The following is a 72,089-nucleotide window of genomic DNA, read 5'->3' on the forward strand; positions in this document are numbered from 1 at the left end:
ACGTACTTCTCCCCCTATGTCCAATGGCTCTTCTTCACTATCTCCACCTTCACCTCCAAAGAAATCTTCTGAACCACCAGTCTCATAATCAACATCACCAGCTATAGAGGGCAAAGTTGTGATGGCATCCTTAGCCCTTAGTATTGACTGTGTGGTGTGCAATAAGTTAAGCATCCTTTCTGCATTGTCATTGCCCTGTTCAGCTAGAAGTTGATATGCTGGAACAGGGTGAGTAAATGTCTCAGCATTAAGGGAGGTGGATTCTATAACAGCTTGAGGTTGCTGAGATAGTCCCTCCCTGTCTGTATCCTGGATATTCATTAACTCACTTATAATAACATCCATCCTTATATCTTCAGTACCTGCTTTTCTCTCATTTTCTCTCTTTTGTTGCATCAAGGTCTCACCTTGGCTCCCCACCCTCACACCCTCACCTTCACCATCTAAGGTGGGACTCCACACACTCTCTTTTGCCAATCCAGAAGAACTGGATTGCATATTTTCACTCTTTTCCTCTCCTTTTTCCTGGGAGCAACCCAGACTCTCACTCAGTTCACTCCCTTCCCTCAATCCTAGGAGTGATTGTACTACCACTAAGTCTTCCGCACTTGAGATAATTGATGAAATTGGAAGTTGTGCAGAGACACTCGACAGATAAGGGATATCCGTCGGGTTAGCAGTTTGACTATCCGACGGATAACTGCTGTTAAACTTATCAGTCGGGATACAATCACTACTCGATGGATGAACAATATCCATCGAGAGAGAAGGAATAAATGAGTTTGGATTGGAAACTATTGTGGACTCTGTGTAGATTGATGAAAATTTAGGCACAGATGTCTCAATAGTTCCTGAAAGAATTGGCAAGTGAGCCAACAAATCATCCAAAAGATGATGCTCACTTGTACTAGATTTTGGCTTCCCCAACAGAGTTAAAGAAGGGGAATCAGGAATTGATGTGTTGATCATATCCACATCCAGAGAGTTTGTGGGAGAATTTGGTGTTTGGGGTGCTTCTATAACTAAAGATTTTGGTTGTGACTCCACATTTATTGGAGCCACATCAAATTAACTTTGAAAAGGTGCAGTGACCGTGTCTTTAGCACCAGTTTGCACAGTGTGTGAACCCTGTGCATCCCCAAGGGTTTTTAGTTTCTTCTTTCTTGTATAGGTTTGGGGTGAGCCTGTGTCCCTTACCCTTTTGGTCTGTGCTCTTGGCTGAGAGCTTTGTTCAATAGTCACATCCTTTTGAGAGGATGCAGCTAGCAATGAGCTAATTTCCTTATTAAGCACTGTAGTCTGTTGGGAAACTGCAGTGTGGCTAGGCTGGGAAACACTCACCTCTCAAATCTTATCCTTAGGATTTCTTTGATGTTCACCCTGTCCCTCACCTACCTTACCCACCTTCACACTCCCCTCTTTAGATTTGGTGGATTTTGCAACTAGCATCTTTTGAGAGATACCAGAGGGGGCTTTCTTTGACTTGGATTTATAAATTTTGGATTTGGTAGCTTGGGTAGGCAACTGTTGGGTCATTGACACAGTTTCCATAGCTACACTAGATAGCAAAGAAATTTGTGAGGTTGGAATAGTAGAGACAGATGAACTTACCTCACTTACTGAGGTGCTTCCATTACAGGAAAATAGAAGAGTGGCACCTCTTTGTGATGGTTTGCCCTATTCAAATATGCAATAATTCTTCTCTCTTGAACCCAACAATCTAGTTTGTTGGTTGGGTTCTCAAGCACAATTCCCTCAGAGAGGTGGTTAGCTAACATCATGAAAAATCTAGCATAGTAAACATTTTTACCCCTCTTATTTAACTCTCCTAACTTAAACCCCAACTCAAACAAAACAAGATCACTAAAGTTAAAGTACTTATCAGTAACTAGCATGTAAAGCATGTTAAGCATAGAGATATTGACAGAATCAAAATTACTGATTTTACTAGAGAATACCTTAGTAACTACATCACATAGATAACTTCATTCTTTCCTAAGACCCAACCTCCTAATTTCACTTAACTTAGAAGTAGAGAGTGCATAGTTCATGGAGTTAAGCATATTAATAATGTCAGTGTCTGTGTGTGGTAAAGTTACAGTATTATCAGGAATTTTGAAACATACTTTAACAACATCACTGTTAATACATAATTCTTTACCTTTAATAGTGAGTGTGATGGTCTTATCAGTTGAGTTGTACATAGCAGTTGACCACATTTCCTCAACAACCTCACAGAAGATGGTGGGTGATTCTAGCATGGCATAGTTGAGTTTGCAGTTCTTCACAAAATCCATCATTTTGTGGTAGTCACCAGACTGTTGAATCCCCTTGTTAACTAGAGCCGTGAAGTTGTTCTTCTCATAGATGAATCCATATTGTGACATGATCTTGACGACTGGTGCCATTGTTAGAGAGTGGAAATTGCAGAGATGGAGATGATAATTGCTTTTAAGAAAGAGAGAATTTAGAGCAGATGATTTGAGAATGATAAAAGAAAAGTAATGGAAATGAATTAAGCTTTTATACTATCTCAAAAATAACTGTCGAAAATAATAAAGTAAAATAAAGTAACCAATAAGAATTGCCCAAAATAGCCGTTTAAAAATAAACTGTAAAAATTCCTTCAATTATCTGTCGTGTTATAGTTATAAACTGTAAGTATACTCGATGGATAAAGTTCAAAGAATTAACGGCTAAGATTTAGACAATTCGACGGATGAGGATAAATCAGTTATCCGTCGAGTCATAAAATATTCCAGAAAAGTAATTGATTTTATTAATAAAACATATACCGACGGATGATCAAACTCGATGGATAATGATCATCCGTCGAGATGTAAATTTTGACTTTTAGCCAAAAATTCATCCAAGACTGAAAAATTAATTAAGTTTCTGGCTGCATTACAACTTGCAAAATATCTGAAAAGATTTAAGAGTAATTTAGCATACCTAACTCACTTACCAACCTTGAAAAGGTGGATTCATCCAGTGATTTGGTAAATATATCTGCAAGCTGCTTTTCACTTGGAACAAAATGTAGTTCCACAGTACCATTCATTACATGTTCACTTATGAAGTGGTACTTGATATCTATGTGCTTTGTCCTTGAATGTTGTACTAGATTTTCAGTGATGGTAATTGCACTTGTGTTATCACATAAAATGGGAATTCTTTCGACTTGCAGACCATAGTCTAGCAATTGGTTTTTCATCCACAAAATATGTGCATAGTAACTGCCAACAGCAATATATTCAGCTTCAGCTGTAGAAGTAGAAACTGAATTTTGCTTTTTACTGAACCAGGACACAAGCTTGTTTCCTAGAAATTGACAGGTTCATGTTGTACTTTTTCTATCAATTCTACAACCTGCATAATCTGCATCTGAATAACCATTTAGATCAAAACCAGAATCTCTAGGGTACCAAATGCCAAGTTTTGGTGTTCTCTTGAGATATCTGAAAATTCTCTTAATAGCTACTAAGTGAGATTCTCTAGGATCAGCCTGAACTCTAGCACACAAACATGTAGCAAACATTATATCTGGCCTACTAGCTGTTAAGTATAGAAGTGAGTCAACCATGCCCCTATAACTTGAAATATCCACAGACTTTTCAGTAGTGTTTAATTCAAGCTTAGTTGCAGTAGCCATGGGAGTTTTTGCAGATGTTCAATCCATTAGATCAAACTTTTTTAAAAGATCATAAATGTATTTAGTTTGACTAATGAATATTCCATCACTAACTTGCTTAACTTGCAAACCAAGAAAGTAAGTTAGTTCTCCCATCATACTCATTTCATACTTACTTTGCATCAATTTGGCAAACTTTTTGCAAAGTTTTTCATCTGTAGAGCCAAAAATAATGTCATCTACATAAATTTGAACAAGTATACTAGAGCCATTAACATTTCTAAAGAAAAAAATTTTGTCTACAGTACCTCTAGTGAAGTGATTCTCTAAAAGAAACTTTGACAAAGTGTCATACCAGGCTCTAGGTGCTTGCTTCAATCCATAAAGTGCTTTCAAAAGATAGTAAACATGTTCTGGAAAATTTGGATCTTCAAAACCAGGAGGCTGACTCACATAGACTTCCTCCTCCAAATCTCCATTCGGAAAGGCACTTTTGACATCCATTTGATAGACTTTAAAATTGGCATGAGCTGCATAGGCTAAGAAGATTCTGATGGCTTCAAGTCTTGCAACAGGAGCAAATGTTTCATCAAAATCGATTCCTTCTTGTTGACAATAGCCCTTAGCAACCAATATAGCTTTGTTCCTGACTACTATGCCATTTTTATCCATCTTGTTTCTGAATACCCATTTGGTGTCAATTGGATTCTTTCCTTTAGGCTTGGGCACCAGCTTCCATACCTTATTCCTCTCAAATTGGTTTAGCTCCTCCTGCATAGCTAAAATCCAATCAGGATCCAACAAAGCTTCTTCTACCTTCTTTGGTTCTTCCTTAGAAAGAAAGTTGTTGTATAGACATTCTTCTTGAGTTGCTCTTCTTGTTTGAACTCTGAAAGATACATCACTAATGATGAGCTCAAAGGGGTGATCCTTTGTCCATTTTCTTTGTTGAGGTAGATTAGCTCTAGATGAAGAGGCCTTATTGTTGTCTTAACGTGTGATTGAGTTTTGATTATTAGAAACTCCCCCTGAGTTAATGGATCTTTAATTTGAGAAAAGGGAGCTTTCTGTAAGTGATCTATTCTGACTCTCAGCTTCTTTTGATGACCCGACGGATGGTAAGTTTTGAGTACCAAAGGATGAGGCTGGTTGTCTCCCGACGGATAAAGCAGATTGTCTCTTGATGGATGAAGTATTATGCAACTCGACAGATGTTGAATTTTGTGCTTCATTGGTAGTAGATTTTTCTGCATTATCCTTTGATACTATTTCTTGATCACTTTCATCATCACTGTCATCACTAACCATCTCCACATTGTCAAATTTGAGGCTCTCATGGTAATCTTCATCTTGCAGTCCTTCAATCTTTTTATCATCAAACACAACATGTATTGATTCCAAAACAATGTTGGTTCTTAGATTGTAGACTTTATACGCTTTACCAATAGCATATCCAACAAAAATTCCTTCATCTGCTTTAGCATTAAACTTCCCATTCTGATCAGTTTGATTTCTCAAGATATAACATTTGCAGCCAAAGACATGAAGAAAATTTAGAGTTGGCTTCTTGTTCTTGAACAATTGATAGGGAGTCATGCATTTTGCTTGATTAATCAAAGAAATATTTTGAGTGTAGCATGCAGTATTTACAGCTTCAGCCCAGAATTATGTTGGTAATTTAGATTCTTCAAGCATTGTCCTTGTAGCTTCAATAAGTGATCTGTTCTTCCTTTCTACTACTCCATTTTTTTGTGGAGTTCTTGTTGCTGAAAACTCATGCAAAATCCCATTTTCTTCACAAAATGCTCTCATGACAGAATTCTTGAACTCAGTTCCATTATCACTCCTGATTCTTCTAAATTTGAAATCAGGATGATTATTGACTTGCCTTATGTGATTGATGATGATTTCACTAGCCTCATCTTTAGACTTTAGGAAATATGTCCAAGAGAACTTTGAAAAATCATCTACAATTATTAGGCAAAATCTTTTCCTTGAGATGGACAACACATTGACTGGTCCAAACAAATCCATGTGTAGCAGTTGCAAAGGTACTTCAATTATTTAATCAAGCTTCTTTCTGAATGATGCTTTAATTTGCTTTCCCTTCTGGCAAGCATCACACAGTCCATCCTTTGAAAACTCCACTTGAGGAATGCCTCTAACCAGTTCTTTCTTTACTAATTCATTCATGGTCTTGAAGTTTAGATGGGATAGCTTCTTGTGCCATAACCAACTTTTATCCTGACTTGCTTTGCTGAGAAGACAAGTAACAGATTCTGCATTTGATGAGTTGAAGTCAGCTAGGTACACATTTCCTTTTCTCACACCAGTGAGAACCACTTTGTTGCTCCTCTTGTTAGTCACAACACAGGCTTCTGAGTTGAAGGTTACTGAGTTGCCTTTATCACAAAGCTGGCTGATACTCAACAAATTGTGCTTGAGACCATCCACTAAGGCAACCTCTTCAATGATGACATTGTCTTTTGAAATCAAGTCATATCTCACAGTATAACTCTTGATGTCATCTCCAAAAGTAATACTTGGGCCAGCTCTCTCCTTGAACTCTGTGAGCGGGGTAGAATCACCAGTCATGTGTCTTGAACAACCACTATCCAAGTACCATATATTCTTTCTATTTCCCTGCACACATCAAAATCAAATCAAGTTGATTTTGGTACCCAAGTTTCCCTGGGTCCTGCCTTGTTAGCCTTCTTTTTCTGTTTCTTAGGTTTGATCTCATTTGACTTGGGGATATCAGATTCATCCTTAGTCATTTGAGTTGGACCTTTGAAACCATTCATTACAGCAGAATTATCATGCATATTTTGATTAACAGGGAATGGCATGCTATTAGTAAACATGTTATTCCAGTGAGGCATGCTAAATGGCATTTGTGGCATACTAAATACAGCATAATAAGGATTAGGTGCAAATGGCATATTAGCAAACTGTGCATTCATATTCTGTGTAGACATAACATTCATAGGCATAAAAGGCATGGCATTCATGTTGGGAAAATGAGGTGGCACAGATATGGAAGTAGGCATGGCAGTTTTGCAATTAACAAATGAATGATTTACACTACCACACTTGACACATATTTTTCTTGGAGCATATTTATCAGGTGTGTAGTTGTTATGCTTGTTAATTCCTACTTTACCATTTCTATTATTTTTCCTTTTAGCCTCTGTTTTAACCTCAATCTTTTCCAGTCTGTCACTCAATTGTTTGACAATCATATGACCAACATTAGCCTTTTTCTCCTTCTTCACTTGACTGGATTCTCCTGGAATAAAATTCCTGGAAACTGATCCATATATCTCATTTAACTTGACAAGTTTGGCTTTACTCACAGGCTTGCTTACAGTCGACGGATGAGGATCTATATCACTCGACGGATAACCCTTTTTGTTATCCGACGGATGGCCCTCATCATCCGTCGAGTCTACATCTGTTAGCAATCCTTCAACCAAATTGGATTCCAGCTTCTCCTTATTCTTTTTCCAGGCTGCATCACAAAAGGACTCAATACCTTGAACTTTGGTGATTTGAGCATGAACATCTCTAGATATTTTCCATGCCTTAATCACCTCATGTTCTCGTTCAAGCTGCTTCTTCAAGATCTCTTCTTTCTTCAAAGACTCAGTTAATTCATCCTTAGCAATTTTATATTCAATCTTCAATTTTTCAAATTCAATGAACTGAGACTCTAGCACATTGTTCCTCTCACTTAAAAACAAATTGTTTTCTTTGATTTTAGTATTTTCCTTAGTAAGAGACTTAAGTGTAACACGCAAATGATATAATTCTGTAGACATGTCATTTATTGCATCATTACACTCAGTTTTAGATAAATGTGCAAGGTTAGTTGTGATTACCTGATTACTTGAAGAACTTGTCTCTATTTCATCAGACTTGGCCATTAGGGCTAGATTGATATAGCGGACATCCTCATCCTCATCCAGACCATCTGCTGCCCAGTTATTTTCTTGTGTAATGAAAGCCCTTTCCTTTTGTTTGAGCAACTCAAAGTATTTCTGTTTATAATCCACAGGCTCAAACTTCTTTTTGCTGGAATCTGACTTTCTACACTCACTGGCAAAGTGCCCTGCTAAGCCACATTTGAAACATTTGAATTTTGATTTATCCACCATGTTTCTACTTGGCTTGGCTGCTCCAAAGTTCTTCTTGAACTTGAGCTTGGAAAATCTTCTGGAAAGAAATGCTAGATTTTCATCAATCTCTTCCATATCATCTTGGCTCAAAGAATCTTCATTTTCTGCTACCAGCCCCTTGCCCTTGTTTTCACAGACCTTTGAAGTTGATTCAATAGCCTCCATCTTCATCTCCTTCTCTTTTCTAACTCAGCAACTAGTGCAATGGATCCTCCTTTCTTCTTTCCTCTCTCCATCCTCTCATCTTGCTCTATTTCAAGCTCATAAGTTTTCAGGATGCCATACAGTCTCTCCAAAGTGAACTCCTTGTAATCTTGAGAGTTTCTCAATGAGACTGTCATAGGTTTCCATTCCTTTGGAAGAGATCTAAGGAACTTAAGATTGGAGTCTTTTGTCTGATAGACCCTTCCATGTAATTTTAGAGCATTTAGTAGATTTTGAAATCTACTAAAAATGTCAGTGAGAGACTCACTATCTTCACTGTGAAAGTGCTCATATTGCTGAATTAGTAGCTGCATCTTATTTTCTCTAACTTGTTCAGTGCCATCACAGATAATCTATATTGTATCCCAAACTTCCTTGGCAGTTTTGCAATTGATGATGTTGTCAAACATGTCACCATCAACTCTATTGAACAGGATATTCATGGCCTTCTTATCTTTCCTGACTTGTTCAATATCAGGATCAGACCATTCATGCCTTGGCTTGGGGACAGATGACTCATTTTTAGTTGCAGCTCTCATTGGTACATGAGGGCCTCTTTCTATGCAATCTACATAGGCCTCATCTTGAGAAAGTAAATGAAGATGCATTTTTACCTTCCAATGATGGTAATTATCTTTGTCAAGAAAAGGAATCTTGACTCCAACATCCTTCTTGTTCATCTTGTTGTTTTGTTGTTATTTTTAAACTCTTTGTTTATCAAGAGCTTGCTCTGATACCAATTATTAGTCCCTAAGAATGCAACAAGAATTACAGAAGGGGGGTTGAATGGGATTCTTGAAAATTTTTCTTGGTTTAAAAGTGTTCTAACTTAAAATATATATTTGTGTTAATTGATTTGCAAAGTGCGAAATAATAATTTTGAATGAATCAAAACACAAGTAATTAAAAAAACAAGTCTCTAAAAACTTTCTGGTGGATTTGAAAGTATCCACCAGAGATATATATTATATCAAGAGAACTCTGTGTCGCAAGATTTACTCACAGCTGCTTACAAATATGAACAACTAAGTTTTCAAAGAAATGCTAAGAATACAGCTTACAAATGTTTCTCTGAGAAATTCTTGCTTAGTGTTCTTGTCGTTCTATTTGCTACTTCTTGGTTTATATATTACCAAGATTACAAAGTAATAAGACAAAATAATAAAAAAAAACCTATCAAGTCTAATACTATGCTGCTTCATTACTCTATTCCAGCATCTTTGAATATCTTCATAATAGCATGGAAATGGCAATGCTTCTTTGTTCTCTAAAACCCAGTTGAATAGGCTTCCATATTCCTTTTGCATACAATCGACGCATGTGACTGTGTTGTCACTGTCAACTGATGTTTGAATTGATTATCTGTCGGGTACATGATCATCCGCCGGGTTGCCTAGTTGATCATCCATCGAGTGGCATTGTTTTTTATCCGTCGGATAGCAATCTGGCACTTGACTTCATTTCATTTATACAGAATTACAACACATCATCTATGTATAATTAATCAACATATTCTGCATATCTAATTAAAGTCAACATGACTTGAGTGCTACTACAGAATCTAAACAAGGTGTATGCAGAAATGTGCTACAGACTCATTATTACATAAGCTACTCACTCGATGGATAATTGATCATCATCCGTCGGGACTATATTGAGTCATCCGTCGGGACTATATTCCTTATCCGTCGAGTGCTACATTTTTCACTAAGTAAAATCTACTAAGGTGTTTGGTTAATGAAATCATCAAGTTCACAACATATCCACAACAATTAGCATTGTGAATCCTAGTTTAAGACTAATCATTTGATCTTATCTTACCTTAAGCATACATAGGGTTGTCTCCATGAATTCAACTCTAGCCGAATAATTTATTCGTTTCTTATATACTTTTCATTCTTCCAGCGAGTAGTTTTAGTTGTATGTAGGTGTTGACCTAAAATAACCTGCAAATATGAATCAGCTGTTAGGGGAAATACATACAAATATAGAAGCAAACAAATAATGCAAAACACACACACACACACACAATATATGACGTGGAAAAACCCACGTCCCAACTTGTATTATTAATTATTAGATATATTTGAGATGTCATGTCTAATGTGTTTCATGTTTAGTTTTCAGATCTTACCAAACAGGAAATATCAGTACTTACTGAAATCAGCACTTACTGGAAGTCAGAACTTAAGGATATCAGTACTTAAATTATCTGGAGATAATTATCAGAAGATGGATATCAGAACTTAAGTGTGGAAGGACAAACAGTTAAGGAAAGGCCGATTGAAAGGAAAGAAGATCAAGACTAAATAAAGAAGAGATATGCATGGAGAAGATTTCTATGGATGATAGAAGACTTGGAAAAGAAGATATCTAATCGATATATTTTAGGATATAGAATCATATTCAATATCAATTAGAGATTATCTTGTAACTGTGTAGTATATAAACACAGACATAGGGTTTACACTATATGTGTTATCATAATCGAAGTTATTATTTATTGTAACCCTAGTAGCTCTCATGATAAGTTGTTCATCACTGAGAGAGGACAGTTCTATATTATAACAGAGTTTATTGTATCCAATAAAATCTGTTTTCTGTTACTTGAGTTCTTATATTCGATTTGATTGTGCTAAACATTGTATTCAACCCCCTTCTATAGTGTGTGTGTGTGTGTGAGACCTAACAAATGGTATCAGAGCAGATCTGTTAACACACAAATAGTTTAAGATCCAAAAACAATCATGTCTGAAGAAGAACAAACACCAACCAAGCCCACCAAAACTGAAGAACCTCCAAAGACTCAAATTCACAGTCGATATGAGACTATTAGAGTTCCCATACTGAAACCATCTGAATATCCCATATGAAAGGTGAGGATGTCTATGTTTCTGGAAGCTACTGATCCAGAATACCTTGACAGAATCAATGAAGGACCACACAAGCCAACCAAACTCTCTGTTGTAGTTGCAGGTGAACCAGCAAAGTCTGTACCAAAGGAGAAGAGTGATTACACTGCTGAAGATATCTCATCAATTGTTAAGGATGCTAAGGTACGACACTTGCTGCATAGTGCCATTGATAATGTAATGTCAAACAGGGTAATTAACTGCAAGACTGTAAAGGAGATATGGGATGCCTTGGAGACAAGGTGCCAGGGAACTAATTCAATTAAGAAAAACAGGAAGACTATACTCACTTAAGAGTATGAACACTTTGACTCAAAGCCCAATGAGCCAGTAACTGGTTTATATGACAGATTTGTCAAACTCTTGAATGATTTGTCACTAGTTGATAAGGAATATGATCTTGAAGATTCAAATTTTAAATTCATGTTAGCTCTTCCTGAATGTTGGGATTTGAAGGCCACCACTATAAGAGACAACTATGCTCTTGAAGAAACAACTCTTGATGAAATTTATGGGATGCTCAAGACTCATGAACTTGAGATGGAACAAAGAAGCAAGAGGAATGGAAGAAAGTCAAGGATAGTTGCTCTTAAGGCTGAGGAGGAATCCCCCAAAGCAGCTGCCTCAAGGAAAGGCAAGGGAAAAGCTCTTATCACAAAGTCTGATACTGAATCATCAAGTTCTGATACTGATGATGACTCAGAAACTGAAAGCTTACCTGAGATAGATCCTGATGAAGAGATGATGAAGCTGTGTGCTCTTATTATGAAAGGAATCACAAGGATTGCATACAGGAAATTCAGAAAGGGAAAGAATTTTTTCAGGAAAGGTGCAAGTTCTGATAAGAAGAGTTTCAGAAAATCTGAAGGAAAAGGAGGAAAGTCTGACAGAGGAGATTACACAAATGTCAAATACTGGTGAGAAAGGCCACATTTCTCCTGATTGCAAGAAAGTGAGGAGTGACAAAGGCAAGGCTCTTGTCACAAAGAAAAAAAGCTGGATAGACACTTCAGATTCTGAAAGTGAGGTGAACTATGCCTTGATGGCAAATGCTGATAGCAGTTCTGATGCTGCTGAGTTAAAGGTACCTCAAACTACTTATGCCTTTCATACTGATGATATTAATGAGTTGAGAAGATATCTTAAAACCATTTTTATTAGCTATAGAGATCAAACTTTAACATGTGAAAGATTAACTTCTAAAAATTTTGCTTATAGAAAGAGGAATGATTATTTAGAAAAAGAGTTAGTCATGTTCCATCAAACTCAGAAAGATAGAGATGATGCCTTTTATGTTAGGGATGAAGTGTTAAAAATGAATGAATCTCTAAAAACTGAGTTAGAAAAGGAAAGAGAGATTATCAGGACTTGGACTAACTCTGGTAAAGCAACTCAGGATATTCTTAGTAGTGGAAACTGGAAAGAGGGCTTAGGTTATGGAGATGATAAGAATGATAAAGGAACTGTAGAGATTGAGCCTATAGTTGTTAAACAAAAGCCAAAGGTAAATCCTGTTAAGTTTGTAGCTGTAAAGTCTGATATTGATAAATCAGAAGTTAAAGAGAAATTAACTTCTAACAAATCAAAACAGGGTAAGCCAACTGAAGTAAACATAGGCTTAATAACAAAGAAGCAGCTTAAGCATAAGCTGAAAGATGTTAAGAATGTAAACAAGGTAAAGCCACCTAGGAAAAATAGGAATGGAAAGGAAGGTGTGAATTAAAGTAACAATTGTAAGCCTGTTCCTAATGCTCCTAGAAAAACATGTCATAACTGTGGAAATTATAACCATCTGGCTTCTTTTTGCATGAAGAATAAGAACATAAACTCCTTACCTTCAAAGTCAGGAGTTAAGAGTCAGTCTGTTAGATATAGGCCACAAAATCCTTGTTTTCATTGTGGTAGTTTATGGCATTCCATTTATACTTGTAAGGAATATCATAGTTTGTACTATGATTATTATCAAATAAAACCTTCTTTAAAGAAAGTTAGTATTATTCCTTCTAGTGTAAGTTCTGATGCAAAGTCTGATACTGTAAATGCTGATAAAAAAACTGTTAACATAAATTCTGATGCAAAATCCGCTGCAAATGTTAACAAACTTAATAAGGCCAAAGGATCCAAGCAAGTCTGGGTCCTTAAAACTAATCATTAGTGGTCTTTGTGATTGCAGGGCAATAGGAAAAACATCCTAGTTTTGAACAGTGGATGTTCAGGATATATGACTGGAAATAAAGCCCTGCTATCAGACTTTATGGAGAAAGTTGGCCCAAGTGTTTCTTATGGAGATGGCAACATGGGAAAAACTTTGGGATATGGCAATATCAATCTGGGGAATGTCATCATTGAAAAATTAGCTATGGTCTCAGGACTTAAACACAATCTGCTCAGTGTTAGTCAAATTTGTGACAGAGGTTATCATGTGGATTTCTTTGAAGAACACTGTAAAGTTGTAAGCAAATCTACAGACAAAGTTGTTCTGAAAGGATACAGGCATGGTAACATTTATGAAGCCAAGCTTTCAACAAGTACTGATGGTTCTGCAATCTGTCTGTTAAGTAGAGCATCAATTGAAGAAAGCTGGAATTGGCACAAGAAACTCTCTCATTTAAATTTCAACAATATAAATGAACTAGTCAAGAAAGATCTTGTGAGAGGTATGCCAAAATCAGTATTTGCTCCTGATGGCCTTTGTGATTCCTGTCAAAAGGCAAAACAAAGTAAATCTTCATTCAAGAGCAAGACTGAATCTTCAATTCTTGAGCCTTATCACCTACTACATGTTGATCTATTTGGTCCAATGAATGTCATGTCTAGTGCAAAGAAGAAATATGCTATGGTCATAGTGAATGAGTTCACCAGATACACATGGGTGTATTTCTTGCACACAAAAAGTGAAACTGCATCTATTTTGATTGATCATGTCAAGCAACTGGATAAATTGGTCAAAGATTCTGTGAAGATCATAAGAAGTGATAATGGCACTGAGTTCAAGAATTTGATCATGAAAGAGTTCTGCAAAGACCATGGAATAAAGCAGGAATTTTCTGCTCCTGGAACTCCACAACAAAATGGAGTTGTTGAAAGAAAGAATAGAACTCTTATTGAAGCTGCACGAACTATGCTTGATGAAGCAAAGTTACCAACCTATTTTGGGTTGAAGCTGTGCAGACTGCTTATCTTACTCAGAATGCAACACTCATTAACAAGCATGGAAAAACACCATATGAGATGGTGAAGAAAAAGAAGCCAAATCTGAAGTATTTTCATGTATTTGGATGCAAGTGTTTTGTTCTTAAGACTTATCCTGAACAGCTATCCAAATTTGATCTAAAAGCTGATGAAGGAATTTTTGTTGGATATCCACTTTCCACAAAAGCCTTCAGAGTCTACAATTTAAGAACAAGGATTGTCATGGAATCTATCAATGTCTCTTTTGATGATAAGAAGATTACAGGACTTGAAGATTTCAATGATCATGATCAGCTGAGATTTGAGAATGAAGTTTTAAATTCTGATACTGTAAATTCTGACAGTCTAAATTATGACATTCTAAATCCTGACAGTCTAAACCCTGATACTGCAAACTCTGATGGATTAAACTCTGATGTTATTGAAATTGTGGTGACTACGCCAAAGGAAGATGCACCTGTGCAGGGGGAACATACTGAAGATACAACCACATCTCAAGAAGCATCAGAACCTACAACAGGCTCTTCAAGTTCTGATTCATCAAGTTCTGATGGGCCAAGTTCTGATAATTCTAGAAACTCAAGTGCTGATAATTCTGGAAACCTAAATTCTGAAGGATCCAATTCAGAGAGCATAATTTCAGGGGGAGCATCAGAAAATGTTGATGAAGACAGCATGGATCATGGGGGAGCATCCAGTTCTAGAGAAAATCTTCCATCTGCAAGGAAGTGGACTAAAGCACATACACCTGACTTAATTATTGGAAATCCTGATGCAGGTGTCAGAACTAGAACAACTACATCAAATGAATGTCTTTATCACTCTTTTCTCTCTCAGACTGAACCAAAAAAAGTGGAAGAAGCTCTTCAAGATGCTTATTGGGTGCAAGCAATGCAGGAAGAGTTAAATGAATTTGAAAGAAATAAAGTCTGGTACCTAGTACCAAGACCAAAGAATAGATATGTTATTGGTACAAAGTGGGTGTTCAGAAACAAAACTGATAGTGATGGCATAATTACAAGGAATAAAGCAAGGCTGGTTACAAAAGGATATTCTCAACATGAGGGAATTGATAATGATGAAACATTTGCACCAGTTGCTAGATTGGAAGCCATAAGGATATTTTTGGCTTATGTTGCTCACAAAAAGTTTACAGTCTTTCAAATGGATGTGAAAAGTGATTTTCTCAATGGAGAATTGGAAGAGGAAGTATATGTTGAACAACCTCCAGGTTTTGTAGATTTAAAATTTCCTAATCATGTCTAAAGACTTGACAAAGCACTTTATGGCCTTAAGCAAGCTCCAAGAGCATGCTATGAGACACTAGCTCAGTTTTTTCTAGAAAGTGGATTTAACAGAGGAACTATTGACAAAACATTATTTTATCTCAACCATGGAAAGGACTTACTTTTGGTACAGATATATGTTGATGATATCATTTTTGGTTCTACAAATGACAGACTTTGTAAAAAGTTTGCCAAGCTGATGCAGTCAAGATATCAAATGAGTATGATGGGAGAACTCAGCTATTTTCTGGGCATTTAAGTCAAGAAGAATGAAGAAGGAACTTTTATTTGTCAATCTAAGTACACCAGAAATTTGTTGAAGAAATTTGGAATGCAAGATTGTTCAAGTGCATCCACTCATATGGCCACTGCAACAAAATTGGATAAGGATACTGGTACATCAGTAGATATTACTGATTACAGGGGTATGATTGGCTCATTACTCTATCTAACTGCAAGTAGACCTGATATCATGTATGCTACATGTCTTTGTGTAAGATTTCAAGCAGATCCAAGAGAACCTCACTTAACAGCTGTGAAAAGAATTTTCAAGTACCTTAAGGGTACAGCTAACCTGGGATTGTGGTATCCTAGAGAATCAGACTTTAAGCTAATAGGTTACTCAGATGCAGATTTTGCAGGATGCAAAATTGACAGGAAAAGCACAAGTGGAAGCTGCCAATTTCTTGGAGGCAGATTGGTTTCTTGGTTTTGCAAGAAACAAAAGTCAATTTCCACATCAACTGCAGAAGTAGAATATATTGCTGCAGGAAGCTGTTGTGCACAGATTCTTTGGATGAAGAATCAGTTACTGGATTATAGGCTAGAATTTTCTAAAATTCCTATTTACTGTGATAATCAAAGTGTTATTGCTATGACAGGTAATCTAGTTCAACACTCAATGACAAAGCACATCAGTATTAGGTACCACTTCATAAGGGAACATGTGGATGAAGGTATAATGGAATTGCATTTTGTTCCAACAGATCAACAACTAGCAGATATCTTCACAAAACCACTGTGTGAAGCTACTTCTACAAGATTGGTTAATGAACTTGGAATGGTTTCAGGTTCTTTCTCTAAATCTGCTTAGTTTATGTTCTGATACATTAGACTTTATGATCAGTATTTACAGATATTACTATCTTTGTGTATTATGTGCTTAATTAGAAATTCTCTAAGTGTTGATTGTTGTCTGATGTGAATTTCTAAACTCTGACAGTGATATGAATGTTTCCGTGACTATTCAATCCAATGAGGATAATTATGCTAGATGTTGACCTAGTAGTCTTTAATATACTAAAGATCCCATGTATGAAGTAATTGTTTATGTGGAAATCTTTTAACACATGCAAATTCTGATATTGAGCTTAGTTAAAGTTTACTTTGTGTATCTTGTTACTAAGTCAAAACCTAGAATAGTGCTACTTATCTGTTAAGTTCTGATGTTGATAAATCTGATAGATGTACTAAGTGCTGATAAGCCTCACTTATCAAAAGGAAAAAAAGAAAATAAAAAATCAGGTACTCCTTTGAGATCTAGAGTAAAAATGTGGAAGGGAAGACCCAAGTGCATTGCTGGTATTAAGTTATATGCATTAGAAAAGCAAAATGAAATTTTCTTGGTGACTTTTCATATTCTCTGATTACTGGAGAAATACTCTGATAATAGCATAAATTCTGATAAGCAGTCGTGACTCACTTACAATGAGAAGCCACTGTAAAATGGAATTTCAAAAGATGCATAAAATGAGCACAAAATAGTTGAGGTGGACTCATGCATGAACTCATTATATAGTAGACTTCAGAATAATGACAGATTTTGAGCAAAGTTCTTAGTTATGCCTTATTTCTAAGATATACTGAAGTGAATCAAACTTTAATCTTTATATGATATTTAGCTTACTACACACACATACACTCCATATGAATGATGACAATTACTGTGGTGATAAATGTTATTTTAGATGAACAGTTTAAGTGTCAGTTGCATAAATTCTGAGGACAAGTTCTGATGATTAAGTTATGATGAAACCATATCAGTACTTGTGTGAAGAATTACAGGAATAAAACATTCACTTTTCGAGTTAAGGATCCATGTTCTGATGACTGTTAAGTTCTGATATAAGTCTAAGTTCTGATATTAAATCCTGATTCTTTACTTGACTTATTTGTGGTTAAATCTGAAATAGCCATATTTAAAATCAGAATATGTTTGGGTGAGATATACACATACAAAATAATTTGGGTTAGTGGTACTCGTATATGCACAGTAATTTTTACTTATTTCGTGTGCTCATTAACTCCTGTTTTTAAGCTTCTCATACAGTCATTTTATCAGAAGATGATGATAGTGAACATTCTGTCACTTCTGTTGCACTGCCTGCTGCAAACTCTGATGAAGCTGATGTTAATGTAGATGCTAATGCAGCTGGTCCTTCTGGACATGCTCCTCTACCACCAGCTTCTAAGGTTGCTTTTATCGAGAAGTTTGTAGAAAGGACTCCTCCAGTTCCTTGGAGTGAGACTCAAAGAGGGCAAGAGTGGGTCAAAGACTGGAATAATGTTGAATTTGTCCCTAATGCAGCTGTTCTTTCTGAACATCTGACAAAGGCTAGTGAGATGTTTGCCAATGATGATTTCAAGTCACATCTTAGAGCTACAACACTGAGTACAAGGCACCTTCAAGGTCAACACTCAGCAACTCACGACCAGCTGGACAAAATTCGAAATAAATTGCAAGAGGAAGCGGAGAAGATCAAAGTAGAGAAGCAGAAGTTTTTCAAGCCTAACTTTGATCATTTAGCAAATATTGAAAAGTCTCAAGACAAGCAGCAAGCTCAAATTTCTGAACTTTTACAAAATCAAGATGCTCAACAAGTTCAGCTTAATGAACTTCAAAATTCTGTGGAATTGCTTGTCTCCCTGCTTCTTTCTGATGATGCCAAAAAAGGGGAGAAAGTAATTAAGTCCAAATGCAAGTCTACTAAATCACAGAAAGAAAAAGATGATGAAAATGAAGATAAGGGAAACTCTGAAAAGGGTGGAGGTCAAAGAAAAAGCAAAGGCTCTTCATTATAGAAATACAGAACTACAAGTCAAAGGCTATGTTCTGATGCTGGCAAGAAATCAAGCTCAGGTAAACAAGTTTTAGTCAATCCTGAAGATCTTGATGAAGAGATCTTAAAGAAAATCCAGGGATGGATCTTGAAATGCTGGAAGAAGAAGAAGCTAGACTGAAAGCTGCAATTGATAAGTCACAATCTAAGTCTAAAGCTTCTGCAACAGCAAAGAAACCTCCACGGGCTAAAGGCATTGTGATTAAAGAAAGAACAAGTGCTGAGGCATCTAAAGCCAAATCACAAGTGGAGTATGATCCAAAGTTTAAGGGCAAAGGTAAAGTTGATGAACCTGTAAGGGTTTACATGCCAACTATGGATGAACAAATAGATGTTGATGAAGATACTGATTTGATTTTGAAGAACAAGAAAGATTCTCAAACAACCTCTGACAGAGCTCAAGTTGTTCAAAGTCAGGAGTTAGTAAATTCAGATGCTACAAGGAAGCAAGCAACCTCTGACACAACTCAAGTTAGCTTGACATCAGGAGATAAGGGAATAAACTCTGACATAGCTCATGTTAAACCTTCAACTACTCTACCAGGATTCACCCAAGCTAAACAATCTGCTCAAACTCTGAAGAGTACATCAAGAGGTTTTCAGAGTAGATTGCTTCTAGGAAAGGAGGCAAGAGATAAAACTGGTTTGGGAAATGTTGATGAAAGAAGAGTAAGCAACACAACTCTAGATCCTACATCTCTGTCTGAACCAGGAATAGGCACAACTCCTGAAAGATTGGATCAATTGGAGTCTGTACAGATGGTTTACCACTCTGCACTGAAAGAATAGGTTATATTATATTTCATGACAGATGGGAGGGTATTCCAGATTAGGCAGGATGCTGTTAACTTGAAGTACTATGAAGAATTGGAACATGTGCTATATTTGCTTCAAGTAAAGAACAAGTCTACAGATGATGCTTCCAAATTCTTAAGGTTTAATATTAAGAGACAGAAGAAACTTTACAGGATAAAGTTTGACAGCTCATACTATCCTAAGTACAGATCTCATGATGGAAAAATTGTTGAAATGAAGCCTAACACTGCAAAGATTGTTTTTACCTTTCTGGGTTATAGGGTTGTTGAATTCAACATAGAATCAGACAAAGCCAATTATATCAGACTTAATGAGGATATAAGAAAGGCAAAGATCAATGATCTCAGAGCTGCTATCTTTCAGATAAGTGAAGATACAGCTAAGCTAAAAGAAGCCAAAAGGAGGATGTTGAATGAACTTGCATATGCTGAGAGATGTCTTTTGAAGAATTATCTCAGGACAACTCCTGATATTAAAGAGATCACATGATGAAACCAAGTCAGGGACTGCAATTGCTAAATTCTGAAGAACATACAGGCTAAAGCTGATATCAGACTTTAAGGATGGTAAAAGCTACAAGTACTGTAAGTTGTAGTTTCTTAGTCAAATTCTCATGTGCATTTATACTTAATGTTTTTGACATCATCAAATATATATTGAACTTGTATATTATGCTAATTTACAAGTTGGGGGAGATTGTTAGATATATTTGAGATGTCATGTCTAATGTGTTTCATGTTTAGTTTTCAGATCTTAACAAACAGGAAATATCAGTACTTACTGAAATCAGCACTTACTGGAAGTCAGAACTTAAGGATATCAGTACTTAAATTATCAGGAGATGATTATCAGAAGATGGATATCAGAACTTAAGTGCGGAAGGACGAACAGTTAAGGAAAGGCTGATTGAAAGGAAAGAAGATCAAGACTAAATAAAGAAGAGATATGCATGGAGAAGATTTCTATGGAAGATAGAAGACTTGGAAAAGAAGATATCTAATCGATATATTTTAGGATACAGAATCATATTCAATATCAATTAGAGATTATCTTGTAACTGTGTAGTATATAAACACAAACATGGGGTTTACACTATATGTGTTATCATAATCGAAGTTATTATTTATTGTAACCCTAGCAGCTCTCGTGATAAGTTGTTCATCACTGAGAGAGGAAGGTTCTATATTGTAACAGAGTTTATTGTATTGAATAAAATCTGTTTTCTGTTACTTGAGTTCTTATATTCGATTTGATTGTGCTAACCACTGTATTCAACCCCCTTCTACAGTGTGTGTGACCTAACATTAATCTAAACAATCATCAATAATTAAATCAATCTCAATAAAGGCATTCACTCAAGCGATACTGAAGTCAAACAATACTCAAGCATACATCAAAATAATAACATGACTATGTATATAGCCATAAAAAACTTGACCACCAAGACTAATAACCTAATCTCATTATAATAATAATTGTCTAACTATACAATTATTACCCAACCCAATTATGATAATAATTGTCTACACATACAATTATTATCCAATCCAATTATGTTTTCTATCACCAAGCCCATATTATCTATTGGGTTTAACCCCAACAATCCTCCCCTTAACCCAATATGATTTCATGCACAACCAAATTAACGGTCACCATCAAGCCATCGACACCGATCCACCAATACCTCCCCTCGAACAATAACCCATCCATCTAGCACAAAAAGATTTCTCTTATCTTTTCGACCTTTGAGTATCTCTAAATCCCCTTTAGTGACTTCCAACATATTGTTCTTCATCATAACAATATATCCCAAATCAACTAATTTACCCAATAAAATTAGATTTCGATTTAACTCTGGTATGTATCTAACTTGAGTTAACTTCTGAATACGACCATTGTGACGTTTCGTTATTACCTCACCAATGCCAGCAACCTTACCCTTTTACCATTCAGTAAAGTTACCATCTTTCCCTCACACTTTTTGTAGGACGAGAACCACTCCCTCCTAGCACATATGTGATGAGAACATCCCGAGTCAAGCACCCATTCTTCTTTAAATCCCTTCTCTTCTTGAACCAAAAGAACATCTTCATCAGCTTCTACAAGCAAAACACTACCCCCTCCTCGATTTTTCTTCAACTCTCTCATGTCTTCTCTTGCCTTTGGACACATAAATTGTATATAACCCAATTTCTCATAATAAAAACACCTGATAATAGGGTTATGTTTCATAACATACTTCTTTTTCGTATCACGCGCACGTAGCACGAATGCACTTCCATCAGATGTGTCACTCGATTTTTGTTTCACCAATCTTTCGGCATCTAGAAGAACAACAATAGTTTCATCCAAATCTAACTTCGTTTTCCCAACCAATAAAGAAGTCATCACAGTATTATACTTCTTTGGTAGAGACACTAGTAGCTGAACAACTTTGTCCTCATCCTTCAATTTTTCATCCAAATTATCCAGCTGGTTGATTAAGCCATTAAAATGATTCAGATGATCTCTTAAATTTTCGGTGCAAGGGCCCCGGATCGTCGATGTTGCACGTAACTTCATGTCTCCCCACTTTGTATCATCAACTTCAGTAGGCTTCTTCCCTCCGAGAGTCGCATATATCCCTCGTTGAATTAACAGATCTTTAACCGTGCTTTGCCACAAGGTAAAATTGTTTCTTCCATTAAATAATTCAATCTCAAATCCCCCAACCTTTTACATCATTAACCTTGGCTCTTGATACCACTTGTTAGGGGGAATACACACAAATATAGAATCAAACAAATAATACAAAATACACACACACACAATATATGACGCGGAAAAACCCACGTCCCAACTTGTATTATTAATCTAAATAATTATCAATAATACAATCAATCTCACCAAACGGTATTCACTCAAATGATACTTAAGTCAAGCAATACTCAATTATACATCAAAATAATAACATGACTATGTATATATAGCCATCAAAAACTTGACCACCAAGACTAATAACCTAATCCCATTATAATAATAATTGTCTATCCATACAATTACTACCCAACCCAATTATGATAATAACTGTCTACCCATATAATTATTACCCAATCCAATTATATTTTCTATCACCAGCCCATACTACCTATTGGGTTTAACCCCAATATCAGCCTAAGCAACTTGCCATATCAGGTGCCTCTTTTGTATAAAAGAAGAGGAGAAACATGTATTTCAATTTACTTCTCATTTTTCAACTTCTCTCTAGTTTTAGTTTCTTTAAGTTTCTCATGTTTACCTTGACTCTTTTCGTCATGTAAGTAAACTTAAGAAAAGTGGGTTGAGGCAGATCAAGCAACTTTACAATGTCCCTTGAGGGGTTGATGTTCTTCTAGCTCGTGATAACGACCGAACTTATAATTGGGATTCAAAAAGGTTGTGCGTCTTCAAGAGGCCATCAATGCAGGATTGATATTTTCCGTTCATCCCTTCATTATGAGATAACTTACGGAGATGGGAGCTCATCCTTGCCTGCTTTACCCGAATGTTTAGGAAATCATCATAGTTTACATAGTAAGGTATCATCAGTTGGGCATTCCATTGAGCACAACCATTTTCAGGAGCATTTTTATGCTAAAAAACTCCCCTTTGCTGAGAGCAGGCTGGGTTCAAATTAATCATATATTTGGGGTTGATAGCATTGTTAATTCTCTTTCACTTTCTGACTCCTACCATGGATGGAATTATAAGAAGTTCTTTTTTCCTGAGTTGGAAGATGGCGATTAGGTCGATCTCTTCAAGACTAGCTCCAGCAATATCGTGGATCACCCTGACCATATTCTTAAACTTGACATCACCGAGTGTTATGCTCGTGATGCTCTTATTCGCGATAAAGTTCATACTCACTTTCGGCATGTTGTAACTGAGCGATAGCTCGTTGAAACCGATCTTATCGGTCTTTCGCTTGAGGGTATTTTACCTATTCATTATTCAACTTTGGATAAGTTTGTTCTTATTTCAATATTTTTCTTGTTTTGTATCAGGTGCTGATATTTTGGACGAGGAGGCTACCAAGAAGGGAATCAAGCCTACGAGAAGGATGATCAACCAAGCGCCAAAAAAATCAAGTTGTCTTCCTCCCAAGATCATTGCCTTCTTGGGGGAGTCTTCTTCTGGGAAGAAGAGGATTAAAGGCTCTGATGAAAGCTCTAAGACTCCTTTCGAGCCATCGTGGGGAATACGCAGTCAAGACTTTGTCATCGGGAGCCTGAAACTTGCTTAAGACCTTCAAGACGTTCAAGACCTACGCTCTAAGCTCACTTTAATCCTTTATCTCTTCAGGACCTTACTTGACGGGGAAAAACATAATCTTAGAGAAAGCAATGATTAGGTTTGACTAGGACCCAAATAGTGTGAATCAAGGGTTTTTGTAGCTGAGAACAATAGTGTAGCACTTCAGAAGTAATATAATAGTCTTGCGAAAAAGCAGCTAGAGTGAGTGAAGATGGTTAGTCTTTACCAACAAATAGAGGAGTTCTTCCAGTTAGTAGATTCTTATGATGATAAGATGCGACCAGTTAACATGTCTATTATGTGGAACAAAGGTGTCGACGCTGTTTATGACATGTATCCGGATGTGGTTGATCCACAACTCTATCGTAGCCCTTGGGTCGTTCCTTGAACTAGAAAAATAAATAACCATTACAAGCAAATAAATTTAAATATACGTGCACATATAAATTATAACTTCCAACTTTCGACAAAAAATTAAAAATAAATTATAACTTCCAACTGATAATAACGATAACTAGTAAATAAATTCATGTATGCGAGTAAATTTCAATTTATATCAAGTTTTTTACGAGGTTTTGTCACTACGGTCTCAATCTATAGTGTGTAACAATTTACACTTTAAACATTAAGTATTTGTTTAATTTACACATTGTTTATCATTTTTCATCCAAAATCGCGGATAATTACTAATGGTTATTAATGATAGGGTTTAAATGAGAATTTTAAATTACAACCGCTCTAAAACGGTGCCTAGTTTTTTTTACATAAATTCAAAATCGCGCGCTATAATATTTCAATAGATTCATTCATGCCCTTAACTCCGACAACGCGCAAATACATTCTCGTTCTGAGTTTTTAGTTTCATTTATTATAAGTTTTAGTGATGATTTTCTATTTAGGATATCATTATAACTCTAATTTCATACATTAATTTTCCTTCCTATAAATGAACAAAAAAAGGAAAAATAAATAAAATGGGAAAAAGGAAAAATAAATAAAATGGGAAAACCATTTTCCTTCCTATAACTTGCCATTTTCACTTTATTTTCTTTACCTAATTAAAAATGGCAAGTTCAAATTTTCTTTCATTCCAAATTAAAGGCAAGTCCGTCCAGCGCCAGCCCATTATTTAAAACCCCGGCCTATTTAGTATTTACTCACTCTCTAACAAAAAAAATAATCTATAAAAAAACAAATATAATTAACACACAGGTTAATTTGTGCAAGTCTCTTTGTTTCTCTCTAATAAACTATTTGTTTGTTACTATTACATTTTTAGTTGCGGCGGAGCAAGAGAGCCCGGCGGCGCCAAAACCACGGAGGAGATAACACATGGGTGCGCTTGCTCCGGTGGATTCTTGGTCTTCTGAAGATGACCATTTGCTCAAGAATGCTATTGAGGTTTCTTCATTACTCCTTTCTTTCTTTTTAGAGTTCTTTTTATTTATTTATTCATGTTCTTGATTTTATTAATTGTGTTATGATTTTTGGTTTGTTGTGAAGTGAACTGTGTTGGTATGATGATGATTGAATTGAGTTGATCATGTTGGTTATTTTTGTGTTTAGAAATTGCTTTGCTGTTTGATGGCATTGTTGATTGTGTTGTTTTATTAGTTTGTTTAGTTTTCTTGGTTTTGTGTTGATGTTGGATAATGCAAGTGCAAGTGTATGTTTGATAAATTGACTGTATCTATTGCTATATTCTGGGACCAATGGTTTCGGGGAGAAGAATTCGAATAAATTGACATTTGCTGTTGGAATAAAATTTGAGTTATAATGTTAATGCTATAATGACTATGGTTATTGTTGTAATTAATTCGAAGCTTATTTAGAAGATATTTCCCTCTTAATTTATTAGAAAATGATGCGGCAAGAAATGAATATAGCTATCTTTGGTTCTATATATTAAGGCGGTTATATCTTTATGCAATTTTGAATTTTCTATTAAAATATAGCAATGCATTGGATCGATGATTTTGTTAATCTAATTCTATGTTTTAGTCTAGACATAGACCTAAGTATAGCTATGCATAGGACTTGCTTTAACGTATATTCTGAATTTCTGATTATTATTTTTTATTTGATAAAAATAGCAGTTTAGGATAATGGCTTTAATAATGTATGTAAAGTTTTTCTAATCACAATTATAATGACCTACTTTGGGATGGTGGGTAGGAAATCTGAATAAAATTTGTTTCTTTTGCATATGATATCGTATATTTTGAGTCATTTTGGCATATTGTCTGGGGATGTAAAGCTGATTGGTCAAATTAAATATCTAGAGTTAGTTAATATACAGTTATACTGTAAGTGATTATGCTTTGAACGTCGAAATGGGTGTCTCTGTAAGTATATAATTGATGCATGGAAGGGAACGTTGGCATGTACTATTGCAAAAGTTTAATGTTCTGTGTAAACACTTTTTTTATTTTGAATTGTTTGAATGCTGTATCCTTTTTAATGGAAGTCTATTGTATGATCTGAGTTTTGGGTTTGAACACCGGCAAGGTTGCATGAAAGTTAATGAGAGTTTTCTGAATAGCTGCAAAAGCATTGCACTTGTTTCCAAAATTTATTGATTAGGCAGCCAGGTGGCAACTATTCTGAACCTTGTCTGCAATTTTATATTGGGTATAGTCTTATTAATTGCAACGTATCTATAATTTACGATACATACTGACCAAATTGAAAAATAAAGTTTTTTAGCAGTCTTATGTAATTCATTTCGCTTTCAAAACACTAAATCAAATCTACATGTTGTGACTACTTAGAGGAAGATAACACGTTATCTGATTCCCTGTTTGCAATACTTTAACTAAAGAGACTATATTCAATAACTGACATTTTAAAACTCCTATATGATTTAGTAGCATGGGGTTCAGTAATATTTATCATATCATTGTGAAAACATATTCATGTCTTACCGCGTCTTAATGATGAATTAGAAATTAGTGAGCAAGTTACAAAGATGATGAATTTTTATTAATATTTAATTGTTTATCTAATCGAGGAACTGGATCAACCGTTATAAGAGTGACAACCAAATTTCTACTGCCTACTATAATCCTTTCAGTTCTAAACTACTGTAGCAAAGTTGACTAATTTCTTATAAGCATTTACCTTTGTCCACTTTTATTACTGGTGAATGATTTATCCCTGATGCTATATATGTTACACGAGAGAATTTACCTATAGTATTATTTTGGTAATCTATTTAGTATCTATGTTACTCATATACGCTGAAACTTTTGAATATGTATACGTATTAAGTGCAACTTGGCAGTAACTTAAAATTATGCATGTTTTTTGCTCAATTTGAAATGTCTGGGACTTTATAAAAGTGTCCTAGAGGTGAACAAAGATTTGGGGTAACATAGGTTAGTTGGTATGTCGTATATTCCATGTATGCGAACTGTACTTAAATGACACATTAACTAAAAACCTCAGTGCTTGTTGACATACCAGTTAATAGAGTCTTGACTTTGCACACAAACTTCTATTAAGTTGCAGGGCCTTACCTCGAACTTCTTTGCAAACCCCATGAAGGTTGTTGCACTCCTTGCACTGCCTTGGTTTATCACAAAAGTCTCCTTTTTCTCCCACTTTATCGGCCACTCATGCAACATAAACACGAAAAGAATGTTACATTTACTTGAAAGCAAACAAATATAAGTAAAAGTTGTTTATTTTTCAGTTGTACAAGACATATACTCCGGTTTCAGTCATTTTAAATGATTTACCTAAAGGTTGATGCATGACAAAATTGTAGAAGCAAAGATTTATGAAGCAAAAACGAAGATTTATCGATAAGCAATGAATTGTATGTATCCCAAGATTAATTAATCAATATTGTTCTCAAAAAAGTGTAAAATCAAAGCTAAGTAGTATGTGGGGGATTACAATCCTTATATAGGGAATAAAAATCCTAATAAAATAAACTAATCGACTAAGGCCCATAGATAATTGGGCTTTATTATAAATAAACTGCGTATTTGATAAACTCCTACCCACACATATAAAACATATAGATAAATGCATTATTTTCTTTAGACTAAATAAATATAGACTAATTAAGAACATATACATTAATTCCTTATTCTTGACCCTCATCAAAGGTTGCCCATTATATGATTAATGCGTGTCTGTAGCAAATTTTGGCACCACATCCTACTGTTTTTGCAAATCTTAATGACCTTGCAATTGTTTCACACGATTTCGTATCCTTTCAGCCTAATCCTTTTTCTAATCCCTTTATATAATTTTTTCAACCCTTTTTCTAGCCCCTTTATCCAATTTTTTTAATCCTTTTTCTAGTCCCATCATCCATATCTTTTCTTTTTCCAGGTTTTGTGTATTTTAAACTTTTAACAAGTTACAAGAACAAAAAACAATAATACATTATTAGACTGGGTTCGCTGTAATGGAAGCATCATAAAGTCAACAATATGGAAACTTATATGATTACCTTAAATTTATTATTTCATTAGTAGGGTTGCAGGTTCTTATACTGTTCAGTCTCGTTTTCTAGTGAATAATGTTATGTACAGAACAATGTTCGTATACATAATTGCAGTGTGCATGTCCCTCATGTTATATACAGAACGATGTACATATACATAATTGCAGTTTGCATGTCCCTCAACCCGCTCTCTCTGTTATGTTGTTTCTTTCTGTATGGACTATGTAATGCGTTTTGGATAGCACTGATACAGTGAAGTGAGAATTTTGAAATATCATTAATGTTGAAGTACCATAGAAAATTATATATCTAACCTTTTCCAAACAGATATAACAGTTGTGAATTAGGTACTGAAATATTCTGACAATTTACTTTTTGGTGCAAAAATGGAGAAGCTTTTAGTTGTAATAGTCTTGCATGGTGGATATATATCACAAACTAGCAATTATATTGTGGTCTGCATTGCTAATGTTATCTAATTCTTTTAAATGACATGTACAGACTGGATTGTCCTTAGAATCACTTGGTAAAGATGAAGTTCAGTTTTCACAGAAATTCACTTTTCAAGAGCTGAAAGACCGATGGCATTCTCTAGCTTCTCATGTAAGTGTTTCTGTGGAGGCATCTCCTCACATTGTGGAGTCTGTGGACTCTTCTTCAACTCTGTCACCGGAAACACATATCTTGGAATATAAACTGCAAAAATCTGTACAACGGAAGAGGATGAATGAGGGCATGCAAGATTGTTACAATCCTATGGTTAAAAGAGTTAAAAGTATTGTTATTGAAAGTGGAAGCCCTCTTTCTACAGACCATGGAGAAGCAACTCAAAATCATTTAGAATGTTTGGTATCTAATTGTGAATATGTTCACCAACACATGCCAAATCTTGAGACAGTTAGTGCCTCTGCTGCAACTGCCATTAATGTTACTGAATCCTGCAATTCCATTGCGGCAAGTTTGGATTGTGATCTACAGAAGTTTGAAGGGGATGGTCACTCTGTGGCCAAGGAAGCGATGCAACCATGTGGCATGTCGATATTAAAGCTAAATGATGCTTGCTGTTGTGAGGCAGAAATCCCAGTTAAATCAGAGCAGATGGGTACAACTTCTGCTGAAAGTGACCTTGGTTCATCTATGGTTCCCCGGAGTCCGACATGGAATACTTCCCAGAGCATTCCTGAGGCAACTTTGCCTGAAGTATTTCAAGTCGAAGTGAAAGAGAGAAATGCAGTGAACTCTGCTGATTTCTCTAACAATTGCAATGCCAATAATTCTGAGTTCTTGAGTTATGATGTCCACTCAGATCCCATAGATCCTAGTCCATGTCATAACTTGGAGAATTCGGCTCCAAACACAGATGGGAATTTTGCAAGATCATCTGCTTCTTGTCTGGACTTGAAAGAGTTAGAAGAATTTCTTTTCACGGATAATGACGGAGAGGACATAGATAATATTCCTGACCTGGACTCATTCTTGTCGGATTTTACTTGGGGCGAAAACATTGCGGACGTTAAAGATTCCAGTCTTCTTGGAGGCGGTGCCTGTCCTGGGGATTTAGTCAAGGAAGGGCAACATTTGATCTGCTATTCAGAGGCCGCATTGTCACCATTTATTCCATCTGCACATCCCGAGTTACCTACATGTGTTACAGATGCTCCAGTTATACCTGATGAAGATAATCCTGAACTACGCATATCTTGTGCTCCCGAAGCCCAGTCATCACCAACTGCACTGGCTGCAAATCCTCAACTACCAATGTCCAGCGTCCCAAATACACAGATTTTGCCATCTATACCAAATGCAGATCCTGATCTTCCTGGACTATGCAATGGGATCATTTGCTGTGTACTAAACACCGAGGATACCGAAATTCCTTGCAACGATGATGTTCTCATCAAACTATCCTCGCAGCCCCTCTCTAGTTCAAGAAAAAATGGCAGAAGTCCGCAGACAATGAATACAGCTGAAAAAGAGGAAAAACCACGTCCACCTGAGTCGATACAATCACAAATATTATCAGACTTGGGGATAAACCTTCCATTCATTACTCGCGGCAACTAAAATGTGTAGCAATTTTGATTAGATTTTCAACAAAGGTTTCGAGCAGTTAGAGCCTGGTTAGACTTTTTAGCTTTACAGCGATACGTCAGTCGTCACTCACGGTTATACATTGAATCTTTTAGTAGATGGATACTTCTATAGATCATTTTACAGTACTGTTTTGAGATTTTAGGTTTTGATATCTTTTGAAAATTTGAAAAAAATTGTCAAGCATCAAGAGAAGGAAAAAAACATTGTTCATTTAGAGTCCATACCAGCACAAAACCTGGCTATGAGCATTGAGCAGCCATACCTATAATTATTCATCATATTATTACTAAATTATTAATAATGAATGAATTATGGGACTTCCTGGCTCTGCATAGCTCTGCTCTTGAGTCTTGACACTTACGAATGCATGTGTTTCTATATTAGATCTTGGAATTAAATATTCTTCGCTTTTATATTCAACTTATTTTTACTAATTAATTATATACACACATATAAGGAGTTGGACTACTCTTGCAACCACTGCACCAGCTTTTGTTTGGCCGCTTTTACTTTAAACTTAAAATCTTTATAATATATGAAGCCATTATTATAAGATTTGAAGTTTTATACCGATATATATATATAGGGTCCCTATTCACAACCGTAGTTGGATAGGGACCACTTACAACCAACAAATCAGGACCGTTGAAGCAAAAAACGGATGGCTGGGATCCGCTATGTTTCATTGCGCCGCAATAAAACATTGTGGAAGCGGCCCACACACTCCATTCCCCTTTTTACCCTTTTTCTATGTTAATTCATTTATCAATGCTTTTTTAACTACATAAATATTAATTTAATAAGATATTATTCTTAATATTTCTGATTAAAAATTGTATATTTAAAAAATATTATAAAATATTTTTATAATAATATTAAATATTATATTTAATATTTAATATTCAATATTTTAAAAGTATTGAAACATTAAAATGAAATTAATATATTTAAATATTTAATAATATTTGAACATTGCGGAAGTGACCCGCACACTCCATTCCCCTTTTTACCCTTTTTCTATGTTAATTCATTTATCAATGTTTTTTTAACTACATAAATATTAATTTAATAAGATATTATTCTTAATATTTCTGATTAAAAATTGTATATTTAAAAAATATTATAAAATATTTTTATAACAATATTAAATATTATATTTAATATTTAATATTCAATATTTTAAAAGTATTGAAACATTAAAATGAAATTAATATATTTAAATATTTAATAATATATATTAAAATAATAAAGGAAAATATTTTGATATTTAATTATTCAATATTTTTAATAATAAATTAAAATATTTGAATATTTGAAAATATTAATAATATTAAATATTAATTCGAATTTTAAATGAACATGAACCTACTACCGCAATGATTCATTGCCCGACCGCAATGAATCATTGCGGTAGTTGTCTTTTCAACACAGACACACGCGGAAACTGCCATTATACCCGCCCCAACCCAGAAACAAACACAAAACACAGGCGATCAAAAGCGATTTCAGCGAAATCAAACAGCTCCTGATATCTTCCTTAATCAAGCAGTTTTGTTCTCTCTCTCGCTCATACATTCTTGAGGTGATTATCTTCCCATTATTATCTTCCCGATCCCCTCGCAATATTTCGAATTATGGTCTTAAAGTTTATTTGTTGGAAATATGTTTGATTATTGCTAATTCTGATGTGATTAGGTGTAATTTTCCGAAATTGTTTTGCTGTTGGCATGTGCTTAGGTGTAATTTTCCGATATATGTTTGTTTTTAATTGTTAGGGTGTAATTCACAACTGAATTAGCAATAGTTACCTTATCGTCGTGTTTCTTTTTCTTCGACTTTTCCGCCTTCGCTTTGGCTTCGTTTTCTTTTTTTCTCTTGCGCTCAAGCGCCATTTGAATACGGCGGAGAGCTATTGCCATGTCTTCTTCTCCTTCGGGCCCGTTGTAAGCCACACCATCGATAATTATCTTATTATTGTCAAAATCATAGTAGAAAACCATTTTTCGGAAAATAGAGAAGATAATGTTGAAGAGAAAATGTAGAATGAAAATAGAGAAGATAATGTTGAAAGAAAATGAGATGAGGCAGGACTATTTATAGGTGAAAATCTGAATTTTAAAATTCACAAAATTAAATTTAGCACAGAAAAAATTTTGCTGAAGCTAATTCATTTGACTGTTGAAATTGCCGCAATGTTTCATTGCGGGGTGTCCTAACACCGCAATGTTTCATTGCGGGGTGTCTTAACACTGCAATGTTTCATTGCGGTGTGTCGGTTAAGCTTCTGCACTGTTTACCAATCAATTCTTATTAATATTGGCACATAAAATAAGTTTTGCACAAAAAATAAGTTTGACTGTTGATAAAATTTTAAAACTAAAATAACTCAATTCACTAAAAAGTATAAAATTAATAATATTATTTTATAAACTAAAATAATTCATAGAATAATTTAAAGAAAAATTACAGAAAAAATAAAATTGATAAATTTATTATTAAAATTGATAATATTTTAAAATATTATTTCTACTTATATTTAATGTTAACATATTTTAAAAAATTAATTAATGTTGAATATTAATATTATTTTTATACTTATATAAATAAGTTAAATATTAGAATAAGCTAAAAGAGCATTATAAACTAAAGAGAGGGGCAGTTGGGACATTAAAAACTGTGGGTCTGTCCAACATTGAAACATTGCGTAGTGCGCAATGTTCCCTGTGCATGGCGACAAGCCGTAATGATTCATTGCGGAAGTCAAGACCCGCATTGAAACATTGCTTTCTCCCGCAATGTTTCATTGCTGTGGGTTGGTTGTCTGTCCTCCACAACCCACGTTGGCTCCTGATTAATTCCCATATATATATATATATATGAAGCCATTATTATAAGATTTGAAGTTTTATACTGATATATATATGAGAATACTAGGTCTGAGGTTGTCCTCGGGCAAATTAATTGAGTTTATGATATTTTACGATGTAATATTTTAAGGGCAATTTTGTAAATATAAACATGACCCTCCTATATTTATAAAAATACATCTATACTACACTTGTTTTTTTTTAACCTCAGGCATGTCTCATGAGGTCCTCACGCCAGGTCATCAATCCTATATATATATGAGAAAATTATAGGATATACGTTATTAACATTTACTTTTACCATTCTTATGTCTATTTAGAATTTGTGTAGTTCAGTGAAGCCTTGTGATTGCTTAATATTCAAGAACAAGCAAAGAAAATTAAATAAAAGAAGAAAAAGAATAATTGCATAAGAAAAGCTATCTTTACATCTCAATCAATCAAGAATAGTATGGCTTTTTGATGAGATAATATAACTTATGTTCCTCTCCTGCTGCTACTTGGTAGTATTGCACATCAATAATGCGAGTTGAAATGAATTGAACTTGAAGCTCAAATATTCTTTGCTTATCCTATTCACATTTCCGATGTCGACAATATCTAGATAATGCCATCTTATCTCATGTTTATTCTTAACAAAGATTTATTATTATTTTTTCAAATCCGAATTACACTCTACATATCCTAACTTTTATCTTACCGATCAAAATCACTAAAAGAAATTGAGCCAATTGATTTGAAGACATAGTAATTCATTGTACACATGTTTAATTTAGATTTGTAGGGCTTACAAATTAGTATCGAATTCTGATAAAAAAATTAATTACTTGCATCATGAGATTCAATGCCTTGTAAAAAATCAATCTACTTTGCGATTAAGCCGACAAATTATCTAATTTAGTAAACGATACAGATCTTGAGAGATCTTGGGGGTAAATGAGAATCAAATATATGATCTGAAACGGCATGGAATAAAGTTTTAAGAATTAAGTTAAGTCGGATATTTTTACGATTAAAATTCACAAAATTAGATAAGATGAGAAAGAGATGCATTTGAAATCAATCAACATGCAACATCATTATCAAACGCGTATAACCCTAAAAAGTGCAAATTGTCGTCTTGTTTAGTTCATCTCTTACAATTTGCTTGAAACTAGTGCATACAATTAGTTGACCTAATTTTTCGGTAACATGGTCTATCAATTAGATTATGAGATCAAACAAGACACATGCCCATAGTTAATTATCTCGAAAATGCCCTATTCAATACACATTCTTTTTAACCCCGAAATGAGAAAGAATATTTACAATTTCATAATAACCTACCGACAAGGATAACTTATTTCCCCACTTTTGTATTCCACTTTATAAACAAAATAGTTGTGGCTTTGGTGCAAGATGACAAGAATTGTGGCATTTTTATTATTAAAGTTCCATTCATTGGAAGCCTCAAGCTGGGTTCCCTTTTTTGGTATAAAAAGATATTTTGCAGAAAATGGAGATATTTTGGTGTGTGCATGTATAGTTGTATATGTGCTGGGTGAGCAAGTATTAAAACTAATATTCAATTCCAATATTTCCAATATTAGTCGATTTTGCTCTACCTCTTACATATTCCTGTGCGTGTATAATTAATTAGTAAAATAAAATTAGAAAATATTAAATTATTAAAATTTAAAAGTAAAAATAATTGTAATATTATTTATAATAATGGATACTAGGCAAACGTTTAATATAAATCACTTAAATTTTATATTTTTTTATACCATAATTTTTTATTTATAATATTGCATAATATTATGTTATAATATAAAATATTATATTATAATATAAAATATAATATATCTCAGTATATAGAACATGATGATACACGTGATCTAAAATTTAAAATTTTCGTGACCCCCTAGAATACAATTCATGGATACCATTGTTATTGTAACACATTTCATCGTGTAAATGACCCAAAGGGTAATATCTAAGGGACCATCAAGGGGACCACAGGCAAGTCAAAAATGGAGTGCATTGGATGTGGAAGTTGAACAACTAATAGTCCTCGTATTCCAGAACAAGGCTGTCATATTTTAGTTTATTTTCGAATCTATACATATCTCCTTGCTATACTATACAGTCTATACTAGAAAGCACTAAAATATTCCAAAGAAATTATTATCTTATGTAACAGATTACCTACTAACTCGATCTATAATTTCCAATCACCTCCACTATCATATTTGATTACACTCCAAGGTGGCGTTTGGATCAAGGAAGGAAATGAGATTCAGAAATGAAAATGAGGGATATAAAATGGCGTTTAATGAGAATGGGAATAAATGATATTTGAATAAAGAGGCGATTTAACAATATAATGAAATTGAGTTCTCATTCCCATTTATCAAATTGCCAATCTAAACGTTATAATATAAAATTGAAATTCTAATTTCTATTAACCGGACTCATTAACCACAACCAAACACATCTCGACGAGGTAACCTAACTTGTCACATGGCCCTTGAGTGAATAGTAGAAGCTAGTGGCAGAAGATAATATATCTACAAAAAACCTGTTCTTGCAGCTTGACTTTGGCACCAATTAATACTGTAAATACGGTTGTCTGGTACATTCTCAAATCAAGAAGAATACACATGTTTTTGGTTTCCATATAGTCTCAGGTGAGAACTATGGGTGAGAACTATGGGGAAGTTTGGTCGAGAGTTAATCAACTAATCGAAACTTTAGACCTAGGAAAAATAGTATTTGGTTTAGCAATATTAGCAATTTAATCGTACGAAATATAAATTACATTCCTTCTTGGTGGGTAATATTTTTTGAGATTTCATTCTCATATCCTATGTTATTATTCTCGATCCTCATTTTCATCATGAATTCAAACGCTTAAATGCATAAACATCATGTAACAAGCACAATAAGGTCTAATGAAACATCAACGATACAGGCACATGCATGCCATAGATGTAGATGTACTGAGGACAGTGAATGAACAAAAGCAAATTACACTTCATAACTGTTATTTATGTCTCGTTGAGCTCTGAAAGTGAGAGCACAAAATTTGGTGTTTATAATATATGATGAGTATATGATGAGGACATAGAAAGAGTGGCTTAAATACACTGTACACTGGGGACTATACATCAATTCAACAGTAAATACTTTGTGCCTTTGACAACTGGACCGTACCCGATATACAGTACTCACATTTTCTTCTTTAAGCGTAATCAAAGACACTTCTTCTCACCTATGTTTGGGGGATTAAACCCTCAACATCTTGTAAAGATACAACACTCAGAGTTCTCGACCTTTTGTAAACGAGCTATAGCGAATACCGATATCAGATTGTTCACCAAACTACAATAATAGGGGACTAGACGTGCACGATAATGTAGAAACTAATCAATTCGAGAAGAGAATTCGAGCAGGAGAGTAATTTAAGTTGTGCATCATTACACAAGTTAAATGAAGAGAGGAGGAGAAAAATGGGTATATTCCTAAGGCAAAGCATATGATATTCTAGGTGTAAAAAATGGGCCGAGGACACGGAAGAAACAGAGTGTCATGTCTCACTCACCCAGTCTGGACAAGGTCCCATAACTTACATGCAGCAGCACAATTGTCATTACATTCACCTGGACACTTTTCCTACTAACTGTTTTTACAGTTTTCACTGTCTATTCATATCATAAATCTACAAGGACCCCATTTCTCTACTCATTATCCCAACTTTCAACTCCCCCCCTTCCCAATCTTTATCTCTTTCAATCAGCAGACTGTACTTACTCTATTTTTGTTCTGCCTCTGTTTGATCTTTTATTCCACAACCAAATGAAGATCCAGTGCGACGTCTGTAATAAAGACGAAGCAGCCGTTTTCTGCCCAGCCGACGAGGCTGCCCTATGTGATGCCTGCGACCACCGTGTCCATCACGCCAACAAACTTGCTGGAAAACACCAGCGTTTCTCGCTTCTTCAACCTTCTTCTAAACAGATCCCCATCTGTGACATTTGTCAGGTACAAATATACATATGCACATGACTGCACATATAACAAATTATTTATCAAGGACTGTTTTCTCAATCATATATATTAATTACCTAACAAAATCACTGTTTGTGTGTGCAGGAGAAGAGGGCCTTCTTGTTTTGTCAACAGGATAGAGCAATACTATGCAACGATTGTGATATTTCGATTCACAAAGCTAATGAGTATACTAAGAATCATAACAGATTCCTACTTACCGGAGTCAAGCTTTCTGCAACATCTGACATTTATTCATCACCATCTCCCCCGGTCACTAACAACGGTGATATTGTTCCTAGTTTTAACAAGTCCAACAACTCAATCACCAAATCTCATCCTATCACCTCTCCGGTGACTGATTCAAAAGCTAGCAAGATTGCTAATCCTCAATTGATCATGAATGGAGATTGTAATGGACCCACAAGTAGCATATCAGAGTACTTGGAGATGTTGCCGGGTTGGCATGTTGAAGACATTCTAGATTCTTCTTCAGCACTTCATGGCTGTTCTAAGGTTTGAGCTACCTTATCTTTTTATTTAATTTCAATTTTTAGTCGCCATAAGATACGATCATGTCTTGTCCGTGATTAAAATCTTATTTTGATTATGTTGATTGGTTTCAGACTGGTACGAATGATTTGCTGCCCTTCTGGGATGATGACGTAGATAGAAATTTAAGGTATTTCTCCTCCGAAAATACAGGGATTTGGGTCCCTCAAGCTCCAGCTCCACTGCACCAATCCCATGTCGACCCTTCTTCAAACATGAACTTTGGTGGTCAGATCTGTTTTAAGGACCCGAAGGAAGCTACTACAAACATCAGATATAGCAAAAGATGGATAGATGATGGGGGCTTCACTGTACCTCAGATCAGTCCATCTATCTCGTCCAAGAGATCAAGAACTTTATGGTAGTAGGGAAGTCATACCTATATTTAAGATTTCTGGCTGTGCTCTAGCTTAAATTTTCTTGTTTCCTCTCGATTTTGTTTAGTTTATAGAATATATTTAAAGTACTCGGTATGTGTGATGGTTCAGATGAAATATAAGCTCTCACTAGTTTATTTGTCCGGTTCCATGGGTTTATCTTTTGTACATATCCTTTTTTCGCACAACCCCGTGAAATGGGAGGACATGTCAATCCAAATTGGCTCTAGTACAAATAGCGGAAAAGTTGATATAAGTGACAGATGTGGGAAAGAATGATCCCTTTTAGTATTTTCCTTTGAAGTCAGAAGACACTAAACACGGATGTCTTCTAAGGATTTTAACAGTACACCGGGGAAGAAGATAAGGGTCAGATTAGTAAAAAAAGGACATGTTGGAATGGGTCATCTTTAGTTAAATTCATTAAATTGGCTTCAGAGGGGAGTTTTCTTTTAATTATTATGGTGATCTAAATCTGGTAAAGATTGTATATGATTCTAGTATTCTCTTCTAAACAACACTTTTTGACTTCGTCCTTTAACTAGGGTCAAAATATAAGTTGTTCCTGATTGACTTTAAAGTTCTTGTTTTCTTACAAGGGAACTTGAAAGAAGTTTAAATTTGAAAACAAAATTACCAAATCTAATTACTCACGATAATAAAATCAATGATAGCAATATCAATTAGCAATTGAAGATGAAAAGTGTCGGTGTAACCGTGTTCTAGATTATATCTAAAATGACCCTTGGAACATGGCAAGAATTGGACCCCTAGTTCATTTACCTATGAAGAATTACAGAAAATTCAGCAACCTGCTTCTTCTCTGATGACGAGAGAAACTAGGTCCTAATTATGAAGAAAAAGTCACAATCTGAGTGATAATCCTTGCATAAACTCAGGTTAATGACTCTTTCACGTGACTTGTGACCATAGTTGTCGCTATCTCCAACTAAAAAAAATGTAGGATTAAAGAGGTTCGAGAATGGAGTTTACTCCAACACACAAAATTTACTATTAACTTACTCGCTAGACGTATACCAAAGGGGCACAATGACAGAATTCCTTTAACAAATGTTGGGGACTGAGCAAGTTACTGCATCTTAGCTGAATATTTGAATATTAATTGGACCAATGAGTCAAAAAGTTAAAGTTTAAAAATGAATTTGGATCTTGTGTTTAGCAAGTGCTTAAAATTGTTAACCCAGATAGTAGTTTAAAATTACTATGATCTAAATGGAGCTTAACAAGCTTGAGGTTGAATTAGCACTTAAACTTGGGGGTCATAAGTTAGTAATATCCAATGAAGTGTTATGATGTGTAAATTCCGAAGTAAACTGAGCACCTACACTTGCTTTGCAATTATTCACATGTACAACTAATTGAAATATCACGATTGTGCACCATAGGAGAATGTTACAACAACATTCACAAAAAAGATAGCAAAATAGGAATAGAATTGAAAATCCAGGTTCCTCGTAATCTACACTCAGACCCTCGCTCTGAACTAGCACTCTGCATCCTAACATCAAGCATAAACAACCATATGGATGTGCAGGAAATGCATGCAACATAGTAACAGTGACTAGCCATGCCTACAATTTGTTTCACAGGTTTTTAATCAACATCAAACTTGAACTTTTGATGGCACACGGGTTTTTAAGTTTAGCCAATATGTCAAGTCGTCAACTATTGAATGGTAAGAAAAAAATGTACACTGTATACGACTACCAGGCATAAACTAGTGACAACTTTGAGCACTGCACAGTAGAACAGCAAGACCGTTTTTCAGAATCCAATACAGACTGAGAGCTAAAACTACTGCAGATAAAAAACTATCAGCTACCTCGAATAAAACATACCCATTACTAGAGTTAAAACACCACAGCAACCTTGCTAGCAAGAACTTGCTCACGTCTCTCTATACAACTAAACGGGAACCACCCTGCTTTTCCCTGGCATTCACCTTCAGCCCAACCATTGTTTGACACCTGACAACACAAAGAAATCAATCAATCTTGTACTGTATACTTATAAAACGACTAAATTAGAGCAGGTGAAGCAAAATAGCATATAAACTATAAAGTATACTGATGTATGTTCTATATAAGCAATTTTTTTAAGGTTTCATAAGGTTGCATTATACTACAGAATATAAAATCTCACATCACTTGAGTCATACAAGGAAAAAATTGATAATCACAGTAATGCATGTGCCATAATAACAAAATACCCTTTCCTACTAGGGTTCAGATACAGACACAAAACAGATTTGGAAAACATAAAACTAAAACGATATTGTTTCGGCTAATAAAAAGCACCTTATAATGATCAAGCAGTATTTACTCCTTAGAAATAAGAATTAGAAGTCAAGAGAAGAAAATGCCAGAAAGAAGAATTCAGAGCAATAACTATGACATGACCACAATGAGGTAAATCAAGGCAGGTATAAAAAAAAACCTTTCGAACAACTACATAGTCTCCATATGACAAGGTCAATTCTACATCAGACTCAGCCCGATATGGATGAATGACCTGCATCAAGATGATAAAAACAGATACTTGAGCTAAATAGGCAGAGAAGTTATAAAAAAGTAACTGCTCAAAATTTTTAAAAAAACTAAAATAAAATAACACTTACCTCTCCAAAGAAGTATTCCATGCTATCTGCTGACGGAGGATCTGTTTGATGAGAAAACACAGCACTTAGTCCATCATAAGATGGAGAAGGTCTAGAGTTAGCTGCTGCACGACGATTATCATCGACTCTTTTACGTTCGGATAAGATCTATTAATAAGCAAATAGTGTCAATCCCACTGTATACAGTTTCTAAAAAATTGTTGACATGGTATACTCCATATACTTTAAACTAGGTGGTGCTAATATTTAATTATAAGCCTCGCTTGAGAAGCTTTTAATCGGTTTGACATATTTCTTTCAGAATCTCTTTTCTAGGTCAATCAACGAAGAATTTGCAATGCTAGGAGAATGGAAATGCTAATACTTAATAATGTTCTATTTTCATGCTAAATCCATGCTTAATAATGTTAGTCCTTGGATTCCATACCTCAATCTCTAGCTGGTCAAGTATACTTGAAACTTTTTTATGATAACTGCGCTCTGCCTCAACCTTCATGCAAAACAAAATGTTGAATGTCTCCTAAATCAATCTCGAAGATAAAAGTGTTGGGGTGAAAAGATCTTTAAGTCACAGAAAAGATAAAGCAGAAGGAACTACCATAGTTATTATTCTCTGGAGTGTTAACTTCTGTTGTTGACATTCCACATCAGACATTGCCGCAGCCGCATCTTTACCCAATATAACCATATTTGATTTTAACTCTTGCAGCTTTGCTTCAGCAGCTTCTAACTTAAGTGCACTTTCAGGATTGCCATCTGATTCCCTTGATTTTGCATGGCGTCTGGATACTTCAATTGCCTGATCAGATTATGTGGAATGCACATAGAAGCTTGTAAAATAGTGAAATGTGGAGAAGAACTTCAAGATAATGTACTTGTGAAAATGATAAGAAACAATGTTAAAAACACACTGACAAATCCATTGCAGTGGGAAAACAAGCATCGTACCTGAGCTTCAGTTTCCTGTCTCAACTTATCATATCTTTGAGCAAGATGCCGAGCATTCTCCAAAGGAGCTCCTGTCACCATAGCTCTTAACGGCTCCGCGACCTATGGATAAAGAGATAAATAATAACACAAGATACACAAATTTCTTTACTGATTGCACAACAAAAAACCATAAAAGTAGTATGTCCAACTCGAACAGTGTCAGCGTAAATACATACACGTGTGTGTGTGTGTGTTTGTGATGAAAGCAAGCAGACCTGTGTACCAAGAACTTTCAGTAATTCTGCACGTTCTTTTTCTATTTGGCCACGAGCTTTGCTATAATTCAATGCAGCTCTGGATAATGTACAGCTGCTGGTACATGTATTTTCAGCACCGTATTTCCTGCTGCTTTCTGTCAACTTGTTATCTGTATAAAAATTGCCATCCTATAAACAAAAAAAATGTAGAATGCAAAAGAAACTGATGAAAAACAAAGTACCTATTTCCAGTTGCTTAGATCCTGTAACAATATAACCTTCCACACCTCGAATGATGTCTCTTTGCAAATGCTGATAATAAGGAATTAAGGAATGCGCAACTCAATATAATGAACAGCATTAACAGGAGACATGCAAATAAACAAGAGAAAATTGGGAGACCTTTCCCGCACGGGTAGATATGTACAGCTTTTCAAGCTTTTGATGTTGTTGTAATTCTACTTCACTGGGTACAATACTATCGGAATCTCCCATTCCAGAAGCGAACTGCTTAAGAACAGCCTGACATAGTGATAATACTAGGAATTAGTACTAGACTACTAGTCCTATGTGTCAGCAATCAATTATTTTATATGTGCACATTTTGTGATACTCTCATTGCCATTCCCCTGTAATTTCTCAGCTTATATATTCAAGCATGCTGAGAAGTCGTGTATTGTATTACTAAAAGCTGATTTGTGCTTAGGACTAGCATAATTCCAAGAGCAATTAAAAAGTATATACACTGTCTGTTGCGCATGAAAAAACTGGTTTTTGTACATACTCCAATACCCGAAATCTTTTAGTCACTAATGACATCACATCACAATGTATCATATCAAGATAAACTGTGTCGATATTACAACTATCTGAGAGTGGACTCCCTCTGTTTATACTAGAAATGCCAAATGAGGATGACATTGTCAAAAATACATCTGCTTTAAAGTTGCATTCTGAAGCATTTTTCAAATACCAGAGTTCGGTTTCTTCCTACGAATTAGCGAGTCGGGCTGCCCTTCTTCCGCTCCCCGCTTTGTTGTTCAGTGGGAACAAGTAAAGCCCCTCAAAAGAGAGCGGTGATCAGCAAGCAGCTTCTTGTAGTCTTAGCCTATCTTACTAATGACAGAGAAAGGGGTTCCTAAAAAGTTTCTAGGGCATGGGATTGTCGAAAAACAACAATGAGGTAATCTGCGTCTTGAATATAAATATGAAAACATTAACCAATTGGGTTATGATTACAAAACTTGCAAGTATTTAAAATAGATATAGAATAAAAATTACTTAAACCCTAGACAACCTATCAATGGCAATGAGAGATACTGTAATGGCATAATGCACACATACTTAAGTTTATAAAGATGCAGAACCAGTTAACTAAAATAAAATTAAAAGATGAAGAAGCTTGAATTAAAAAAAATAGAAAGAAATGTAATAAAATGTAAAAGCCTTTGATAGCTTAAAAAGGGCAAGAGGAGAGGGAGGACCTGTTGTTGCTTAGCAACTTGCTCACGGAGCTTAGAGGCTTGCTTTCTTATTGCTTCCATCCTCTCTCTCTCTCTCTCTCGAGCGGAGGCCGATGGCGGTGGGGTTTTTCTTTCAAATCACTCCCCGCTTTTTGAATTTTTTTAAATAATTTATATAAATTATTTGTTGAAAAAAGCATTTTTTTTATAAAAGCAAAATTTTAATAATATTGATAAAATCTTGAATATCAAATACTACTCCCCTTGTTACATTGTATATAGTTTTTTTGAATATTCGACACACGTTTTTAAGGTGAATAGAAAACACATTTTCATAATTCAATTTTAAATTTTTTTTTTTTGTATATTAAACTCTAAATATCAAAATTTTATTTAAAAGAAAAAATAAATTCAAATAATTTATGCAAATATGTTATAAAGCCCCAATATATATTTCCTAGGGCATACTGCTAGATGTATTAAATTGTTACCAAAATATGTCATGTTGATGCCTTAATAATTTAAAATAATTTTATTAATAAAATTTATATGAATCAAGAGTTCCACTATTATTGTATGGTAAGCAATATAAGCATTACACGTAACATTTAAGATTCATTTTCGATGTCAATTTGATATATTTAGCATTTTCAATTAATAATACTATTATGGGTATTTATAGTTAGGGATAACAAAAAAATCAGAAAAATTTGATATTGGTCTGAATTATATATAATCATACCCGGAATAAAAAGGATATTGAAAAGATAAATAGATATTTTAGTTTACTTTTAAAATATAAAAAATATGTTAAAAAGATAAATATAAATTATGTTTAAATAAAAAAAATATAATGAGTAATTTGTGAGCTAAATTTGAAATGTGTAAAATACTAGTACTAGTATAGTAATAAAAGTCGCGAGTTGAATTTCTGTGCATATTACATTCAAGCTAATATTGAATTGCATTTGACCCGTGAGGCTTTGCATTTACCACGTACAGGGATCTTAATAATAATTTACGTTTACTACACTGAGCAAATTTTTAATGTATTTAGTAGCATCATCCTAAAACTTTTGACAGTTTTACTGTTTTCTCCAAAACTTTTATTTTTAACAGTTTTGATAAAGAATATGTAAACACTGTATTCTACAAATTATCTATTTAACCGATTAATACTCTACAAGGTATCCGATTGATTTGATTTTTAAAATCCGATTAATCTTTATAACTTTTCATTTATCGAAATATATATATAATAATTTATTATAATTAAAATACTATATTCATTTAAATCTGAATAATTGCATATTTTTTGATTTAATAAATAAATATCTTATAATAAATAAATAATATAATCATTATAATATATTAAATAATATATTGTGCAATACATGCATGTACAATAACATAACTAAATCATATTGACAGCCCTAAGATTAAGTTGTTTGATAATCAATTTTGTATTTTGTATTGTATTTCTTGAGTCTGTAAAATGGTTAGAAGATCAGACTTGAGGATTTTTCTGTGAACAGATTCAATCTAAGGAATAAACTCTGGAAGAATATCAAGGCATGATCATGCTTCGGAGAAAAGTGTAGAAGCTTAAAATTGAATAAAGCTGTTTTATGAAAAATATTCCAAGTCAAGATATCGACAAGTCACCGATCAAGTTATATCGAGAAGTCAATCGAGAAGTTCAGAATGACTTATCGAGAAGTCCAAAATGACTTATAGAGAAGTCTCAGAGATATCGACAAGTCAAATGAAGATGTAGGGAACTTGAGATATCGATAAGTAGAGAACTGGAGATATCGACAAGTAGAGAACTGGAGATATCGACAAGTCATTTCTGTATATAGAAAATTTAGAGATATCGACAATTCAAATGAAGATGTGAAGAATTGAAGATATCGACAAGTCAATCTCTCATACAGAGATCTCAGAGATATCGATAAGTCAAAATATGTATATAGAGATATCAGAGATATCGACAAATCATTTCTACATGTAGAGATCTCAAACATATCGACAAGTCATTTCGCATGTAAGGATCTAGAGACCTTGACAAGTCAAGTATTCTATAGAGAACTCAGAGATCTCGATAAGTCATTATACTTATCGGGATGTCACTTCTCTATAGAACAAACTGGAGATCTCGACATACTTCTCAAGTATAAAATGCAGGCAAGTTCAAGATTCAAGATTATCAGTCAACAAACGATTTATTCACTAGATTGAAAAGTCTACAAAGTAGCTGGAAGAATACAAGATCAAGGGCCAAGATTAACTGGACAAAGGGTGGTCACAGACATGCAAGATTCTGCACAGATTTGCTAAGCTAGAAATTGAAATAGAAAAAGATTGCTTTAGAAAATTGTTTAGTACATTTTAATGCATGTCTTGTAAACCCGTGATGCTACTTTTTAAAGCATGCATGGGTCCTTAGTTCACAAGTAACAAAACAACTTTAAATTTTCTTGTATTCTCTCAAGATAGAAACCGAATTCTTATTTTCTTAAGAACACAGAATTTGTAGAAAGAAAAAATTAATTAATACAAATTAAGTGAGTTTTGAAAATATTGTGCTTGTTGATTATTTCTGTAAACACAATATCTCTACAATATCTTAACTGTTTTGTTCACCTATAATCCAAACAAGTTTAAAAACACTAAAAATCCAAGAAACACATCCCCCCCCCTCTGTGTTGCATTCAATATCTAACATAATATTTTAAAATTAAAATACTTTCGATTTTTATTTCGGTTAATTCTAAATCGGCAGCTCAACCGATTAGGTCTAATTCTCGATTTTTACAATACTGATTTAAGCTCGTTTTCATTTTTAAAATTTTTGATTACATCATTTTTTAATCATGAAGTTATTTGAAATTTATTTCAAGATTTCCTTTTTATATTTTATGCGCTTAAAATAATATTTCAGGAGGATTATAACATGATATCTAGAGAAACATAACTTATATCTAATATAACTAAATTTCGAAATTGTTGGGTTTAAACCCAATATGTGGTATGAGGTTGGTGATACAAGGCATAACTGGATTGGGTAATAATTATATATGTTGACAATTATTATCATAATGGGACTGGGTAATAATTGTATGGGTATACAATTACTATTATAATCAGATTATGTATGTCTTGTTGGCTAAGTTTGTGATGACTATATATACATAGTCGTGTTATTATTTTGATGTATGCTTAAGAGATGTAGTCTTCTTAGGTATCGTGCGGGAAATGCTTGAGCATTGGTTGACTCAAGTATCAATTTGGGACACCGTTGATGTGTTATGTATTGATGTATTATTCATAATTGTTTTAATTAATAATACAAGTTCGGCGTGGGTTTTCCGCGTGATATATGTTATGTGTGTCCTCCGTATTGGTATAATTGAATCTCGAATATGTGTGTGTGTTTCCTCCTAACAAGTGGTATCAGAGCTCGGTTGAAGGTTCGTGGTGAATTGTGTTGGAGGAAAGGTCGAGTTTCAATTGATATGATGGAGTATGATGATGGATTTAATTGCAGGAGGAAGAGACAAAGTTACGTGCAATTTGACGGTTGACTTGCACCGTGGATCAATTCGTTCGAACTCGAGGTGGAAAATGGACGGGATCATTACAATAGTTTCAATGGTTTGATAATTGATCAACCAGGTGAGGATTTTGGTTGATGCACATAATTTTGTGGATGGATATGTTATTATGATGAAGAACGATAGTTTGGAGGTATTGGAGATTATTATACTGGTTTTAATGATTCTCAAAGGTTGGAAGAATGATATGAAGGAATTCTTGTTTGAGGAGAAGCATTGACGAACGAGCGTTGATGTTTTGTTGATTACCATTTAACCTGATCTGGAGTATTTGGTTGAAGGGGATGCTTGTTGGGTTTAAACCCAATATGTGTATGGGGTTGGTGATACAAGACATAATTGGTGTAACACCCCCAGATCCGGGGTCGGGGATCCGGGTTGTCACGGTCTTTCTTTCCACAATATCACTTCACTTAATTAATAATAAATAACCTCATGCTGTGACCCCACCCTAACACACACCACAACCCGTTATAGTCTCAGAGATGAAATTGAAATAAGTACAAGTCTTTGAATCCACAATTTAAAAGTTATTATAACCCAAAATGATTACTTGATAAATTTACAGTTAATTGCCATTATCTGCCACAAGTTATAATTATACATAATTGATTCTCAAAAGTAGATGGTCTGATCTACAATAGATCTACCTCTGCAGCTATAGCAGCTACAACATCAACGGGAAGACGCGGGACGCTTCCCACGCGCTTGCGCTGGGTCTGCTGGAGTCTGGCCATCTTTCCTAACTGTTGTTGTGTGATGAAGAAATAAAGCAAGGGTGAGCAGCAAGCCCACCAAAATAATATGTATAATGATTTACAATATATGAGCCTACTCATAATACTCATGAAAGTCTTGGTCAAAAGAAATGAACCAAGTTTGATATCTTAATGCGATGAAGTCGCAAAATATTCAGTATATATACATATATACTTTTCAAAATATTGGAAGTCCTCTTCCATGCATAATATACACAAAGTCCCAGTGTATAACTGTATAAAAAATATCGTTGCAAGGTGATCTCATATATCTAACCTTGTCTCAACGTTTTTTTCTGAAAATCTTTGTCATTCATAAGACAATTATTAATTAGATATAAGTTTAAAAGATGAGGTTACCAAATACCCCAATATACTTATATCTTTCCCAATACTACTTGAACTACCACCGTTCAAGTTATAATCAGTTTAAAAAGTTCATCACATAGATGAGACTACAAGACAAGATTTGAATAGATTCAATCTTTGAAATATTATTGAATGAAAAAGTTATGAGATACTTTATTTAGTTCCGATATATATATATCCACATATATATATCTCTAAAACATTTCCTGGAACCTATGTTATGTAAAGTATGAACAGAGTTGCAATATCCAATGAATTTGGAAGGAAAAGAAAACCTTTGGCATAAACCAGATATCTTGCTGATCAGGCAAAGATACCCATAAGTAACCTTTTCTACTAGTAGATGGACGAATTCCCCACTGGTCATCAGCCTGGACGCATTAGGACCTATGCTGGACTGCCACTCAGCCACTTATGCATTTGATGGACTCACACTGAGCCACTTACACTATCATGGACGCGCACTGAGCCCATGTTGCTTATGCCGACTCAATAGATGGACTTACTTCCCGAACGTTGGGTAAGTAATCAATTCATTTACCAAAACTGCAACCTTGTTGCGAATATAAAATACACCACAGAGCCGGATTCCCCAGTTTTGAACGAGTATTTAAATCCCCTTTAAAGGAAGATCTTAAATATAAAAATGAGTTTTGCGATCCGCTCTAACTTTTAAAAATCATTTTGAAGACTCGAAAACACTTTAAAGAGTGTTTGGAGTAAAGCTGATTTAATGAAGTAAATCAGTCCCCAGAATATTTAGAAAATGACTGAATATTATTATTTAAATAATATTCCCATAAAGAATAATCTTTTATAAAAATAATTGAAGTAGAAGTTTTAAAACTTATACTTGAAACGAGTATTAAATAATCAAAGATATACTTATATGAAAGTATTATCTTTATTTGAATAATCGAAAATAAGTTTGATTATTGACACCTTATTCTTTAATAAAATAAAGAATATATTTCAGCAAATAATCGGAGTCATAGATCCTCAAATGAATATTCAAATAATATTCATTAAATAATATAAACTGAGTCATAAGCCTTCGAATGAATATTCAAATAATATTCAATAAATAATATAAAAGAGTCATAAGCCCTCGAATGAATATTCAAATAATATTCAGATAAATAAATAAAAGGAGTCATACGCCTTCGAATAATATTCAAAATAATATTCATTAATAAAGTAAAAGGAGTCATAAGTCCTCGAATGAATATTCAAAATAATATTCAATAATAAAATAAAGTTAAAGTTATCGAATAAACCTTATTCGATTAATAGTTTTAAAAACTATATCCATATATATATATAAATAAATATATATATATATAATATACTCGGGAACATCGACTCCCGGTTTAGAAATATGTTCACCTTTTATCCCCTATACTAAGGGTATACGCAACTACTTGCTTATTTCTAGCATAGGTATTATGCAACTATAAGCATTGAAATCAACAGATAGATAACCAGATTACGAAACAGACATGCATATATACCATATTAGCATGCTCCAATATATCGCAAAATTTGCTAATAACAATCATGCAATATCACAAGATAATGCATATACATATATTTACATCACAGCAACAGTATAACGGGTAGAAAGCTTGCCTGAGCGACTGGGGGTTACGAATGGCTCGGGACGAGTCTGGTAACCTATAAACAACAAGTAAGTTGGAATTAAACCAAAATCACTTGTAAATCTATACTTTAACTAACTTAGACTCTAACGCTTGTTTTGCGCTCACTGATTTGCTTAAGTCGCTCGGGTACCCTCGGCTCCACCATTTTTAATAATTTAACCTTTACGAGTTTTAAAGCGATTCCTTCGCGAGTGTCTTACCAACTGCCTAACACACTTACCATAAATGTTTCATACATTAATTAACCCTTTTTGGTCTTTAACCTACATTTCAAAGTAAGGCGAGGGAAAAAGTTTCGTTCGCGAAACGCCGTTACTTGAAACGGTCGTTTCTCCTAAACCGTGCATCGGAATCGAACGAACTACATATCAAAACGAAGCTCGTAACATGAGCTATCTAAACATGGCAGTGGTCATAATCTAGCAGGGGGTCCTCGGGTCCTAATGTTATGCACAAAACAGTCTAAAGAAAATCGGACGTTACGACGGCTATGTTTACGCGATTACCAATATTTATACCACTCCAATTCTTTACCAATTCACTACAAACCACCCAACCATCATCAATACCTCAAACACAACTTATATCAAGGCAAAGTCAGTCCATAATCTCAAGGTTTTCCAACTTATTCAACCACAAACATGATCTACTAACCATAACTTAAGATTCATTAACCATTAACCAAGATTCATATCCAAAATCACCACAAATCCAACCAAACTATCTAACATACATGGATCTTGCTATACATACATGGATATTTCTATATATACATTAATCCATCCATGAACTCATCAAAACTCAAAGTTCAAACTATAAGTTAAAGGTGAAAGTTGTTTATACCTCCTTGAAGCTTCCTAACACAACCCAAGAGCTTTGAATGCCTAAAAGAACCTTGATCCTTGCTTGTATAACCTTAATCTTTCATAAAAATTCAAGAAAACTAAAGTTATTTCTTGAAGGTTACTATTCACCATCTTCTTCCTTGATTTATTGGAAGAGATTGTGAAGGAATTAGGAGCTTAAACTTATAGCATAACCATATCTATGTACAAGGAAGCTTAGCTAATTACCTTGTGATTTAACAATGCTTGGAACTTGATTTTTGAAATTCTTGCCCTTGAAAAAGATGAAAAGCCGAGAGCAAGATGATGAGAATGAAATGATTTTGTGTTTTTTGATTTGTTTGGCTTAGCTTGGTTGTTTTTTGTTTTGTTTTTGGTTAATTACCTTAATAACCTTATATTTGTGTGGTTATAAACCAACCACACCTCCTCCTTCCCTATGTCATGCTTACATCACATTGCTATGTCATCCTCCCTTCCTTGTCCTCTTCTCATTGGTTGGGTGACATCACTTCCTCTAATCCCTTTGCTTAACTTCCTAATTGTTTGCCTAATGACCGCTGATCTGTTATACGGTTCGCTTAACTTTCGTTTTCATTTATCGTTTGAGGGATCATACCCGGGATCTTATTACTTAGGTTCCCTTAACCTTTCTCAATATATTATATTCCTTTTATGATCCTCTCCTATAATCCTTTAATTTAAATCCTTTTTATCCTGTTACCTTATACTCAATTCTCTCCGTATCTAGTGGATTTCCGGGAAAAATCAAAGTGTTCGGATTTGGATTCTGACGATCTTTACATACACTTATATCCCATATAAAGTACTAATAAAATCTCAGAATATCCATATCAGAACCCCTACATAGTGTGGCATGAAAAGTTTTCTCATTCAGCAAAAACACTATTCATAAGGGTTTCAAAAATTTTCCAAAAATTGGGGTTATTACAGTCTCCCCTCCTTAAAAGGATTCCGTCCCGGAATCAGATAGAAATGAATAGGGATACTTTCTTAGTATTGCACTTTCTAACTCTCAAGTCAATTTTCCCACATTGTGGTTCTACCATCAAACTCTGACTAGTTTGATAACCCTTCTCCTAAGCACTTGTCCCTTTTCGATCTATAACCCTTTCTGGTTGCTCCATATAGGTTACGTCGGGTTGCATATCTATGCGCTCATATGCCTCTATTTATCTGGCATCTGAATTACACTTCCTTAACATTGATACATGAAACACGTTACAACCTGCTACATGTTCGGGGTTAGGGCTAGCTCATATGCTAACTTCCCAAACGTCTTAATATATCCAAGGGTCCAACAAATTGTAGACTTAGCTTTCCTTTCTTTCCGAACCTCATCAATCCTTTTTCAAGGGTTTCCAAGGGGATACCTATAACATTACTAGGCCCCCTATTTCATACTCTTTATCCTTTCGTGTCAAATCAACATACTTATCACGTCCATCTTGGGCTACTACCAGCCGTCCTCTGATTAGATCTATCATATCCTTGGTCCTTTGGACTACTGCGGGTCCGAGCATCTTACGCTCTACAACTTCATCCTAACATAAGGGAGATCGACATTATCTTCCCTCAAGAATCTCATAAGGCGTCATCTCGATAATGACATATGATCTATTGTCGTAAGATAACTCAATCCGAATTAAGTGATCATTCCAAATTCTTTCAAGTCTATTACACAGACTCTCATCATAGCTTCCAATCATTAGAGCTCTTGCTTCTCAATACCCATTCTTTTCCAGTTCGTAATCGCTACTACCTTCTGTTCCTAATATTATACGGGTTATACTTTTGCTCGCTAGCGTTCTATAACCTTTTAATAACCACGTCAACCTTAGTATCACGAATGTGTTCCCATTCCGCATACTACCACCACTTTATTACTCCTTTTTCAGTTGCTTGTATTTTCCAAAATTTGATTAATCATATAGAAGTAAAGGAATTTGTTGAGAGATCACTATGATCATGAACACTTGTTATATCGCATAGTTAGTACAGAAGGTGGCCAGCCTTTAGTACTTGACAAGCAATTAAACAATAGCTGGTATCCTACTCGGCTTCTATCACACAGATAGATAGTCATTCGGCAATACCTCCCCTTCTGGAAGGGTTGTTCTTCTCAGCTTACATGAAATGAAAAGAAGAGAAAAGAACGAATTGAAGAGAATTGTATATTCATAAAAAAAATTTATTGCCATAAAATATCTGGCTTGGAATCTACCTCTGAACTATAGAGGTTTGTCATAGAAGAACAAAACATATATGTATTTATATCAACATTAAGTATTATAGCATCGCATTTCACGTGCCTAAATATTTTCGCCATTCCGTCCATCATTCTATGGACCCATGCTCTTCCTCGAGCTTATACACAATCACATTTGAAACTCCCTCGATATCGAAAATCAAATCTGGGATCTCATTCCAGACATCACCGTTACTAAAATTCTATGCTTGCACTGCAACCTTCCTCGTATAATAATACGACTCTCTATTGATAAGGAAGAATAATAATTCACTAGGTAGATACTCTACTTAATTAGTCTATCAACGATAACTTATACACTACCACGACCCGATTAGTGGTACTCAATCTCAACACCCATTCCAATACAACTCTCATGGTTGTAATCAGCTCACTACTCGCAGAATCATTGCTGCCTTACTATGGTCCACCACTGACCTACTGTCGTCATTCACTTTTCCATAAAATCTTAATATCTAACCATACGGAGTCCATACATGTCGTATCAAATCATTCTAAGGAGGTAACATAATCACCATTCCTGATTCATGAAGAACACTCCTGATCCTGACATACATACATGACATGAAGCAGATAAAATTGCAGAAGAGTTTCAATCAAAGCAACGATAGCAGGTTAATACCATTCTAAATCATATGCCTTAAATAGAAGACTTACTCAAAGGTTCATCTAGTCCTTTTTGAAACATGGTCCTGGCTTATCTCAAGATAGGACCTTCTAAGATAGATAGCCCGTTCATGGCGATTACACAAATTAAACCTTTACCAACTACTATTACGGTTGGATATTGCACAGTCATCAGAAGGAATGTCAATCTTCCAAACCATAATTTAACTTTCACATTTTTAACCATCATCACTGTATTCTTTTGGCACACGCGCCTATAATTATCCTCTTACCTTTAAAGTGTCGGCCACCTCTTTGGCCTTTCCTGATAGTAAAATTTCCTTACAGTCAATGTCATTTTAACCACCTCCAAATAAATTTTCTACCTTATTTCTGATCACTGCTTGAGTGAAAATGCTTTCCTTAAAATCTGATGAGTAAAAAAAAAATCACCATTTTTCCATAAGTTATTGCCTCAGTCTTTAGAGGTTAATCACTGTCGCGACTGACTCTCGATCGTACTTAGAACATCTTCTATCTTAAGTCCTAATTGCCCTGAACAATTTCGACCATTACTGGTTCGATCCATACCTTCTCGTGGTTTAACACGTGCCTCACTTGGCATCAATATAATTACGTCATATTTCCTTTATCAACATTTTTATTCTTGAGAATTTCGAATATTACCTTTTTCCTTATAAAACCTCTAAGGTTATCCTTCAATCGTTCCTCCTGTATTCCCTATATACAGTGCATATCAAAATACCATTTACTAATACTAGAACCATTGTCTATTTACTTCTGAAAAATTTCTCCACTGATCCTTAAAGGTTATTATTACCTTAATCCTTTCCAATTCATACTGTCAAAACTCATACTATCCCTATTAAGGGTGAAATGCCAACCTTTATGCATTCCCCTGGGATTCATTTTCAGTTACCGATGTTTTTAATCCTTAATTCCACCTTTAGAAAAAGTACATGCATCCTTCCATGGATAAATTAAGTCATATATCCCTGATAGATTATCATATTCATCATTCGCACCTCGATAGTCTATACCTAACTTCATAATAGCATCCTTATTCAAATTGAGGTCAATCCATATGGCCTCTAAAAGATAACAATGGTCATCCGCTTTTCTTTCCTGATTTGGTAATGATAACATGGATGTTCTGGAAGATATTGGTCATGTTCAACGTGAACTTCTTCTTAATAATTCCTTATTTACTTTTGTTGTTTATCTCAACAGTCACCTCAATGTTGGGATATCTTTCATACCTGGCGTCTCCCTTTCTGGGTATCATGCCACCGGTCTTACACTTCCCATTCTTGAAGGTCACTTCCTTCATCCAATTTTCTTAATTTCTTACTTTCTTGTCTCCTCAGTCTATCCGCGTCTCATTATTTATCCTTCGAATTACCTCAAGGTTTCCTCGAATCCTCCCAACTTAAAGGGGGTACAATATATGTATCTCTTATGCCTTCAACCATCAATTTTAACTCATGGTGAATCACCCTCATCCTGACAAATGCATACTTTTCTATTTCTATTACTACGAGTCTTTAGGGTTTCCTTATACCCAACTCCCTTATTATACCTCAAACTCTATTGCCGTTATATTCCTTTCCACTTCAATTTCTTTTTATTTTCCTTTCTCTTATCATTATTTCATGAACCAACACAACATAAGCATTGATTTCAAACATCCCGTCATTCTGGATTCGTGTCCTCAGAACGAATCTTGATAACTTTTACAACTTAGATTCATAATTTATCATACTCGTATGCCTTTGTTCTGGCTCTAAAGCTTTTACACTATCTCCTTATCTTTGGGAATTACTTTCCCAAAAACAATTGACTGAACTTAAATCAGTTTATTATAATCTCTTGCTCCGTGCCTTCCTTGGCCTTTTACCGGCGGGTGGTCTCTCTCTTAGGAGGGTAAGTGATAAAAATAGTATTTTATGATTCGTCAATCATTTAGAATCTCAAATGATTCCTATATTTCCTTTAGCCAGGCTCTTGCCTCGACTGGGTCAGCTTGTTCCTTGGAACTCTGAGAGCTTAGCGATTTAAAGGTCCTGAAATAATTTCTCACCGCAGTGTCTCCTCAGGGTGGTGGTTGGGGATAATAGTCTAAGTTCTTTTTAGACAGGTCCATGAATTGCCGTATAGGAGTACCGTCTCGGGTCTCCTTTCCTTACTCGACTTTCTGTTTCCTTAGTATGAAATGTTTCAACCTTCTCCCATAATCGGGGTTATCTTATACATTAAAAACCTTGTTTTCCACTCTATTATGTTATGGGTTATTTCTTTCTTGATGGCAACCTCCCTGACTATCACATTCAGGGTTTGCCCTAAATCTTATTCCTCAAACTATGGCTCTCATCTAAGTTCTCATCCTTAAGCTCTTGAACTTTTGGAACCCAATTTCTGTAGGAACACCTCACTATCCCCTTATCATCTTTCTCGGTGTGGATCTCTTCTCTAGTCATTGACTCTCTGCCTTCATTCATCACTTTTCTGGCACAATATGTTCTTTTCCAAAAATTCGGTCTGTATTACAATCTCAAACAGCTTTTCGGTACCGGCTCCGGTTACCTTCACTTCTATTTCCATTTTCTCAAAATCTCTTATAAACTATCCCAAAGACATTATCATCTTGGGTCTCTCCTTTTTACTAAGGGCATCAGCCACCACATTGGCTTTCCCCGAATGATAAAGAATCTCTCAATCATAATTCTTGATTAGCTCTAACCGCCTCCTCTAGCGTATGTTGAGCTCTTTCTACGTAAAAATGTACTAGAGCTCCTATGGTTTGTGTAAATCTTGCACTTCTCTCCATACAAGTAGTGCCTCCAATCTTTAGGGAAAAACTATTGCCACGAGCCCAAGCTCATGGGTGGGGATATCGAATTTTATATTCCCTTAATTGTCTTGACGCGTACGCGATTACCTTGCTGTGCTGTATAAGCACGCACCCTAAGCCCTTGTGCGAAGCGTCACTACACTTCACAAAATCTCCTTTTCCATCCGGCAATGCCAGCATAAGGGCCATCACCAACCTCTGCTTCAGTTCTTGAAAGCTGTTCTCGCATTTCTCTGTCCATTCGAACTTCTCAGTCTTACGAGTAAGCCGCGTTAAAGGGGCTACTATCTTTACAACTTGAACGAACCTCCGGTAGTGACCGGTCAATCCTACCTCTGGTAGTCGACCAAACCATGGTCATCAATTCATCAGTGGTCCTTTATCCAATCCTGTCAGGATTCTCCATGGGATCCTCCTCAACAACTATCCCTTCTAGGACAACATCCTCAACCGCTAAATCCTCAATATCAACATCATCCGGTCCTGCATTAGGACACTCTATCGGATCCACAATCCGATCTCCAATTAGTAATAAAATATCATCGGGATGTTGCTCCTCAACCTCAGGGTTCGGAGTCCCGCTACCATATACGATAACGAACTACGCTCCTATCACGATATTTATAAGGGTTCCCATAAGGGTTTTAACTGTCAGTACTACGTTAGGTAGCCCGACTATGAACTTGGAAAGAGTTCTTATTATCTTAGTGAACTTATTATCTTAACGTCCCATCATCTCTGAGGTTTATAACGCTTAGCTCTGATACCATTTCTGTAACACCCCCAGATCCGGGGTCGGGGATCCGGGTTGTCACGGTCTTTCTTTCCACAATATCACTTCACTTAATTAATAATAAATAACCTCATGCTGTGACCCCACCCTAACACACACCACAACCCGTTATAGTCTCAGAGATGAAATTGAAATAAGTACAAGTCTTTGAATCCACAATTTAAAAGTTATTACAACCCAAAATGATTACTTGATAAATTTACAGTTAATTGCCATTATCTGCCACAAGTTATAATTATACATAATTGATTCTCAAAAGTAGATGGTCTGATCTACAATAGATCTACCTCTGCAGCTATAGCAGCTACAACATCAACGGGAAGACGCGGGACGCTTCCCACGCGCTTGCGCTGGGTCTGCTGGAGTCTGGCCATCTTTCCTAACTGTTGTTGTGTGATGAAGAAATAAAGCAAGGGTGAGCAGCAAGCCCACCAAAATAATATGTATAATGATTTACAATATATGAGCCTACTCATAATACTCATGAAAGTCTTGGTCAAAAGAAATGAACCAAGTTTGATATCTTAATGCGATGAAGTCGCAAAATATTCAGTATATATACATATATACTTTTCAAAATATTGGAAGTCCTCTTCCATGCATAATATACACAAAGTCCCAGTGTATAACTGTATAAAAAATATCGTTGCAAGGTGATCTCATATATCTAACTTTGTCTCAACGTTTTTTTCTGAAAATCTTTGTCATTCATAAGACAATTATTAATTAGATATAAGTTTAAAAGATGAGGTTACCAAATACCCCAATATACTTATATCTTTCCCAATACTACTTGAACTACCACCGTTCAAGTTATAATCAGTTTCAAAAGTTCATCACATAGATGAGACTACAAGACAAGATTTGAATAGATTCAATCTTTGAAATATTATTGAATGAAAAAGTTATGAGATACTTTATTTAGTTCCGATATATATATATATCCACATATATATATCTCTAAAACATTTCCTGGAACCTCTGTTATGTAAAGTATGAACAGAGTTGCAATATCCAATGAATTTGGAAGGAAAAGAAAACCTTTGGCATAAACCATATATCTTGCTGATCAGGCAAAGATACCCATAAGTAACCTTTTCTACTAGTAGATGGACGAATTCCCCACTGGTCATCACCCTGGCCGTATTAGGACCTATGCTGGACTGCCACTCAGCCACTTATGCATTTGATGGACTCCCACTGAGCCACTTACACTATCATGGACGCCCACTGAGCCCATGTTGCTTATGCCGACTCAATAGATGGACTTACTTCCCGAATGTTGGGTAAGTAATCAATTCATTTACCAAAACTGCAACCTTGTTGCGAATATAAAATACACCACAGAGCCGGATTCCCCAGGTTTTGAACGAGTATTTAAATCCCCTTTAAAGGAAGATCTTAAATATAAAAATGAGTTTTGGGATCCGCTCTAACTTTTAAAAATCATTTTGAAGACTCGAAAACACTTTAAAGAGTGTTTGAAGTAAAGCTGATTTAATGAAGTAAATCAGTCCCCAGAATATTTAGAAAATGACTGAATATTATTATTTAAATAATATTCCCATAAAGAATAATCTTTTATAAAAATAATTGAAGTAGAATTTTTAAAACTTATACTTGAAACGAGTATTGAATAACCAAAGATATACTTATATGAAAGTATTATCTTTATTTGAATAATCGAAAATAAGTTTGATTATTGACACCTTATTCTTTAATAAAATAAAGAATATATTTCAGCAAATAATTGGAGTCATAGATCCTCAAATGAATATTCAAATAATATTCATTAAATAATATAAACTGAGTCATAAGCCTTCGAATGAATATTCAAATAATATTCAATAAATAATATAAAAGAGTCATAAGCCCTCGAATGAATATTCAAATAATATTCAGATAAATAAATAAAAGGAGTCATACGCCTTCGAATAATATTCAAAATAATATTCATTAATAAAGTAAAAGGAGTCATAAGTCCTCGAATTAATATTCAAAATAATATTCAATAATAAAATAAAGTTAAAGTTATCGAATAAACCTTATTCGATTAATTGTTTTAAAAACTATATCCATATATATATATATATATATATAAATAAATATATATATATATAATATACTCGGGAACATCGACTCCCGGTTTAGAAATATGTTCACCTTTTATCCCCTATACTAAGGGTATACGCAACTACTTGCTTATTTCTAGCATAGGTATTATGCAACTATAAGCATTGAAATCAACAGATAGATAACCAGATTACGAAACAGACATGCATATATACCATATTAGCATGCTTCAATATATCGCAAAATTTGCTAATAACAATCATGCAATATCACAAGATAATGCATATACATATATTTACATCACAGCAACAGTATAACGGGTAGAAAACTTGCCTGAGCGACTGGGGGTTACGAATGGCTCGGGACGAGTCTGGTAACCTATAAACAACAAGTAAGTTGGAATTAAACCAAAATCACTTGTAAATCTATACTTTAACTAACTTAGACTCTAACGCTTGTTTTGCGCTCACTGATTTGCTTAAGTCGCTCGGGTACCCTCGGCTCCACCATTTTTAATAATTTAACCTTTACGAGTTTTAAAGCGATTCCTTCGCGAGTGTCTTACCAACTGCCTAACACACTTACCATAAATGTTTCATACATTAATTAACCCTTTTTGGTCTTTAACCTACATTTCAAAGTAAGGCGAGGGAAAAAGTTTCGTTCGCGAAACGCCGTTACTTGAAACGGTCGTTTCTCCTAAACCGTGCATCGGAATCGAACGAACTACATATCAAAACGAAGCTCGTAACATGAGCTATCTAAACATGGCAGTGGTCATAATCTAGCAGGGGGTCCTCGGGTCCTAATGTTATGCACAAAACAGTCTAAAGAAAATCGGACGTTACGACGGCTATGTTTACGCGATTACCAATATTTATACCACTCCAATTCTTTACCAATTCACTACAAACCACCCAACCATCATCAATACCTCAAACACAACTTATATCAAGGCAAAGTCAGTCCATAATCTCAAGGTTTTCCAACTTATTCAACCACAAACATGATCTACTAACCATAACTTAAGATTCATTAACCATTAACCAAGATTCATATCCAAAATCACCACAAATCCAACCAAACTATCTAACATACATGGATCTTGCTATACATACATGGATATTTCTATATATACATTAATCCATCCATGAACTCATCAAAACTCAAAGTTCAAACTATAAGTTAAAGGTGAAAGTTGTTTATACCTCCTTGAAGCTTCCTAACACAACCCAAGAGCTTTGAATGCCTAAAAGAACCTTGATCCTTGCTTGTATAACCTTAATCTTTCATAAAAATTAAAGAAAACTAAAGTTATTTCTTGAAGGTTACTATTCACCATCTTCTTCCTTGATTTATTGGAAGAGATTGTGAAGGAATTAGGAGCTTAAACTTATAGCATAACCATATCTATGTACAAGGAAGCTTAGCTAATTATCTTGTGATTTAACAATGCTTGGAACTTGATTTTTGAAATTCTTGCCCTTGAAAAAGATGAAAAGCCGAGAGCAAGATGATGAGAATGAAATGATTTTGTGTTTTTTGATTTGTTTGGCTTAGCTTGGTTGTTTTTTGTTTTGTTTTTGGTTAATTACCTTAATAACCTTATATTTGTGTGGTTATAAACCAACCACACCTCCTCCTTCCCTATGTCATGCTTACATCACATTGCTATGTCATCCTCCCTTCCTTGTCCTCTTCTCATTGGTTGGGTGACATCACTTCCTCTAATCCCTTTGCTTAACTTCCTAATTGTTTGCCTAATGACCGCTGATCTGTTATACGGTTCGCTTAACTTTCGTTTTCGTTTATCGTTTGAGGGATCATACCCGGGATCTTATTACTTAGGTTCCCTTAACCTTTCTCAATATATTATATTCCTTTTATGATCCTCTCCTATAATCCTTTAATTTAAATCCTTTTTATCCTGTTACCTTATACTCAATTCTCTCCGTATCTAGTGGATTTCCGGGAAAAATCAAAGTGTTCGGATTTGGATTCTGACGATCTTTACATACACTTATATCCCATATAAAGTACTAATAAAATCTCAGAATATCCATATCAGAACCCCTACATAGTGTGGCATGAAAAGTTTTCTCATTCAGCAAAAACACTATTCATAAGGGTTTCAAAAATTTTCCAAAAATTGGGGTTATTACAATTGGATTAAGTAATAATTGTATGTGTTGATCATTATTATCATAATGGGATTGGGTAATAATTGTATGGGTGGATAATTATTATTATAATCAGATTAGGTATATTTTGTTGGCTAAGTTTGTGATGATTATATATACATAGTCGTGCTATTATTTTGATGTATGCTTAACAAATGTAGTCGTCTTAGGTATCGTGTGGGAGATGCTTGAGTATTGGTTGGCTTAAGTATCAATTTGGGACACCATTGAGGTGTTATGTATTGATGTATTATTGATAATTGTTTTGATTATTAATACAAGTTCGGGGGTTTTCTGCGTGATATATGTTGTGTGTGTACTCCGTATTGGTAGAATTCAATCTCGAATTTATGTGTGTGTTTCGTCCTAACAAAAAATTAGCTAGATGATAAAAAAAATTCAAAAAAAAAACTTTAGTGAATGTTATATTTTCATATAACTTATTATGGAAAAATACACATTTTAAAAAAAATAACAGGTAATCATGAATAAGAATAGAATTATGATGCTAGATAGTTAAGTGATTATTCTTCAAATATCTAGCAGTTGATTTTAAAGAAAAAATGTATTACAATTAAACTAAGTTTTATATAAAAAATATAGTTATTTTATTACCAACGTCCATAATTGAATGAAATTTACAATGATTGTTTTATTTATATTAGTGTAAAATATAGTTCGCCCTGTTTACCTTAAATTGATGATGTAAAGTCTTATATGTTCTTATTCAAAATGGTGACCAAAATACCTACAAAATACATTGAATCGTCAAACGTATTAATGTAATACGCAAGATCCTCTACCATATCATACAAAATTTTCCAATACAAACTACGTATATAACCGAAATGTTAGACGAAGTTACGAATATTTAGAAATATAAATTGTATGAAAATTCGTACGACATGAACTTGATATGGTCAATATTGATCACTGCTCAAGTTTTTGACGTGATATGACCATATGAATGGTTATTGCTTCTAAATATTATGTTATGCCCAAAATATAGTGTGAGCAGCACTATCTAGGTCGAAAACGGGTCAATTGAATGAAATTAGGGCAAGAATACCAAGTTCAAAGAAAGATAAGGCAAGCCTTCTTTCCCGAAAAGGTAAGGGTGCGCCCTCCATGATGTACGGATTAGGGATGCCTTAAAACCTCAAGGTGCGCCCTTAGAATAATGAAAATGGGAGAAGCCCTAATCTAAAGAAGTTAGGGCGCGCTCACAATGCCATAAAAGTAGGGGAATCCCTGACTTTCCTAGAAGTTAGGCGCGCCCTCGAGTTATAGAGGAAGAAGATTTTGACTAATGATGCAGGGTGGCGCCAATACATGAGGGTGTTAAGGCGCGCCCTAATGGTCAACATGGCACATAATGGAACTTCAACATAAGGCTTCGACGAATTCTTTGGATGCTTCGTGAGGATAGGAAGATAATGGATGATTATTACCAACATATTTTCAGCATGTACTCTTTTGAAGAACTCTTTCCTGTAATGCAATCATGGGAAGGCGGTGTCCGTGGTCAGAGACCTCCAGGGGTATGCCTGGACGGATCCTCCTCTTGTAGTTAATGAGTGTCCTTATTGGGGATGTGGGATAAACTCTGGTGTGTGCTTTGGGAGCTCTGTCTCTGTAGTCAACGAGTGTTCTCGTTAGGAGACTTCGGAGTATCCATCACTTTACACCCAAAATCTTGGGATCACTTGTCCTGTAATCTGGTAGGGGCTCCTTATTCGGGGGACAAGGATGCGCCCAATATTTGGGATAAACCATGGTTATACATGTGTTCCCGAACTAGAGAAACAGTTGGTAGTAGAGGGTTATCCTCGGAAGGGGAGATGCCTTATCCGCAAAATTTCGAACCCATGGACTGAAAGGAATATGTCCTAAGTCCAATCATGAATTAGGATTTAGAAATAACTTCCTGTGTAATCTTTTATGATTTCACTGATATTAATAAAAGACTTATTTTGTTTTTATTACGGGCTCTATCTATTTAAGTGTTTAAATAAGATATATCATAGTTTAGAGTAAAGCTTTTTATGGATTATGATGAGATCATAATAGTGAGACCTAAAAAGATGATAACTCTAAACTTAAATAGTTCCTGGTCATAGGATTACTAACTGGTAATCAATAATCCACAAAGATCGGTACATACTATGTTTGCTTCATTATGAAGGATGTCTGTTCTCATAGACATTTGTGTGGTGACACTATAGCTAGTATGTAGGTGCTTATTATAGAATAAGTTCACTGAACATGACTCGCACAGCTGAACAACTGATGGAGTTCACTCACGTCTCAGCAGTTGTTCACATAGTGATAGTTGTACAAGTATCCTTAGACCTGAGGTCATCATAGTCATCTTGTGTACACTGAACTATGCTTTGGTTTAGTTCTTAGTCTCCAGGGACAATTATTAGGGCTCTTCTGGGTATAGGAATTTGTACACGAAGATAGTGTATAATCAATAAAGGATCTACCCCTTCCAGTGAAGGAAGCGAATGTTCAAGGCTGATCCACTTATGCTAGTTCAGGAATCTCTGGCCAGAGTAAATGAAATTAGAAAGGAATTTCAAATTTGCATAGAACTAAGCATAGTAAATGGTAAGCAAGTGATTGAATTAGATAGGCTTGATACGAGATCCATGCCTTGTATTTAATTAGGACATTGTAGGGTAGAAGGAGTTTATTGTACGGTAACTATTCACTGAATAGGTTCTTGGTATTCTAAGCAGTGAATTCATATTATCCGGATAGTCGCGATATGCTGAGAAGTATCCCTCACGATGTAGAATAAATGTGATTAATTAATTAATCATATTTAATAAATTAGAGAATTTATATAAATAATGATAAAATAGTTTTATTATTATTTATTTCTACTACCGGCTTAATATTGAACCTACAGGGTCACACCATAAAAAGAGAATGATTTAATGGTGAAATAATTATTTATTTGTGAAATAAATAATTAATTGGCAAATTTAATAATTGATTAAATGAGATTTAATTGATTATAAATTAATTAAGAAAAGTTCTTAATATTATTAATTAAAGGATTTAATTTTTGGAAATTAAATCAAGAGAGAGAATTATTTCTAAAGTGTTTAGAAAAAGGATTAATAATTAAAAGGTATTTTAATTATTAATGAGAATAATAAATGGGATAATAATAATAATAATAATATTTATGGGAAAATTTCAGCTGAAAATTTTGCCTATAAATACACTATTATAGACCCTATTTTATTCCAACACAAGAACCCGAAAACCCAAAAAGTTTGGAAAACCCAATTCTCTCCACCTCCTTCCTCCTCCTTAACATCGTTTTCTTGGTGGATATCGGTGGAGTGCTTCACACTTGAGGAGCAACTGCTAAGGATCTTTGATCGTTGTCTCCGAATTATTTAAAAGGTTAGATTCGATCCCTATATTTTTACCACGATTTATATGCTTTTATTTGGATTTTTTATGTGTAAAAGTGTTTTGCCATGCCCCGCTGTGATTAAAAATCCAACATGGACGAGCCTTGGGACTTTATGGTTAGGCCTCATTGGCGGACATTCCTAAAGCTAGTAGAAGACGGTTTCTAGTAGGTTTTCTACTGGGCCTCAGGATGAGAAATCTAAGCCCATTAGATTTCTTGTTCTCCAAGAACTACGTTGTCTTGATTTCCTATAAATAGGGATACGCAGACAAATTGCAAGGGGTCGAAAATGGGAGCCTTAAGGAGCCACCACCAACCCTAAGCAAACTCAGCCCCCAATTCATCACAACCACCACACTCCGCTCACTTTTCAGGCGAAGAACCACCATCGTAGATCTTGATTCCGGCGATGAACCTCAAACTATGTTGTTATCAAATTCCTCCATCAACATATTATACTTAGCAATAATAGGCTCTAACTCCTAGCCTCCTAGGTTTACTTAGTGTGGGAGTTAAAAAAATCAAGAAAATCATTTTGAGTGACTCATATTGTTCACTTCCATCAATCTCATGACTACATTTCACTTCTTCTCATATTAATATCAATAGGAATGTTGCTTATACAAAAATAACTGAAGTACTTATTACATTTCATTGTATGTAGGTGTGTGCCTATGCCTGGGTTGCACCAATAGGTTTTAAAGTTATATCCCAGAGACGGGGTTTTATGTGCCACATCATTAAAAAGCATGTGGCATTTCCTTTAGCTTGATGTGGGGTATTCAATGTCATAATTCTAAAATAGACATTCACGGCTATGTATTCTCAAAAATGATTATTTAGGCATTTTCCCTAAAATATAATTTATTTTCTCTTAATATATATTTTGTTTTTTTTGGCAAAACTAGTTAAGATGTAATATTAGTTCAAATAAAACCCAAACAAAGCTAAAATGCTCTAAGAGAAGTTGTTTTGCACATATCAAATCAGAATCAAAATACACGTACAATATAGCAATAAATTGAGTTATTGTATTCCCGCTGCTTTAACATGATTGACATCAAATGAATTAAACTCTCTTGCCATCCTTCTTATATTATCATAAATATAAATAAGGGAGTTAATCCATCCAACTTGATTTTAAAAGGTTGAACTACGTTCAATATATCACTCTCCAAATCCACATTCTTGTACACTGGCTTCATAGTCACTAAGACACTAAAATCTTGTGTTGCGACTTTTGCAATATTTCATCTCACATTTTTCCTACATGTAGTTATGGCTAACACCAAGTCCTTATCATTCACTAATGATTATCCTCGTACTGACATAACGTCCAGTGCTTATATGTGTATCGGTGTTAACTTTTACCCATTCGTTCTCGGAGCTCTCTAAACTATCTTATGACAAAATCATTGTTATTATGCTACCCACAAACACTTTCTTCTCATATTTTGTAACCTACCACTAGTTTATCAAAGTTTGTAGCTACTTTAGTGGAGTTTGGTGGAGTGTGTTCAAACACGACAATGATTCTACAAGACCATGTTACCCACAAAATAAACATGAGAAAAGCCTTAATTCATTTTTAACCACCTTATATGCTACTCACATTAATATTTCTGTTAGAGATAAGAGTGGAGCCTCGGATAACAAATTCAGGATATGGATGTGATTCCATAATTTCTTTCACGTAAGTACAGTCTAACAAACAATATAATAAAACTATATATATATATGTATATCGGGCATTGTTAGTGTTATAGGGAGAATTTGGTATAACAATATCTTGGAGGTTTGCTGAAATTACAGAGCAAAATATGATTATTTTGCTAAGAACGTGAAGAACACGGAACGAATTTTGATGAATATTGTAGCTGATCTTGTTCGTTGATTCAAAGAATGCCAGAGAGAAAATGTTTTTCTCCCTTGTTTTAGACTATTGATCATCCGTAAACAAGAGGCCTACGTACCCTTTTATAGGGGTTCAAGCCACACGTAGTTCTTGGAGGACAAGTTACCTAGACGGGCTAGGGTTTGGCCTGGTCCATCAAAGCCCGGGTCTGTTGACCGTTGAATAGTTCGTAGAAAGCCCATAATATTTCATGGCCCAGGCCCAATTAAGCTACAATAGGCTGTCATGGCATTAGGCGAAGATATCTCGTTGGTGAGGCACGAGAACATCTAGAGACCTCACATGTGACCCCTTAGAGTTTGGTCATGTGATGTGGTCCCAGAAATATGTAAGTAGTGCTGACCTCGATGAGGCCCTTCCAAGCGTATTGTAGTTCCGCTAGACTTCCATGATGTGCCTCAATAGGGTCATGTAGTCATAAATTATTGTAGTGATACCTCTTGTGAAGTTGAGATATCAGTAATAACTCCCACTTGTCTCTTCAAGTCTCTTTAAAATATTAGGTGAGGACTCCTCTCCTGTTGATATGAGGGCAGGACTACCCTACTGTTTACGTGGAGGCAGCCATGTGCGCCTAGTAATATAATGATACGACTCCTCTTATTGATATATCCCCACGTGACAGCTGGTGAGGTCTTGGTCAACATAACAGTACATATCTCTGGTCAATATACCGGTACGAGAGTTCAACTTTATACTCGGACCCAATTATTTTAGCCCAATATAATAACAATTCTTGTTATGGGTCTGTTTAGAGCCCATATCAATATTCAGGTATAACAACTACCCCAGTTCTTCGGTGCAGGCAGCTGTAGCGGAGAACTAAATATCTTTTATCTTTAAAATTTCTTCGATAATATTTTGGACCCATCCAAAAAATAATATTTAAATTACTTCTTATCAACACCCCAGCACGCTGATGGAAATATCCTTCTTATCTTGACTTTGTAGGATGAACTATAGTTCGTATGTATTATGAAGTGTTCGATTTGTACATAATCTGGTTAGGTTTAGTTCTCGTACCACTTCTGATCAGTATCTGTAATCTGATGGTACTCCATTGTAGCCTCCCCTTTTTTCTTGGCTTAGACTCTCTCTAGCGGACCAAGCAGAAGCTTATTGTATTTCTTTTGTTCAAATTAAATATGCACCTATGGTTTCTCTGTACACTGCTTTGCGAGATATTTCCAGGTCAAAGTCTTCGAGACTCGTACAAAGACGGATGCCACCTTCAACCTGTTTTAAAAGAAACAATGAGGCTTCACTTATCAGTGCCTCTTCTTCTGCCCCACAAATCTAAACGCAGATTATAAGCACAAGGCAGCAACAGGATCAGCTGGCATCATCTGGGAGACCTACTTTAATCTAAACAAATCTCATCCCAGAGACAAAACTATAAGTTGCATGCGCAAAACAGTCTGATCTACGAGTCCTGTAAACGAATTTTGAAATGACATCAGCAGCATTGTCTTCACCTTCTAGAAAATTTTCTTCTTACTACAGTCTATGGATGCCTCTTAGTAATCTTAAATGAGAAGTTACTAAGTTCCATTACATGCTTTGATAACTTACTATTGGTTGCCTGCTCGACATTCCTCAGAGGAAAGCGAAATGTAGTTAGGACAAGAAGCCCAAAAGCACGTCCAGTCCACCAAAATTCACCGAACCAGCCTTCTAAAATACCAGCATGATGAACAACACTTTGTATAATTGTTTCGGGTGACATGCCGTATATACAAGGCTTATTCTCTGTATCTATTTGTAAAATTTCCCTTTCCGTACTCCCATTGAAAGCCGAAAAGTAAACGGTGGCTGCCTCGTTGAAAACCCTCAAATTTACGGGCTTGACAAGCCCTAAGTAAACGATAGCAACACCATTCAATCAACATGAAATCAGTATCAACTTTCGGGTATAACAACTTCAATTGTTGTAGCATCCAAGGAGCTTAGCGAATTGGACAAAGCATCAGTGATAATCCATGTAGTTTTGTTGCTCATAATTCCCATCTCATTTGCGAGAGAGAACAAGCGAGAAGCAAGGGCAGGAGAAGTCACGTGAACAACAAATACCCGAGTTTGCATACTCCTCAGGTGCCTGGATTTTTTTGCAACCTCCCGTTATTCATTATTCAAATCTTCTCAAGAACAAAAATAGAGAAGATTTCAAGCGTGCTCCAAGATCTATGGAGATTTTTTTTTATAAGCAAGGTACGCGCCCTTCGAGTTCTTCGTGTTCACTCGAATCTTCATCCTCTTTATTAGGCTCCGTACAAGGTTTGTAAATACTTTGCTCCTCTTTATTCGAGAACTCGGATTTTTTTCTCTTTTACTTGCATAATTACCATAATGTTCTTCATGCTTGCATAGTCATTCACGTACATGCTTCATACATGCCTATTTGTTCATGTTTTTTATTAAATCATCCACCCCATGCATTTATCTTGAAGAGAAGTGACAACGACCATTCCTACCTCCCGTATACAGCGCATAAGGTCTGAAATTGTTGTAGGTATAGAGAGGTTGATGCAAGGCAACCCCCACTCTATTGATATAAGCCGCAATCCTCACCACCCAGACGAGAACTTTACTAGAGATAGTCACCCGTACGCCTGGAGATTAAAGAAGATGACCCTCTCAAGCTCTAGCTCCTCTCGCATTCCCATATCTATGACGCGACCCTTAACTAAAGGAAAAGCGTCAGGACAGTTCCACGCTAAAAAGAGTGCTCATTCTTCTCAGGTTGCCCCACCACCACCTAATGAGGCACATGCTAAGGCACTCCCAGATGCAAGCTCCTACTCACTAAGGGGCTCTACCCATGCCAGGGACCCAACAAAAAGAGCCCTTTCTCATATTAAAATAACAAAAGAGAATTTCGAGAATGAGGAAACAGATGAGGAGGGGTCCCTTAACACCAAAGAGTTAGAGGATGTCACCCGAACAGTTGACTTGTGCAATTATGATTACATTCCTGAGCTTTCTGATGGTGAAGCTTATGTACCCCCTAAGCAACCGATGCTTGAAGGGACTATGTATCCCAAGGGAAAGAAGAAGACTCAAGGGCTCACACTTTGTTGCAAAGATCTCTCAACCAGCCTTAAACCACACATTCTAGCAAAGGTTGTTGAACGACATCAAGTTGAAGGCCATGTTATTCTTCCTCAAAAGCATATGCGATGTTACCGCTTCAACCATAAGGAGAATGGGGGCAGGCCACCTCACATGGTTTTGACCACCTCACTCCTTGAGCTTGGGGTTTCGTCGCCTCTCCACCCCTTCATTCGAGAGGTGTGCCAATATTTTAGGGTTGCTCTCATCCAGATCAATCCGAACGGTTATAGAATTATGATTGCACTCTACATCATGTATGATATTGAGGGATACCCCAAACTGACGGCTGAGCAACTCCACTACTTCGTCACTATAAAGCAATATGGTGCTATGGACTATGGATATGTTTACTTCTCTGTCCGGCCCGAATTCTATGAAAAGAATTTAACCATTGGAAGTCCCAGCAATTCTAGAGACCGGAAAAGACCATACTTCTATATTTATGACGTGTCTCGCGTGCAGACCCATTTTAACATTAGTCTTGGTAAGTTTCTTCGAACTTAGTATCCTTTCATATATTCATTACTTTGCGCCTTGGCACTAATACACTTTATATCTCCCTGATTTGTCATAGATCAACCATTACGCCCCATACTTATAGGCAAAGATAAGGAGAATGCAGACAACATAGTTAAACTTCCTGACGAGAAGAGAAACCTTCGGCTCGTACTTACAAAAAATAATTTAATTCGGTGTGGCTTTCGAAGACAAGAGGTGAAGACCTCAGAAAAGATTGTTGTCAACCCTCGTAGGAGCCAAAATGGTACCCGTTTCATTGACAAATAGAATGTTAGGCTATATAGTCTTCACATCACATGCATTGCATGGTAGCCCATATTAATCTGTTGCATCCCGTATCACTTGCATTGAATTATAATGCATTCACATGCTTACTTTATTATTTTTTCCTTGTATTGACGTAATTTTTTGTTGATTGCACAGGCATGGCTTCCAGGAAGCCTCCCACGATCCCTTTCATGAGGAAGAAAGAGGTGGAAGGTGCTTCTGATAACCCTTCTCCTGATCAGGCAAACTCCTCCTCCCTTGTGGGTGTAACTGCCTAGGATCTTCCTAAGCAAATAAGTTATATTGAGCATCTTCCACAACCATCTTCTCCATGTTCTTCTAGTAGAAAGAAGCCTGCCGAAATCATGATTACTCATGAAGAACCACCGCTAAAGCGGACCAAAGACAACATAAGCTCTTCATTTAGTCCTCCTCCTGGACAGGTTAGCCAGACCTTTGGAAAATTGGCGCATGCCTATGTTGTAGAAGCTAGCATGTATGCTTGGTCACAGCAGTTCATGGAGGAGTACAATGCTTCCATGACTAGAGCTATAACTAAGCTTTTCTATCATCAGACCACTCATCACAAGGAGATTCGGGCCTTAGCTTCTTCAAATCGAGAGATGAGTAAACAATTAGCGGCCCTCGAATCCACACTTGCGGAGACTCAAACCAATGCCGAGTGCTCAGAAGATACTTGGAAGAAAAAGCTTGAGGATGCGACTGAGAAACTTAATAAAGATCTTCAAGATGAGAAGTCGGCCAAAGAGAAGCTCAAGTTGGATCATGTTGCTGAGAAAGATAAGACAGACTCCCAGATAAAGGACCTTACAGACCGTGTTGCTAAGCTGGAGAGGGAAGCTAAAGATGCTGCTGATGTCCTCCCAATTACCATTAGTGAGGCTGAGGACAGGGGATCCGTTAACTTCATGAATCTTCTTAGAAAAGATTGATGACTTTGATTGGTACCGGTTTGATGAAGAAACCGATAAACTTGCTGATGACCTTAAGGAGGAGATGAGGAGGGGAGTGACTAAATGAGGCTCCTTGATCTCTTCTTTATTCCTCTCAGATTTTATCTACTAGACTCATTGGAGGTGCGGGCACTCCATTTATTTGCCTCGCACTCGTGGACTTGATTTCTTTGACTTATCTTGATGCTTTTTGGAACCTTTATTGGCTTGATTTATTTATGCATCTTAATACAATAAAGTTTCAAAATATTCTATGATCACTTATGAGATGATAATTGTGGCAACGTGATTGTTGTCCACCAGCCTTGTGTTCCATGATGCTAGCGTGTAGGCCTTGCATCGAATCATTGGCATACGCAACACATTATGATAGCATGTCTAGATTTTGTCTTTAAGTCTTCTCAATATTTGCTAGCTCTTTCCAAGTGGTTTAAAACAGATACGAGAGACATCATGTAACTATTTTCCATGTGTGGCTTTATCTTAGTCGTCACTTCATGAGTTAACATTAGATAGACTTATGGACG

General features: G+C 35.3%; 3 protein-coding genes across 4 annotated transcripts; 2 read left to right on the top strand and 1 right to left on the bottom strand.

Annotated features, from left to right (window-relative positions):
* The first annotated feature begins 24,801 nt into the window (after nucleotides 1–24,801).
* On the top strand, nucleotides 24,802–30,502 carry LOC141713424 (uncharacterized). The gene is made up of 2 exons (XM_074516845.1): nucleotides 24,802–25,011; nucleotides 28,571–30,502. Exons 1-2 carry the CDS (start codon nucleotides 24,943–24,945, stop codon nucleotides 30,131–30,133), a joined length of 1,632 nt encoding a protein of 543 aa, XP_074372946.1. The 5' UTR covers nucleotides 24,802–24,942; the 3' UTR covers nucleotides 30,134–30,502.
* Nucleotides 30,503–36,615: 6,113 nt separating this feature from the next.
* LOC141713425 (B-box zinc finger protein 21-like) lies at nucleotides 36,616–38,137 on the top strand. The gene is made up of 3 exons (XM_074516847.1): nucleotides 36,616–37,053; nucleotides 37,165–37,575; nucleotides 37,686–38,137. The coding sequence occupies exons 1-3, from the start codon at nucleotides 36,868–36,870 to the stop codon at nucleotides 37,974–37,976; spliced, it is 888 nt and encodes a 295-aa protein (XP_074372948.1). The 5' UTR covers nucleotides 36,616–36,867; the 3' UTR covers nucleotides 37,977–38,137.
* A 1,415-nt stretch (nucleotides 38,138–39,552) lies between these two features.
* On the bottom strand, nucleotides 39,553–43,411 carry LOC141711078 (SH3 domain-containing protein 2-like). Of its 2 annotated transcripts, none has more exons than XM_074513521.1 (10): nucleotides 43,298–43,411; nucleotides 42,216–42,335; nucleotides 42,056–42,125; nucleotides 41,832–41,968; nucleotides 41,575–41,676; nucleotides 41,225–41,425; nucleotides 41,054–41,116; nucleotides 40,627–40,773; nucleotides 40,446–40,520; nucleotides 39,553–39,976 (listed from the first exon to the last, which is right to left on the bottom strand). In XM_074513521.1, the coding sequence occupies exons 1-10, from the start codon at nucleotides 43,355–43,357 to the stop codon at nucleotides 39,860–39,862; spliced, it is 1,092 nt and encodes a 363-aa protein (XP_074369622.1). In that variant the 5' UTR covers nucleotides 43,358–43,411; the 3' UTR covers nucleotides 39,553–39,859. The 2 variants fall into 2 exon arrangements, with proteins under 2 accessions (XP_074369622.1, XP_074369621.1); XM_074513520.1 differs by having other exon boundaries at nucleotides 39,555–39,976; nucleotides 41,832–41,983.
* Between the last annotated feature and the right edge of the window lie 28,678 nt (nucleotides 43,412–72,089).

This window comes from Apium graveolens, chromosome 3 (genome assembly GCF_009905375.1).
Source record: "Apium graveolens cultivar Ventura chromosome 3, ASM990537v1, whole genome shotgun sequence".
Taxonomy (NCBI): Eukaryota; Viridiplantae; Streptophyta; class Magnoliopsida; order Apiales; family Apiaceae; genus Apium; species Apium graveolens.

What these genes read in the sequence shown, in the direction of transcription:
- LOC141713424 (XM_074516845.1), top strand. Translation starts at nt 24,943, where the DNA reads ATGGGTGCGCTTGCTCCGGTGGATTCTTGGTCTTCTGAAGATGACCAT. An exon ending in TGCTCAAGAATGCTATTGAG is followed by an intron (nt 25,012 to 28,570) that starts GTTTCTTCATTA and finishes TGACATGTACAG; the next exon opens with ACTGGATTGTCCTTAGAATC.
- LOC141713425 (XM_074516847.1), top strand. Translation starts at nt 36,868, where the DNA reads ATGAAGATCCAGTGCGACGTCTGTAATAAAGACGAAGCAGCCGTTTTC. An exon ending in CCATCTGTGACATTTGTCAG is followed by an intron (nt 37,054 to 37,164) that starts GTACAAATATAC and finishes TTGTGTGTGCAG; the next exon opens with GAGAAGAGGGCCTTCTTGTT. An exon ending in CACTTCATGGCTGTTCTAAG is followed by an intron (nt 37,576 to 37,685) that starts GTTTGAGCTACC and finishes GATTGGTTTCAG; the next exon opens with ACTGGTACGAATGATTTGCT.
- LOC141711078 (XM_074513520.1), bottom strand. Translation starts at nt 43,357, where the DNA reads ATGGAAGCAATAAGAAAGCAAGCCTCTAAGCTCCGTGAGCAAGTTGCT. An exon ending in GACAGGAAACTGAAGCTCAG is followed by an intron (nt 41,426 to 41,574) that starts GTACGATGCTTG and finishes TAATCTGATCAG; the next exon opens with GCAATTGAAGTATCCAGACG. An exon ending in TTGACCAGCTAGAGATTGAG is followed by an intron (nt 40,774 to 41,053) that starts GTATGGAATCCA and finishes GCTTATTAATAG; the next exon opens with ATCTTATCCGAACGTAAAAG.